We start from the raw sequence: 72,089 nt of genomic DNA, 5'->3' as shown, positions 1-72,089 counted from the left end.
AGCAGAAGAAATAATGTGAAATTCAGAGGCATACCTGAAAGCGTAACACAATCCGACCTTGAAAACTACCTCACCAAGCTAATAAAACACCTTCTTCCAAACACCACTGAGCATGATTGCGTCATAGACAGAGCTCACAGGTTAGCTAAACCAAGCTTCCTCCCGGATACTACACCTCGAGATGTAATAGCCAGAATACATTTCTTTCATGTAAAGGAAGCGCTTATGTCGGCCTCCAGAGCCTCTGGCCCTCTAACCCAACCGTACACCAATATTCATCTGTACACGGACTTATCTCAGTCCACAATTCAAGCCAAGAAAGCCTTTTCACAGATAACTCTGGCACTGCGAACCGCCAAAATACCCTACAAATGGGACTTTTCTATTAAATTGATAATTCGCAGAGATAACGCAACACAAATTTCTCCAGACGAAGGAAAAAAGCTACTACTTAAATGGAACATCCCTTTGCCAGATATCTCACAAACAGCGAAACCCCAGAGACCCCAGAGGGCTCCTAACTGTTGCACTCTCCCTACCACGCCTCCGTGAGGGAACTGCAGCATTTCCAACCTGATCCATCTTATACGCTGGAAATCTTATGCTATTAATACAAGGGGAAAAAGGCTGTCATTTGTTTGCCGAACTTTTCCCCCAAATGTACCAGGTTTCAACACCTGCTATATTGTTTTGCTTAAACTGTTTCTGTTCTCAGGTCTTCAAACACTTAAAGGGGTTGTCCCGAGGCAGCAAGTGGGTCTATACACTTCTGTATGGCCATAATAATGCACTTTGTAATATACATTGTGCATTAATTATGAGCCATACAGAAGTTATAAAAAGTTTTTTACTTACCTGCTCCGTTGCTAGCGTCCTCGTCTCCATGGTGCCGACTAATTTTTGGCCTCCGATGGCCAAATTAGCCGCGCTTGCGCAGTCCGGGTCTTCAGCAGTCTTCTATGGAGCCGCTCGTGCCAGAGAGCGGCTCCGTGTAGCTCCGCCCCGTCACGTGCCGATTCCAGCCAATCAGGAGGCTGGAATCGGCAGTGGACCGCACAGAAGAGCTGCGGTCCACGAAGACAGAGGATCCCGGCGGCCATCTTCAGCGGTAAGTATTGAAGTCACCGGAGCGCGGGGATTAAGGTAAGCGCTCCGGTAAACTTTCTTTACTTCCCTGCATCGGGGTTGTCTCGCGCCGAACGGGGGGGGGGGGTTGAAAAAAAAAAAAACCCGTTTCGGCGCGGGACAACCCCTTTAAGTGAAGAACTACTCCCTCGAACCTTACCTTATAGGTACGCTACTTCTACCTTCAAGAACAACGTTCACAAACCTTCGCCTAAACTTTACGGAAGATCTGTCTGTACTGTTGTAAGTTTTCAAGTTCCTATATACACTGTTAAATATGCTACCAAGTTAACCTTGCACACAATGCATATATTTATCTGTCATGATGTCACTAAATGTTTGCTCACTTAATGTCAAGGGGCTAAACACCCCTTTCAAGAGGGCAATGGTTTGGAGGGACGCTAGGTCAGCAAACATTGATATATTATGTCTGCAAGAAACGCGTTTCACACATCTCTCTTCCACCAAGTTCTCAAACAAGCTCTACCCCAATATTTTTTTTGCAAATGCCCAAAAGAAGCATGCAGGCGTATTAATCGCATTTAGAGAGTCAGTAAACTTCTCCCTTAACCCCTTAAGAACCAGGTTGTTTTGTACCTTAAGGACCAGACACTTTTTAGGGATTTTACCCATGTGGCGGTTTTGCTGCTCCATTTTTTTTTCCTTTAGCTAACAAAATTATTTTTGCTGCGTTTTTTTTCCATGACATATAGGACTATTTTTTTAATATCTTTTTCACTGACTTTTTTTTTCTGTTTTTTAGTTTTATTGGGGGTAAAATGCTAAAAAAAAATGATTTTAACATTTATAGATTTTTAAAAAATTATTTTTATATTTACACTAAAATAAAGTATGGAAATGGGTTCCTCTATTTGTTTCGGACGTTTTGATATATAGTATGTATGGTTTGGGTTTACAGGGCGCATACGGCGACGGTTTTTGTTGGCGTCTGCTTTGTGTTATTCTCTTTCTTATGTATGTATTGTTGTTTTATTGTGTTATTTTGCTTTACTTATGTATGTAATTGTGTTTTTTACTATCTGTGTCCCCCATGACGTCATATAAGACCTCTGGGGGACATTCACTTTTTTTTTTTAACTTTATTTGACATTTTCCTGCTGTAGCTGGGGCGTCCATAGGATCCTCAGTTACAGGGGAAAGCAACCTCTGTGGTGACATTAGTCACCTGCAGAGCTGCCAGGGTCTAAGTCTGACCCTCCAGCTCTGCAGTAGCAGGGAATCCCGGGAGGTCACATGACCCCCCGAGGCTCCCGTAGTGAAAGAACATCTTACTTTCACTTTGCCCATACAGTGCTCATTGAGCACTGTATATCGGGGAAGCAGAAGGCAAGAAGGGTTAAAGACCCCTCCTGCCTTCTGCTCCGGGTTGTCAGCTGTCACTAACAGCTGATAACCCTTTCCTGCCTCTGACTGATTGCAGAGGCAGGAGACTTAGAGCACCGCCGTATTTTTACTATCGGCGGTCCTCTAACCCAGGACCAGCCGCCGTATATATACAGTGGCTGGTCCTAAATTGGTTAAAGAACAAATCGCTGATAACAAAGGAAGATATCTTATCTTAGTGGGTAAACTTGGCGAAACCCCAATAACGATAGTAAATATTTACGCGCCTAATAAGGCACAGATCTCCTTCCTAAACAAACTAATTAAAAAAAACAAAAAGCTCCACACAGGTAAACTTATCATCTGCGGCGATTTTTAAAATTATTCCAAATAGAGATTTAGACTCCACAGCAAAAACAAGAACACTTCAATCCTGGCTCCACAAGGAGGGTTTATACGATTCTTTCAGGTGCCTAAACTCCTCCTCCAGGGAATTTACTTATTATTCCCCGAGACACAAAACGTTCTCGCGAATTGACCTCCTGTTGGTTGACAGATGGACTTTCAACTCCGTTATTAATTCGTCAATAGGTACCACTACGTGGTCTGATCATTCTCCTATCTATTTAAAACTCAACATCAACGCCCCTTTCAACCCAGCCAGAATCTGGTGAAACGACGCAATACTATTTAACTCGCCTACCAACCAAAAACTTATTGAAAGTGCGATGGATGAATACTTCGCCATAAATGCAACTCCAGATATTAACAATTACACGTTATGGAACGCCCATAAGGCGGTAATTTGAGGAGTCTTGATAAAATTAAAAATACAAGACCGAAAAAATAAACAAATAAAAATTGACTCCCTATTAGAGAGTATTGAAAAACTAGAGAAAGCCCAGCAAGAATCTCCACAAGATATCCAGCATGCAGAGTTGATGGCTATGAGAAGCGAACTGAGGAAAATCCTTCTAAACAAACATACCAACAATCTTACCTTCCTCAGAGCAAATTTCTATTCCTACATCGACAAGCCATCAAAGCTAATGGCCAAAATAGCCAAAAAGAGACAAATTAAAGCAAAAATTCCATTTTTAAATTCACTCAAAGACCCTACCATAAAAATAACCCATCCCCAACAAATAGCGGATCAGTTTAAAACTTTCTATGCTAACCTTTACAATTTGGCTGAGGATTCTAACACTCCCCAACCTACTGCAGATCTCATAGAGAAGTTCTTAGAGAGGGTGTCTCTCCCTTCTTTGAAGTCAGAGAACGGACCCGTAAACAAGCCAATATCTATCCCAGAAATAACTAAAGCTATCAATGGACTAAAAAAACCACAAGTCCCCAGGCCCTGATGGCCTATCAAACGAATATTACAAAAAATTCTCCCTCTCCCTATTACCACACCTAGCGGCCATCTATAATGATTCAATGAACCAAGGTAAGATGGCAGAAGAAATGCTACAAGCCACAATTGTTACCATCCCCAAACCAGGGAAATCCACCTCATCACCAGCAAACTTTAGACCCATTTCCCTCCTAAATTCTGACGTAAAGATATATTCCAAAATTTTAGAAACTAGACTTCTAGAACTCCTTCCTGGAGTCATACATGATGACCAGGTAGGCTTTACAAAAGGTAGGAATGCAGTGGATGGCGCGAGAAGAACCCAAAACTTGGTGGAGCTATCAAACTCAAGTTGGACGCCTTCTCTCCTCCTTTCCCTGGACGCAGAGAAGGCGTTCGATAGAGTCCACTGGGGGTTCGCCTTTGCCGTTCTTTGCAAATTTGAAGTGGGAGATAACTTTTTGCGTGCGGTACTGGCCCTCTATACTCAGCCTTCTGCGAGAGTCCTAGTCAACGGAGCACTGTCCAAGCCATTTCTGATAACAAATGGAACCCGTCAGGGTTGCCCCCTCTCTCCCTTAATATTTACCATGATAATTGAACCCTTGGCTGAAATGATTAGAAATTCCCAAAAAGTCAAAGGGATACCAATTGGCATGAGGCAACACAAAATAGGCCTTTTTGCGGATGATGTCCTCGTTACCCTAACTGACCCTTTGAACTCTCTTAGAGAGGTTTACGAGTGCATCTCCCGCTTCAGCCAAGTCTCCTATTACAAATTAAACTTAAGCAAATCCCAGATCATGGGTTTCAATATAGACGAAAAATTAAAGGAGAGCATACAAAATGAATTCCCATTTCAGTGGAAATCAACCATCCCCTACTTAGGAATCAAACTCTGCAATGCCACATCAGAGATTATCCGGCAAAACATGAACACACTTTTTTCCACACTTAAGGGGGAGCTGGAGGAGTTAGGGAGAAGAGAGATCTCCTGGTTCGGTAGAATGGCCCTATACAAAATGCTTATTCTACCAAAAATCCTATATCTGTTTCGCATGCTGTCTCACCCAATTCCTCAAAATACGATAGCAAACTTCCAAATACAGATGTTAAGTTTTATCTGGAATAACAAGAGACCCAGGCTGGCAGCTTCCATCCTATACCAACATAGAAAACAGGGCGGTTTGGGGGTACCCAACCTCCAAGCCTACTACAATTCGACTATCCTGAACCAATCAGCCAAGTGGTTTAAAAACTTTACTTCATAAATGTGCCAACTCTCAAACCTCCATGACAAGGACTTTTTACGATATTATCGCAGGAAACATGAATAACAATAAAAAAATCCATCTACTAAATTGGGAACGAGATCTTGGAAAAAAATTTGAGATCACACACTGGCTGAAAGCCTTTGAAAGAACAAATAAAGCAACCATATCAGCCGGCTTACTCCAGACACATTACAAAGTGCTATCAAGATGGTACTATACTCCTACAAAATTAGCCAAATGTTATCCCAACACAAGCAAAGAGTGCTGGAGAAACTGCGGATTCGAAGGCTCACTCTACCACATATTCTGGGACTGTCCCTTGATCCAAAACTACTGGCAAGAGGTCTTTGACATCATCCGACTTATAACTGGAACACGACCCACTAAAACTCCACAACTGGCTCTCCTCCTCCTTGAAAGCGACTCACTTCCGTCGGACAAAAGAACCTGGATATGCCATTTCCTTCTTGCAGCAAAAAACAACATATCGAGGAAGTGGAAAACGACTTCCCCGCCCCTTCTGAAAGACTTATTGGACACATTATCCAACCACCATTGCTTTGAAAAAATATATGCAAAAAATAATAACTCTGTACCCAAATTCTATCGCAAATGGGAACCTTGGCAGCAATTCAAGTTAAAATGTTTGTTTTGAGTTTACTTTGGGTACATATCTAATGAACAACTTACCCTCATTTACAATAACAACAACAAATCTATACGTGAACACAATGTATGCCAAAATCCAATTCCACAAGATATTATTGGTACTTTACGCTACACTTTGTTCATACATTTGTTATTGTGCATATTGCAAACTATCCTTGCATGTATGTATACCTAATTTAAAAAAAAAATGTTCAATAAAAAATATTTGGAAAAAAAAAAAAGAATGAAGAAAATACCAACATACGAATAGTCTGCGGAATTTAAACAGACGTGGAACAGCATTTTGTCGGATTGTTCTCTGCAATTGATCAAATTAATTATAGATTATGAGGATATAAAGTTAAAGGATTTGAAAATTAATATACAAGAAATGGAGAATACTTTGAAAAATATGATGAAACCGGATGAATTGGAAGCAGCAAATAAAAGATTGAAAGAAAATTTGCTGAAGATGGAAGAATCAATTATGCAAATTGAAAAAAGGAAGCTTGAAAGAGATGACAAAGACTATGAACTGAAGAAGTCTATAGTTGGAAAAGAAGAAATTCATATCAAAAATGTAAACCTATCTTGAAAAAGAGATATAATAGTAAAACATTAAATAGAGTCACATTCTCTACTACTAATACAGATGATTACACTATGGGAAAGAGATTCTTCTAGCTGCATTATGTCCAGTCCAGAATCCTTTATCTCCCAAAGGGGAAAATCATAGGAGCCTACAAAAAAAACGGAGAAGAGGAAACAGTACCATCTCAAAGGAGATACCCAAGTAGAAGCAAAAAACACTAAATAACAACGTTGTAATATTAATCCCTTTCGTAATAACGGAACAACAAATACAAATCTTAAGCAAGGGGTTAAACTTTGCTAAAGTGCTAACCTTGAGTTATTTAATACATTAATGGACATCAACAAATTTATACGGACACTTAGGCTGGGTTCACACAGGGCGGATTTGCTACGGTTTTGCCGCAGAAGAACGTGAAAACCGAGCCGATATACATCATCCTTATCTGCAGGGGGGGAGGATGGGAGAGCCAGAAGCAGGAACTGAGCTCCCGCCCCCTCTCTGACTCCTCTCCGCCCCTCTGCATTATTTGCAATGAAAGGAGGCGGGATGGGGAGGGGCTAAGTGCTGAAAATTAGCCCCACCCCATCCTCTCCCCATTGCAAATAGTGCAGAGGGGCGGAGAGGAGGCAGAGAGGGGGCGGAAGCTCAGTTCCTGCTCCTGTCTCTTCCATCCTTCCCCCCTGCAGATGAGGACGGCGTATATCGGCTCGGCGTGAAAACCGAGCCGATATACGTTCATGTAAATGCAGCCTTAGGGCGCCTACCCACTGGCGATTTTTTTTCCTGCGATGTTTTGTGTTTTTTCTCAAGAGCAATTAGTATAGAATGTGTTCTTGTCCATCTGGGTTTTTTTTTCCCGTTTCGTGGGTTTTTTTCACATAGGAACTGTCAGTTGCATATGTCTCCTTATTTTTCTCTTAATGCACCCATGATTGTCAATGGAGGGCTGCAAAAAACGTGCAAAAAACGCAGCGAAAAATGCGCAAAAAACGCGCGAATACGCCGCGTTTTTCACACGTGAAAGTCGGCAACGCAAGTGGGTAGGCGCCCTTACAGTGAAAAAAAAACTATTTGGGACGAATAAAGAATCGGGTAGGGATAATATGGAACAGCGGGGAGAAGAATACAACCCTGAGGAAAATGAGTTCATCAACAAAACCTTCAAAGAAACAATGGCAATATTAAGTTTGACGGAATTAGAAAAAGACAACCATCTAGTAGATATGAAGTGAGAATCAATAATGAAGATTAATTGGAGCATCCCTAATCCTAATTTCTATCGCTTGGCATCCAGAACAAGACATATGGATGACTTTCAATACGTCTTAGAAAAGGAATTAATGAAATTGAAAAAGAGAAATGAGGAAGAACAGTCAAAAAATAGCAATCTCTCCAAAAAAGAAACAAAAATCTGATAGTTTAAAAAGAAAAAAAAAACCTTTAAGGGGGGCAACGTCATAGTTCTTGATGCTAACTGATATGCTTCCCAAGTAAATAAAATACTTGAGAATAGAGAGATATATAGAAACGGATGCGAAAACGCTAACCAAGATAGGGACTCAATTGTCTCTTTTCTTCATTTACCTGATTTTTACGACATGTGTGGGCGACTGTAAAAACGCATACGCTCGTGTGAATGAAGCCCAACCGTGGACTTGGTGCCAGTGATCTTCCTGCCGTACGTCCTCCTCTAGTATTAGGATTGATAAAAATGACACAAAGATGAGTTTGGGTCACAAGAAAATGAAGCGTTGGACTAGCATAGCTAATACGATTTATTAGCTAGAACGCAGGCAGCCCGCCGTGTGCGCATCACTGCAGGCAGAGATGTAATGTAATACTAATAATCTAGTGGTGGTGGAGTAGGTATGGTAACGGAGATACTAACAGCGAGAATGTGATAGAATGAGACTGAGTGTACTTTCACACATAACGATCATTAAAAAAAAAAAATAGTTGTATTCAAATTTGAACAGTAATTGTTCAGCGATTGAATGATAATTTGTTCGCATATCATTCATTTTATGCAAGCATACAACTCATCAATGGCTCAGTCGCTGATCTTCCGGTTTAAACAGTTAACTGAATGAACGATTCTGTAAAAAGTAACAATAAATGATTTATCTGTGTGTTGAAACTGAATGCCTGAATGAACAATCAAACTGTGATAGCTGCATGATCCTTTTGAGAACCTCTCTGATAGGGCTCTGCATAAGAATCCATGGGTGAGAGCCGCCTTAGACGGGCCGATTGCTGGTTTAACAAGTGCACAAAGATCAAAGCTGGTTACTGCAGTTTCGTCCTCGTTCACATGAGCGTTTTTACGTGGCCATTTTGCCGTGATAAAATGTTGGCCATAAATTGCTACCGTTGGATTCCAATGCATTCGTTCACATGGGCGATTTTCGGGCGCATGAAAAAAGTTACAGATGAAATGTAATTTCCAGAAATGTTTCTGGAAAAGAAAGCAGATTCTTTGTTCTAATTCTAGGCTTTTATTGCTTGTCAAGTGATTGTAAATTTCGAGTAATATATGAACATTCACTGTCATTGCATCTGCACACTGACATAATTGCTTCATTGACTTGACTGACAACCATTTCACATGCACAATTTCAGTCCCATTACACTAGTGAGTGACAGATATTTCTCCAGTGAAGTGCTACATTTTCTCAACATTGTAAACAGGTTTCTGGTATAGAAAATTCTCTGTGTTGTTGTGAATATATAATGAAAAAAAAAATTACAGAAAGCGAAATAAAAACCAGGAAGCAGCTATATACTTACTGATATACCAATACAAGAGGGCAGGCATATAACTCACTTATGCCCCAACATGAGACCAGTGATATACAGAATTGCTAGAAAATTACATTGTAAAGGTTAAACACAATAAGGAAGCTGTTTGTCAATGTCTAGGTCACATCCAGAGAGCGCTAGAGCACCACGCCTGGCACGGACACAGGGTGGCGTTAACGCAGAACTGCAAAAACACACACAAAATAAAACTATAACACATCAGACTATAGAAGATAGATGTACTTGCCATTACTAGTCAGGAAGATGGGGAACTTAAACGTGGAGTTAGCGTTGATAAGGACAGCCCCACTATCTTCCTCTAGGACCTGGCTGTCCCTAAGAAAACCCCTGGCGGGATAGGCAAAACACAGCAAAGCAACGGTGCAAACACCAACATAGCGAGAGGAGCGTAAATCAGCACTTATCTGTATGCAGACAGCTTTCACCTAGGATAGAGGCTCAAGCCAGCTACAACAACCACCACCAACTGAACTGAACTCATATAATGGACTCACGGACAGACATAACACAAAGACTGGAAAACGCCCAAAACACTCACCTAGCATACCTGTGCACATAAACAGATGGACTTGCTACAGTCTGTATAAGGGAATTGGTTTGTATTTTGGCCAAGACACTTAAGTCCACAAGCCCGCCGACAAGGATACTCGTCTCGTGAGTAGAGATGAGCGAACGTACTCGTCCGAGCTTGATGATCGTTCGAGTATTAGCGTGTTCGAGATGCTCGTTATTCGAAACGAGCACCACGCGATGTTCGAGTTACTTTCACTTTCATCTCTGAGACGTTAGCGCGCTTTTCTGGCCAATAGAAAGACAGGGAAGGCATTACAACTTCCCCCTGCGACGTTCAAGCCCTATACCACCCCCCTGCAGTGAGTGGCTGGCGAGATCAGGTGTCACCCGAGTATATAAATCGGCCCCTCCGGCGGCTCGCCACAGACGCATTCTGACATAGCTCAGGGAAAGTGCTGCTGATGCTGGAGCTACTATAGGGAGAGTGTTAGGAGTGATTTTAGGCTTCAAGAACCCCAACGGTCCTTCTTAGGGCCACATCTGACCGTGTGCAGTACTGTTGAGGCTGCTTTTAGCAGTGTTGCACTATTTTTTTTTTTTGTATATCGACCGTGCAGAGCATTGCGTCCTCAGTCTGCAGTAATTTTACATAGTATAGGGCCAGTAGTGGTGAGGCAGGGACAGAAGACATATTTAGTGTATATATGCAGTGGGCCTTTCCAAAAACATTTGGGAAAAAAAATCTATTTGGGCTGCCTGTGACCGTCCTCAGTGTACTGGGTCTCTGCTGGGGGTAGTTGTCCTAATTCATACGCAGCCAGCTAAGTGTTACAGCAGGCTTGCGCAAAATTATTTCCTTGCTGTGCTGTGCGTTCCGTAAACGAAGTCAGCCTCCAACCACAGGCCAATAAGCGGCACATTTAATTACAGCGTTCTGTTTCAGTACTACTGGTAATACACCATGCTGAGGGGTAGGGGTAGGCCTAGAGGACGTGGACGTGGACGCGGGCGAGGATACGGAGGCCCAAGTCAGGGTGTGGGCACAGGCCGAGCTCCTGATCCAGGTGTATCGCAGCCGACTGCTGCGGGATTAGGAGAAAGGCACATTTCTGGCGTCCCCACATTCATCTCACAATTAATGGGTCCACGCGGTAGACCTTTATTAGAAAATGAGCAGTGTGAGCAGGTCCTGTCGTGGATGGCAGAAAGTGCATCCAGCAATCTATCGAACACCCAGAGTTCTGCACCGTCCACTGCTGCAACTCTGAATCCTCTGGCTGCTGCTCCTCCTTCCTCCCAGCCTCCTCACTCCATTACAATGACACATTCTGAGGAGCAGGCAGACTCCCAGGAACTGTTCTCGGGCCCCTGCCCAGAATGGGCAGCAATGGTTCCGAATCCTCTCCCACTGGAGGAGTTTGTCGTGACCGATGCCCAACCTTTTGAAAGTTCCCGGGGTCCGGGGGATGATGCTGGGGACTTCCAGCAACTGTCTCAAGACCTTTCAGTGGGTGAGGAGGACGATGACGATGAGACACAGTTGTCTATCAGTGAGGTAGTAGTAAGGGCAGTAAGTCCGAGGGAGGAGCGCACAGAGGATTCGGAGGAAGAGCAGCAGGACGATGAGGTGACTGACCCCACCTGGTTTGCTACGCCTAGTGAGGATAGGTCTTCAGAGGGGGAGGCAAGGGCAGCAGCAGGGCAGGTTGGAAGAGGCAGTGCGGTGGCCAGGGGTAGAGGCAGGGCCAGACCGAATAATCCACCAACTGTTTCCCAAAGCGCCCCCTCGCGCCATTCCACCCTGCAGAGGCCAAGGTGCTCAAAGGTTTGGCAGTTTTTCACTGAGAGTGCAGACGACCGACGAACAGTGGTGTGCAACCTTTGTCGCACCAAGATCAGCCGGGGAGCCACCACCAACAGCCTCACCACCACCAGCATGCGCAGACATATGATGGCCAAGCACCCCACAAGGTGGGACGAAGGCCGTTCACCGCCTCCGGTTTGCACCGCTGCCTCTCCCCCTGTGCCCCAACCTGCCACTGAGATCCAACCCCCCTCTCAGGACACAGGCACTACCGTCTCCTGGCCTGCACCCACACCCTCACCTCCGCTGTCCTCGGCCCCATCCACCAATGTCTGTCAGCGCACCGTCCAGCCGTCGCTAGCGCAAGTGTTTGAGCGCAAGCGCAAGTACGCCGCCACGCACCCGCACGCTCAAGCGTTAAACGTGCACATAGTCAAATTGATCAGCCTGGAGATGCTGCCGTATAGGGTTGTGGAAACGGAGGCTTTCAAAAGCATGATGGCGGCGGCGGCCCCGCGCTACTCAGTTCCCAGTCACCACTACTTTTCCCGATGTGCCGTCCCAGCCCTACACGACCACGTCTCCCGCAACATTGTACGCGCCCTCACCAACGCGGTTACTGCCAAGGTCCACTTAACAACGGACACGTGGACAAGCACAGGCGGGCAGGGCCACTATATCTCCCTGACGGCACATTGAGTGAATTTAGTGGAGGCTGGGACAGAGTCAGAGCCTGGGACTGCTCACGTCCTACCCACCCCCAGAATTGCGGGCCCCAGCTCGGTGCTGGTATCTGCGGCGGCGTATGCTTCCTCCTCCTACGCAACCTCTGTCTCGCAATCAAGATGTGTCAGCAGCAGCACGTCGCCAGCAGTCGGTGTCGCGCGGCGTGGCAGCACAGCGGTGGGCAAGCGTCAGCAGGCCGTGCTGAAACTACTCAGCTTAGGAGAGAAGAGGCACACGGCCCACGAACTGCTGCAGGGTCTGACAGAGCAGACCGACCGCTGGCTTGCGCCGCTGAGCCTCCAACCGGGCATGGTCGTGTGTGACAACAGCCGTAACCTGGTGGCGGCTCTGCAGCTCGGCAGCCTCACGCACGTGCCATGCCTGGCCCACGTCTTTAATTTGGTGGTTCATCGCTTTCTGAAAAGCTACCCACGCTTGTCAGACCTGCTCGGAAAGGTGCGCCAGCTCTGCGCACATTTCCGCAAGTCCCACACGGACGCTGCCACCCTGCGGACCCTGCAACATCGGTTTAATCTGCCAGTGCACCGACTGCTGTGCGACGTACCCACACGGTGGAACTCTACGCTCCACATGTTGGCCAGGCTCTATGAGCAGCGTAGAGCTATAGTGGAATACAAACTCCAACATGGGCGGCGCAGTGGGAGTCAGCCTCCTCAATTCTTTACAGAAGAGTGGGCCTGGTTGGCAGACATCTGCCAGGTCCTTCGAAACTTTGAGGAGTCTACCCAGATGGTGAGCGGCGATGCTGCAATCATTAGCGTCACCATTCCTCTGCTATGCCTCTTGAGAAGTTCCCTGCAAAGCATAAAAGCAGACGCTTTGCGCTCGGAAACAGAGCCGGGGGAAGACAGTATGTCGCTGGATAGTCAGAGCACCCTCCTGTCTATATCTCAGCGCATTGAGGAGGAGGAGGAGGAGGAGGATGAGGAGGAGGGGTAAGAGACAGCTTGGCCCACTGCTGAGGGTACTCATGCTGCTTGCCTGTCATCCTTTCAGCGTGTATGGCCTGAGGAGGAGGAGGAGGAGGATCCTGAAAGTGATCTTCCTAGTGAGGACAGCCGTGTGTTGCATACAGGTACCCTGGCACACATGGCGGACTTCATGTTAGGATGCCTTTCTTGTGACGCTCGCGTTACACGCATTCTGGCCACTACGGATTACTGGGTGTACACACTGCTCGACCCACGGTATAAGGAGAACCTTTCCACTCTCATACCCGAAGAGGAAAGGGGTTCGAGAGTGATGCTATACCACAGGACCCTGGCGGACAGGTTGATGGTAAAATTCCCATCCGACAGCGCTAGTGGCAGAAGGCGCAGTTCCGAGGGCCAGGTAGCAGGGGAGGCGCAGAGATCGAGCAGCATGTACAGCACAGGCAGGGGAACACTCTCTAAGGCCTTTGACAGCTTTCTGGCTCCCCAGCAAGACTGTGTCACCGCTCCCCAGTCAAGGCTGAGTCGGCGGGAGCACTGTAAAAGGATGGTGAGGGAGTACGTAGCCGATCGCACGACCGTCCTCCGTGACGCCTCTGCCCCCTACAACTACTGGGTGTAGAAGCTGGACACGTGGCCTGAACTCGTGCTGTATGCCCTGGAGGTGCTTGCTTGTCCTGCGGCTAGCGTCTTGTCGGAGAGGGTGTTTAGTGCGGCTGGGGGAATCATCACAGATAAGCGTACCCGCCTGTCAACCGACAGTGCCGACAGGCTTACACTCATCAAGATGAACAAAGCCTGGATTTCCCCAGACTTCTCTTCTCCACCAGCGGACAGCAGCGATACCTAAACAATACGTAGGCTGCACCCGCGGATGGAAGCATCGTTCTCTATCACAATCAAAAACGGGGACATTTTTGCTTCATCAATCTGTGTATAATATTCATCCTCCTCCTCCTGCTCCTCCTCCTGAAACCTGACGTAATCACGCCGAACGGGCAATTTTTCTTAGGCCCAGTCATACAATTTTTGTAAACAATTTTTATACGTTTCAATGCTCATTAAAGCGTTGAAACTTTCACCTGAACCAATTTTTATTTTAACTGGGCTGCCTCCAGGCCTAGTTACAAATTAAGCCACATTAACCAAAGCGATTAATGGGTTTCACCTGCCCTCTTGGTTGGGCATGGACAATTTTTCTGAGGTACATTAGTACTGTTGGTACACCAATTTTTTGGGGCCCTCGCCTACAGTGTAATCCAATTAATTTTTTGCCCACCTGCATTATAGCTGACGTTACATCAGCTGTGTTGGGCACTGCAATGGGACATATTTATGTACCGCCGGTGGCTTCCTGGCACCCACCCATGCTGTCAGTCCACACAGAGTTGTAACTGCATGTGTCCACTTCTAAAGAACCCCAGTCTGACTGGGGCATGCAGTGTGGGCCGAAGCCCACCTGCATTAAACATGACATTACCTCAGCTGTGATGGGCAATGCAATGGGATATATTTATGTGCCGCCGGTGGCTTCCTGGCACCCACCCATGCTGTCGGTCCACAGGGACTTCACAATAGGGAGTTGTACCTGCCTGTGTCTATGAATTAAAAAGCCCGGTCAGGTTGGGGCATGCAGTGTGGGCCGAAGCCCACCTGCATTTAATCTGACGTTAGCTCTGCTGTCCAGGGCACTGCAATGGGATACATTTATGTACAGCCGGTGGGTTCCAGGGAGCCACCCATGCTGTGGGTGCACACGGAATTCCCATTGCGGAGTTGTACCTGCCTGTGACTATTTATAAAAAAAACGCGGTCTGACTAGGGCATGCAGACACCTTGACATAATGAATAGTGTGTGGCACATAGGTCCCCCATTGCTATGCCGACGCGTGCAGCTCCTGATGGCGGTGGCACACGATTATATTTCTCATTGCTTCTGTACAGCGTTGTGGGCTATCGTCCTGCCCCTTTTAAAGAGGGTCGCTGCCTAGCCATGCCAACCCTCTGCAGTGTGTGCCTGCGGTTCCTCCTCATGGCAGACGCACTTATAAATAGACATGAGGGTGGTGTGGCTATGAGGCCAGAGTGTGGCATGAGGGCAGCTGAAGGCTGCCCAGGGACACTTTGGTGTGTGCTGTTTACACGGGGTCGTGCGGGGGGGGGGGGGGGGGGGGGTTGGGCAGCATGTAACCCAGGAGAAGTGGCAGCGGAGTGTCATGCAGGCAGTGATTGTGCTTTGTTGGAGGTAGTGTGGTGCTTAGCTAAGGTATGCATTGCTAATGAGGGCTTTTCAGAAGTAAAAATTGTTGGGAGGGGGCCCACTCTTGCCGCTATTGTGGCTTAATAGTGGGACCTGGGAACTTGAGATGCAGCCCAACATGTAGCCCCTCGCCTGCCCTATCCGTTGCTGTGTCGTTCCCATCACTTTCTTGAATTGCCCAGATTTTCACAAATGGAAACCTTAGCGAGCATCGGCGATATACAAAAATGCTCGGGTCGCCCATTGACTTCAATGGGGTTCGTTATTCGAAACGAACCCTCGAGCATCGCGAAATTTTCATCCCGAGTAACGAGCACCCGAGCATTTTGGTGCTCGCTCATCTCTACTCGTGAGTCCCTACTCTCACAAGACAACTTACCCCATGAAGCCTGCAAGCAGGGCAATCGTCCCAATAGGGACGTCCCCACGCTGGAACCTAAGGACTTGCCCTGCCCTAGATGGTAAACGATTTAAGCAGCACAGGACACCATCAGCCAGCTCAATTATTCCACACCTGTGAAGGTGTGCTCCTGGAAACGCGCAGAACAACAGGTCCCAGCAGCACAACCTTAGGCCTCCTTCCCACGAGCGTGACGGGCTCCGCCGCGTAATATTACGCTGTGAAGCCCGTCACGGCGCCCCCCAGAGCCCCTATACTTACCTGCGGGAGATAGCGTGAAATCGCTTCCCCGCCCACCGCCGCCGCGTCACCGCCCGTCACCGCCCACCGCCGCCACGTCACCGAGCGTGTCACGTGACGCGGCCGGCCGCGTCATATGGCGTCATATGACGCGCGGCGGTGGGCGGGAAAGCGTTTTTTCACGCTATCTCCCGCTGGTTACAGCGGGAGATAGCGTGAACGGACGGCTTCCATTGACTGCAATGGAAGCCGTCAGTGCGTACAGCCCGTCCTCACCTGCAGAAAATAGAGCATGCTGCGGGTGAGGACGGGAGAAATCGCGGTGCGTAATTCCGCGGTGGAATTACGCATCGTGAGCATTGTGCTATTAGGTTCAATAGAACCTAATAGCTGCGGGCAACGCAGCGGATTTTCGCCGCGAGTTACGCGGCGGAAATCCGTTCGTGGGAAGGAGGCCTAACGGTCTATTGCTTTCCAGCTTGAAAATGAATAAGAAAAAAAAGTGCTTCCAAAGTGTAGACATCACCTGAATAGAATAAGAGCGCCCCCACTCAACAAAAAGTAACCCTTCTGCCCACATCAGTGGGGAATAGTGGTTATGTCTGCTGTCCATTTCCCCCCCTACTATGAATTTTCCCTGCTAACCTCGTTAACTATCCATAATGGAGATATTAGGATTTTGTAGGGTTGCAGCAAGGTTAGCCTTCATTGAATGGGGACGCTCTTGTCAGGGCACTCGCTCCACAGATAGACAGGGTGATCTCAGGGCCTTTTATAGGGGTAGTGTGCTATCAGAACATCGCATACAATCTAGGGTGATTATCACTGAAAATTATCTATTTATGCGGTACCACCAATATTCGAGTTTGAATCAACAAGCGGAGTACTGCAGTAGCACCTGATGTACAGCCCTTGACCCTAAGACCTCATGTCCATGGTACGTACTGATTTTTCATGCGGAAATACTGTGAGTCATTGTTAAAAGTATTTTTTATTGCTTGAGGGAGATCACGGATTGCACTGCGGATCATCCGCGCGGAAAACATTCGCAACCCCACCTCCCTAATTGATTTTAGCCTTCAAATCCGCAGTGAATCACTGAAAACGGACAGATACTTACTAATACAAGAAGGTAAATAGCTGCATCCCCTCAACATGCAGGAGGCTAAACTGCCAAATGAGGAAGCCAATTACACCTGTGCTGGACACTGATAAGATAGCCACTCACACAAGCTGCTTGGTGTATACTCCTGCACAGAGTAGATACAAAGTGCCAGACCTTCTGATACATGCAGTGCACCATGTAGACCAGCAACCTAGTAATAACACCATAATAGTTTGGCTGGTTGCTCTGCCCCTCAAATCGTCAAGGCTCCTCGCGTCTTGTGAGTCCCTACATTAATATAAAATCAGACAATCACAGAACATTCGCAACCCCACCTCCCTAATTGATTTTAGCCTTCAAATCCACAGTGAATCACTGAAAACGGCCAGATACTTACTGATACAAGAGGGCAGATAGCTGCATCCCCTCAACATGCAGGCAGCTAAACTGCCAAATGAGGGAGGCAATTACACCTGTGGGGGACACCAATGAGACAGGCACTCACACAACCTCTTAATATAGAGGGGGGGTAGCTGCTTGGTGTATACTCCTGCACAGAGTAGATATAAAGTGCCAGACCTTCTGATACATGTAGTCCACCAGGCTGATTGATTTTATATTTTCTCTTCTGTGATACATTCAAATCCGCAGTGAGTCTGCAAATGTATTTAAATGTATTTGCAGATGCACTGAGGATCCTAAGTTCCCATAGAGACGAATGGAGCCACATCGGCGTGTGATCTGCGATAAAAATGGAGCATGCTGGGATTTATTATCCTCTTGTGGCATCTGCAAATGATTTAAAATCAAATGCACATGTGTTAAATGAAGTCCGGATGCCCCATGCTTCTCTATGGGTGGCTTGAACTGCGGATCACCCGCTCGGAATTTACAAATCAAATCCGCCCGTGGACATTCGGCATAAGGCCCAATGTCCACTTGCACGCACAGATTCCACTGCTGTATCCCACAGCGGAAAACCTGCGTGCCCGCGGCCATGGGAAGAAAAAAAAGGTTTTCTTTGTGCCGGGCGGATCTTCTTTCTGCGGAATATGTTGGCGCTATACAAATAAAGATTATTATTATTATTATTATTTCTTTAGCACAGCGGATGCATCTGGATGTGACGGATGAATGCACAGTGCATTTTTTTTAAGTCCTGCTTTTCCGCTGATCCGCGGCACAGTCACAATGACAGCTGTGGCCGTGCTGTGGATATGACTGCTTCCATTGACCTCAATGGAAGATGTCCCGCGGAATCCACGTCCAAAGTGAAGCATGCTGCGATTTTCTCCCGCAGCATGCGATCCGCATGCCAGGAGAATATGGCATCCACATGCTTTTAAATCATTTGTTGATGCTAATGCATCCCTAAGCGCTGCTTTGGTTTGCAGATCTCCCTCACGTGTTCAGCAAATCAAAGCCGCAAGTGGACATTGGGCCTCAGACAACACGAATGTTGTTAGTTTATTATTATTTTGTCTGTGTATATTGGGGTTAATAATGTTTTTAAATATTTCTAATGAAGGAATATACTTTAAAGGGATATCCTTTTACAGTGACAAGCACATAAATGACTTCCCAGTCCAAAATGGTACTGTGGGGTAAGTTAAAGCAGGACAGCAGAACATCGTGAGTGAAGAATGACTTAGATGATTCCAGTGGATTATGAACAGCTGGGTGAATGAATCAACACATAAAGATATTATTCCAGCAAGGAGGGATTGATGACAGTGTAACATTTACAGATGAAGTCTTCCCTCTGCTGTTTTTTTATTGGAACTGCATGTTTCTAAATAACATACATTCATCCTTCAAATAACAAAATGGATAAGTAGATGTATCTCATTATCAAACCCAACGATACTGAGAGAATGCGGCTGAGTTTCTCAACACCCCAGCTTCAGATGCCCCATTACAAACTGAGACACCATATAGCAGTAACAGCCACAGATGCCCACTGATAGTCAAATACGTCCCTGGCACTCACCCCCACAGGACCTTTGGTCACTTATTGCCACTGCCATATTGAACATAATGTCTGGCTTGCTAGCATAATATTGTAGAACAGGAGGAGCTGAACAGAATGATGCATGGTTGCGTGGTGAAAAGATTCTGAAAAAATGTATTTTATAATAAAAATTTTATTGCTTTAAATCTCTGCTTCTTCTGGGCTAAGGAGTCCAGTGGGCGGTCCTAGGAGGTGATTAACAGCCTGCCCTCTATGATTGTGTATAAAATATATATGAAAGTACAAATAAAAGTCTTAAATAGCTACTAGAAGCTGTCAATTGCTTTCTATGTGGGAGGCAGGAGCCTCTTCTGTACAATATACATTACATATATCTAGATAAAAAATAAATTCATAAATTATTAATTACTAGATGATGAATAACTGATGCATGACTAACAATAATTTATTTAGAATTATTGCTAGTCATGTATCAATTAGTTATTCATCATCTAGTAATTAGTCTTTTATGTGCTTTGCCTGCAGTTACAAGCCACGGCCACTACATAGGCATTGGAGCAGCAGTTTCAGCTCTAACTTGTATATTGCAGTGCTGACAGCTGGCGCCAGATCAGTTGATCGGCCGGAGTGGAAAACCTCAGCTGACCAACTATTGATGACCTATTGTGAGGGCATACATGACAGTATGCGTTTTTATGTTCGCCTGTACTATCCGGGAAACATGGTACATACGCACCTGTTTATTGCATGAATGAATAATTACCAGGATCGAGTCCAGAACTTTAGCCAGGTATCTTCTGCCATTCACACGGGCCATTGCTGCGTATTGGCAAAATAATCTGCAGAAGAGCGGGAAACCCTTGATCGCTGTAAAATGCTCGGAATGACTAATATTGCTTAAATTTGGGCCAGCTGTGTTCTTTTCCCAGTGTTGTACGCAAGGTAACTCCCTCCCCCTCCCTTTTTTTCCAGCTTCCATAGAAGTCAATGGGAGCTTCCTGCGTTCCGTGGCAAAAGATAGGGCAAGACCGATCTTTTTAGGAATATATTATGAAATTGCCCTAGAAATACTCCGGGTTATAGATACACAATTCTAATTGCCAAAGGCAAAAAATACCCAATAGGTAATATCTTCTACAATATAATATAAATACTTTATTATTCAAAAAAGACAAAAACAACATCGACTGATATTTAAAATATCTTCTGACGGCAGGTATAAATTCGGTGACTGAAAACAGTTGGGTATATACCATGTTTCCTGGCACAATTTTTTTTACATGCCCAAAAATCATTCAAATGAATGAATACATTGGAACCCAGTGCTTCAGATGGTGGAGATTCTGGGCGATTTTTTTTTTAATGCGGCTAAATACTTGCGTAAATACTTTCATGTGAATAAGGCCTAAACATGAGAGCTTATTCAGACGTGCGTGTATTGGCTGGGTTTTCACGCCCCGCCGATATACGCTGTTCCTCTCTGCAGGGGGAGGAGGCGGGCCGGGAGCAGTGCACTGAGCTCCCGCACCCTCTTTGCCCCACGCCACTGTTTGCAATGGGAGGGCGGGGGCGGAGCTAAATTTCACCCCTTCCGCTCCCTCCCATTGCAAATATTGGCGAAGGGCGGAGAGAGGGTGGAGAGGGGGCGGAGAGAGGCAGAAGCTCATTGCACTGCTCCTGTCCCATCCCACCTCCTCCCCCTGCAGAGAGGGGCGGTGTATATCGGCCGGGCATGAAAACCTGGTTGATATACACACGTCTGAATGAGCCCCAAGTACCCTGGTCGTGCCATAATTTAGAGACAGTATTCTCGGGGTCTAACCAGGACTTTGGTTGCAAAACTGCTTAAAAACTGCAAAAATGCTTTTGTTAAATGCCTTTAAAAAACTTGGCTTGTTTTATCAGAAATGCCTCATCACCAACTCAGCAGTCATAAAAAACAAAACTGTTATCAGTCATGAAATTGTGTCCTGTTTAACAGGATTGACAGTCGTGCAAGTAATCCTGCAAAAAAAACTACTTTAAAAAAAAAAACTTAGAAAAGCCTTCATGTACATCATCAACTCTGTTGCTGAAATAACGCCACAAAGGGGAAAAATGTACAAAGCTGAGGGTGATTTCACATTTGCATTGGAACCACCGGGCAGAGGTTCCACCGCGGATCTGGCTCAAAATACCAGAAGAAAAGCACAGTATGCAGCGCTTTTCTTCTGTCTAAAAGCCGGGCAGCTGAGCGGAAACTACACAAACCCTATTAGAGTGAATGGGGTCCATTCGGCGCTGTTTGGCTACGTTCTGAAATGGTGCCGTTTGGCGACGAAGATTTCCCTTTCCTGCTCCCTGAATGGAGGAGTAAAGCGGAACCCCTAGCGTAGGTGTGAATCCACCATAACTGTACCAGAATTCTGACTCAATTTGCACCATAAGGGCATATTCCCACGAGTGTATATCGGCTGCCGTTTTCACGGCCGGACGATATATGCTACCATCTGATGCATTGGATTCCAATGCATCACATCACACAGGCGTATTCCCACGATGTAAAAGCGCCCAGCCAGGCGCTTTACCGCCTGGCAGGAAAGATGGCCCTGGAACTAGCTTCCTGGCCTGACTACGGCCGCTGTCATAGACTCCTATGGGAGCCAATGACAGCAGCCAGAGAAGGGGAGGTGGGAGGGAGTTTAGCAGCATGACTGCTAAACTCTAGAGATGAGCGAGCATACTCGTCCGAGCTTCATGCTCGTTCGAGTATTAGGGTGCTCGAGATGCTCGTTACTCGAGACGAGCACCACGCGGTACTCGTCTCGATTAAACGAGCACTGACCATTGAATTCAATGGAGCCAGCAATACAGCCGGCTCCATTGAAAGCAATGGGCTGCCAGCGATCGCGGGATGAATTGTCGGGAAGGGCTTAAATATATAAGCCCTTCCCGACAATTCATCCAGAAATGTGTAAAAATAAAAAAAATATATATACTCACCTTGTCCCGGCAGACGGAGTTCAGCGCCGCCGGCCTGCAGTGGGTGTGAAGGGGGTGTGAGTCAGACATGCCCCTGATTGGCTCAGCGCTGAGCCAATCAGAGGCAGATCTCACTCACACCCATTCATGAATTCATGAATGGGTGAGTGAGTGTTGCCTCTGATTGGCTCAGCGCAGCTCTCAGCTGAATGACAGCAGTTCAGCACCACAGTGCAGGGGACAGCAGGAGAAGACGCGGCTGTGCCCCGGCAGCTGAAGGGAGGTGAGTATCTATTTTTTTTGTTTTTTAAATCACTTTTAATTCATTTCCAGGGAATGGCTTATATGTAAAGCCCTTCCCTGAAAAAGAATTCAGGTGTGCCAGCGGACCATTGTCTTCAATGGAGTCGCCGGCAGCAGCAGCGGCTCCATTGAAGAGAATGCCTGCATTTTTATTCTTTTTTACACTAAAATCTTTCTTTTTCAGGTAAGGGCTTATATTTTTAAGCCCTTCCCGAAAATTCATCCCGCGCTCGCCGGCAGCCCATTGCTTTCAATGGAGCCGGCTGTATTGCCGGCTCCATTAAATTCAATGGGCCAACATCGTTCTTCTCTTCCACAGCTGTTACAGCTGTGGCAGAGAACGATCGTTATGCTGACAGTGGGGGGGGGGGTCTCACTCCTGCCACTATTGTGGCTTAATAGTGAGACCTCGGAGCCCGAAATGCAGCCCTGCATGTTGCTCCTCGCCTGCCCTATCCATTTCTGTGTTTTTACATGACTTTGGTGATTTGCTAAGATTTTCACAAATGAAAACCTTAGCGGAGCACCTGTCATATACAAAAATGCTCGAGTCGCCCATTGACTTCAATGGGGTTCGTTACTCGAAACGAACTCTCGAGCATCACTGAAGGTTCGACTCGAGTAACGAGCACCCGAGCATTTTGGTGCTCGCTCATCTCTACTAAACTCCCTTGCCCTTCTCTCCCCCCCTCCATCTGTTTGCAATGGGAGGGGGTGGGCCATAGCTATGCTCCACCTCTCCCTTTCCATTGCTGGCTGTGTGGAAGGGGTGAGAGCTTAGCTCCGCCCCTATCCCGCCCTCTCCCATTGCAAACAGACGGAGGGGAGGAGAGAGGAAGTGAGTCGGCGAGGGGGAGGGAAGGGGGAGATAAGAGTTAAACTGTCTCCCTCTGCCCTACGGCATATACGCTTAGCCCATGCATCACATGGTAGAGTATATCATCCAGCTTACCTGCCTTGTACTACATTTAGTATGTGATTTAGACACTTTCCATGGCTCACATTAGCAGTTGTGATAAATTTAGCGCAGTTTTACACTATCTTTACACTGTCTATGTATCAAACGGCTCAAATAAATTTGCCCCAAATTTTCAGTGCAACTCAAAATAATTTAACAATAGGTATTCTACATCACTATCTAGCAGTGTGGGGGTGGGTGAGTTGGCCAACAGTCAATAACAGCAATATTCCCAAAGGTCAATAGGTCTAAAAGGCCAGTACACCACAAGGCCAATAATCCATGAGGCTACAAGGCCAAAATGCAAATCTAATCCAGGAGCAAGTGCCAGTTCCATTGGTGTCCACAACAGGAAAAGTTCCAATGGAACTCTACAGCATTATGTCAAAAATAGTGCCTAGAAGAGGATGGGTGGAGTTTTACTAGTCTCGTGGGGTAGTACAACCTCCAAGAGTCTGTCTTTTAAAAATGCTGTAACCCTGAAAATTTGCAGATTTTTTTGGTTGGATTCCTCACGAAATCAGCTTTGATTTGTCCGCCTCAAAAATCTGCTGTGTGAACAAACCCATACTGCCTCACACCAGTGCTGTATTCACAGATACACTGCTCGGTACTGCTGCATAATGTCCATCATACTGCTGCTGCATCTGAGGATCTGCTACTGAGAGATCGGTGGGTAGGTTCTCCTCATCTTTGTGTGTTGTGTATGGGAAACGGAAAATGCAAAAATGCAGAATCAGCAAACCATGCTGTCAGAGCAGTGAAACCCGGCAAGTAAAATAATAAATGTATATTATAAAAATCATGCTGCTGTAGCATTTATAAAGGAAATAGGTCCCAGAAAAATGCCTACACGGCCTATTCTAATGCATGCGTCTTTTATTGGTCGCGCACCAGAAGCCTGGCACAGACCTCCTGTGCCAGGGAGAGAGCAGGGGGCCTCAGTTGTCCAATGACAGTTGGCACCAGCTGTAGCAGCGGGGACTTGAGAAACATCCAATCCCAGCTGTTTAATCCTTTACCTGCTCTGGTCAATGTGACTGTGGCATGTAAAAAGTTGACAGAGTTAGGCCTTAGTCAGACGGGCGATTTTTCGCGCGATTTGCGCATGCGTATGCATCCAGCGATTTTATAAAACAATTGCTTTGCAATGGTATCGGACACATGAGCGCTTTTTATGCGCTCGTCCGATAAATTATAGAACAAAAAAAATCGCAGATCGCACCTATCTGCGATCTGCGATTCCTGTTCTCTTCTGTATATGCGCTCAATGGGGCCGGCGGCAGCAGCGCCGACCCCATTGAGAACATATAGAAGACAAATCATTCTTCTCTGCACAGCTGTAACAGCTGTGGCAGAGAAGAACGATGTTTGCCCATTGAATTCAATGGAGCGGCAATACAGCTGCTCCATTGAAAGCACTGGGCTGCCGGCGTGCGCGGGGTGAATTGTCGGGAAGGGGTTAAATATATAAACCCTTCCCTGCAATTCATTCTAAAATGTGTTAAAATAAAAAAAAATTGTATACTCACCTTTCCGCTGCAGCCGGAGTCCAGCCGCGGCCGCTGTCAGTTCTCCTGAACTGCTTCTTGGCACTATTCAGCCGGCGGGGCTTTAAAATCCCCGCCTGCTGAATGATCTGCCTCTGATTGGTCACAGCCCTGACCAATCAGAGGCTGAAAACACTCACACACCCATTCATGAATTCATGAATGGGTGAGTGACTGCTGCCTCTCAGCGCTGAGCCAATCAGGGGCAGGTCTGACTCACATCCATTCATGAATTAATGAATGGGTGTGAGTGAGGCATGCCTCTGATTGGCTCAGCGCTGAGCCAATCAGGGGGCAGGTCTGACTCACACCCCTTCACACCCACTGCAGGACGGCCACGCGGAGCTCCGGCTGCCGGGAGAAGGTGAGCATACAATTTTTTTTTATTTTAACACATTGTAGGATGGATTGCAGGGAAGGGCTTATATATTTAAGCCCTTACTGACAATTCATCCCGGGCTCGCCCGCAGCGCATTGCTTTCAATGGAGACGGCTGTATTGCCGTCTCCATTGAATGCAATGCGCTGGACAGCTCCGGCCCGTTTCTAATGAAACGCGGCTAGGAGCAGATTTTCGGGCGATTTGCGGGCGACTTGCGCGCACCGGTCACGCGATTTGCGGATGCGCATCCGTCATGCGATCCGCAAATCGCGCGAAAAATCGCCCGTCTGACTAAGTCCTAAGGAAGCTCCCTCTGTCAACCATCAGACCCTTGCAATGTGATCACAGGGTCCCGTTGGGTTGCTCTGACTACTGAAGGCCATCTTCAAGCCATCTGCCATCTACGGTGGCCTATAAGGATTATAGGAGTATATAATACACTACAATACTAAAGTATTGTAGATTATCATAGAAACAATCAAAGTAAGTAAACTGATTTTTGTCCTGGTGGGACAAAAAAAAAAGTTAAAAAAGTGCAAAAAATGTATAAATAAATAAAAACATTGAAAACCCCACCTTTTCCCCCTTAGGCCGCCTGAACACGGGGCAGAAATCCTGCGGGATTTCCGACGCTCAAAGCCTGCATAGGAATGCATTACAATACGCACTCCTATGCAGACAGCCGCGGTTTGGCCGCGCGAAATGTCGCGCGGCAAACAAACCGCGGCCTTGTCCTATTTTTGTGGGGGCTCGCAGAGCCTCGCACAGTAACGTCACTCACCTGGCTGCCGGCTCCGGTCTGCGCATGCGCCGGCTGCCCGGCAGCCGGCACATGAAAGAGCCGGGGCCGCCGGGCGCGGGCGAGTACGTGCTAATCTCTGCAGGCGCTAAGGTCGGGTCCCGCGGCGAGAATTCTCGCCGCCGGATCCGACCCGCTCGTCTGCAGGCGGCCTCAGTATGTTTTTTTTTAAGTACATCAAATTTAGCATTGCTGTGTTAGCAATGACCCACATAAAAATAAAATGTTATTACAATATTTAACCAACATGGTGCACACTGTGAAAACAATTAACAAACATGGCAAAAATAGCAATTTTACATAACTTGCTTCACTAAAAACAGAATAGAAAGTGATCAAAGGTCAAATGGTACCAATAAAAAGCGCAACTCATCTTACAAAAAAAAATAAAAAATTTTAGGGGTCTTTGAATATGGCAATAGAGAAAATACTTTTTTTTAACGTGAAAAAATTGCAAAAAAATAGGAATTTGGTATTGACGTAATAATACTTACCCACAGAATTAAAGGGGTTGTCCCACAAAACAAAGTGGGTCTATACACTTCTGTATGGCCATATTAATGCACTTTGTAATGTACATTGTGCATTAAATATGAGCCATACAGAAGTTATTCACTTACCTGCTCCGTTGCTAGCGTCCCCGTCTCCATGGTGCCGTCTAATCTTCAGCGTCTAATCGCCCGATTAGACGCGCTTGCGCAGTCCTGTCTTCTGTCTTCTGAATGGGGCCGCTCGTGCCAGAGAGCGGCTCCTCGTAGCTCCGCCCCGTCACGTGTGCCGATTCCAGCCAATCAGGAGGCTGGAATCGGCAATGGACTGCACAGAAGACCTGCGGTCCACTGAGGGTGAAGATCCCGGCGGCCATCTTCACAAGGTAAGTCAGAAGTCGCCGGAGCGCGGGGATTCAAGTAAGTACTGGACGGTTTGTTTTTTTTATGCCTGCATCGGGTTTGTCTCGCGCCGAACGGGGGGGCTATTGAAAAAAAAAAAAACCCGTTTCGGCGCGGGACAACCCCTTTAATTAAACACATCACTAAGGGTGGATTCAGATGACCGTATATCGGCTCGGTTTTCACGCCAGGATCAGGAACTGAGCTCTCGCCCCCTCTCTGCCTCCTCTCCGCCCCTCTGCACTATTTGCAATGAAAGGAGGCAGGACAGGGGCAGGGCTAAGTTCTAAGAATTAGCCCCGCCCCTATCCCGCCTCTCCCCATTGCAAATAGTGCAGAGGGGCGGAGAGGAGGCAGAGAGGGGGCGGGAGCTCAGAGCACTGCTCCCGACTCTTCCAGGCTTCCCCCCCAGGAGAGAGAGACGACGTATATCGGCTGGGCGTGAAAACCGAGCTGATATACGTCCATCTGAATCCACCCTTATACTGCAGGTGAACACCTTGAAAAAAAATAATAAATAACAGCCCATGACAGAAATGCAGTTTTGTTAACCTTGCTTCTAGAAAAAAAATTCTACAAACTTGCCATCACCAGAATCGTGCTGACCCAGAGTAGAGTGTTATTCTGCATGCTGAATGCTGTAACAGAGAAATCCAAAAAACAATGGGAGAATTTTTTCCCCCCAATCCTCCTAAAAAATGTATAAAAAGTTATACAATATATTGTATGTACCCAAAATGATGCTGTTAAAAAATGTGTTAACAGAACAATTAAAAAGTTATGGCTCCAGGAATGCGATGATGAAAAAAAACGGAATTAGTTGCCCAATAAGGTGCAAACAGGCCCTGGTACTAAGGGCCTAATGACAATTTAGGGTTTTGGACAACCCCTTTAAGCCCCCACAGCTCCAGTGCTGATGCTCAGGTGTTCCCAAACAGTCCTTATTTGTCTGCAATGAAAGGAGGTGGGATGGGGCGGGGCTAAGTTCCAGTAATTAGCTCCGCCCCATCCCACCTCTCCTCATTGAAAATAGTGCAGGGGGGTGGAGAAGAGGCAGAGAGGGGGCGGGAGCTCAGAGCACTGCTCCCGGCTCTTCCAGCCTCCTCCCCCTGCAGAGAGAGATGCCGTATATCGGCCTGTGTGAAAACCCAGCCGATATACGGTCGTGTGAATGCGTCCTTATAATTAACACCCCCCCCCTAACATATTTGGTATTGCTGCGTCCATAAACGTCCAATCTTTCGAAGTAACCCATGATTTACACCGCACAGTGTATGTCGTCAGAAAAAAAAAACATGGCAGAAATGCGTATTTTTTTTTGGTCACCGTTTCCCAAAAAAATGTTATACAAAAAAATCAAAACGGCATATTGTACAAAAGAAGCGAGCCCTCGAACAAATAGGTCGGTGATAGAATAAAGTGATGGCGGTCAGAAGACGGCGGCAGAAAATAATTGAAACTTTTTCCAAAGATGTTTTATTTATTAAAAGTAGTACAACAAAAGAAAAGCCACATAAGTTTGGTATCGTGGTAACCATAGCGACCCGTAAAGTTATTGGATCATTCTTGTTGCGTTTCGTACATTGTGGAAACAAGACACAATCAAAGATGGCGGAAGTGCTTTTTTTTAATTTCACTCCACTTAGAATGGGAGGGTGGAAACGTTTTCTTCAGCTTTCATTCTGTCAGGCTGCATATATCTATAGTCCACAACATTTCTGCTCAATTCAACCCAAACAACCAAGCAGGTTGGGAATCGAGCAGAAGTGTTGTGGACTATAGATATATGCTGTCAGGCTGGGAGCTTACACCGCAAACCTCTGCTCTGCCGTAAAGTGATGTCGTCAAGTGATGGAATGCTTTCTATGTGGATAGAATAAGCAAAACCACGCGCTGGTAACCATAGAAACCCAGTCATCCACCGCTTTACCATAAGGAGGCGGAGACCTATCGTTTACCCGGATGCAACCAATCACTGTGAAGCAGCAAAGCCGAACAACCAATCAGGTTGCGAATCGAGCAGAAGTGTTGTAGAATATAATAATATGCTACCCGGATGTCTGGAGCCAGTCAGCGCCTCAGCTGCGGGATGTGGGCGGGGCATAAGTGTTTCGGAAGTCTTGGCCAGTCAGCTCGGTCATGTGGGCGTGGTGCAGGTCGTCCGGAAGTGTCTGGTCAGAGTGTTCGCGCAGTTAGTGTAACTAGGCCGCTGTGAGGAGGAGGAGGAGGTCGGGCAGTGAAGATGAAGGAGCCGAGCGCTGCTGTCGGGGCTTCTCCGGTTCCCGCTTTCCTCATGAAGCTCTGGGCCCAGGTGGAGGACCCGAGTACCAGTGACGTCATCACGTGGAGCGTGGTAATAACCACAAGGGGGGCCCTGCTTGTCTCTCCCACCGCATGGGGGCGCTGTGTGGCATAAAGGATCGCGGAATTCGTACGATAATCGTTCCGTGTAGAAGCGCCTTTAGTGACGGCCAATGCGCCTTTTTACTGACCTCACACGTGGGCTTTTACTTTGCACATAAAACTTTTTAAGGCGGTGGCTTAGCGGCGTAGTGACAGCCAGGCTGCGGCTCTAACCGCTAGGAGCGGGGAAACGGCAGAGCCCGACAGAGTAACCCCTTGTATGCTGCGATCACTAGCAACTGCAGCATGTAAGCAGATGACGGGGGAGGGGAGCCTTCTGGGGGCCCCGCAGTGTGATTGTTAGGATACCAATGGCTGCCGGAAGCCGCCCTTCATGCCTGCTGTGTAAGCCCCCGCCTCTAATAGGCTGCTGTCACAAGCTTAGTAGACTGCCCTGTATAAGGGCTCCTGCCCATGGATGGGTATTTGCTGCGGGGTCTGTGGTGGGCGTCCGCACCGTGAATCCGCATTAAATGGCGCCCATGGCAAACTATAGGAAATCGATTCTTCCTGCACATTTGCGGTTTCCACAAGCGGAGGAAAAATCGCATCATGCTCCATTTTCTTTGCAAATTCTGCGCCTGCGGCTTCTGTTGAAGTCAATGAAAGCCGTCCGATCGGCGGCCCTGCTGCAATCACACTGGTTCCAAGACAAAAAAAATCTGTACCGTACATGTCCGACGGCGAGCCGTGAGGACCAACCGCAGAAGAGAAGGAAACTAACCAGTCAGGCGTGGGCGTCGCTGTTGGCAGAGATGGAATCCGGCTGTGCAGGGGGCAGAAGTAATGCAGTGTACTACCCGAGCAATCGGATGATCACATTTTACTGTTGAAGGACTAAAAAATAGCATTACAAAAGTTCAATAAAGTTTAAGGAAGAAAAAAAAATTAGTTAAAAAAAAAAAACAACAATTTTTGTTAAATCTGTAAAAAAAAAAAAAACCAAAAAAAAACCAACCAAAAACCCACAATCGGTATGACGCAGACAATGAAAATATTTTAGTTATTGCACGGGGCGGACGCTAGAACAGTAATTAAAGATTAACGCAGGAATTGCAATTTTTTTTTCTGTTCTCTCTTTAAAAAAAAGCAATAAAGAGCAATCCAAAAGTCAGACTGATACCGATAGGAACTACGGCTCTTCCGGAAAAATACAAGGGTTATTGGTCTCAGAACAAAGCAATGCTGACTTCAAGTTTTTCTTCAAAAAAGTGTTTTTATTGTGCAAAAGTAGAAAAATAAAATAAATACAAGTCTCTATAAACTCAGTATCCCAGTAATCGTGCCGATCCAGATCCAACCCACAAAAAGACCAAATTTCTGGATTTTTTTAATTCACCCCCCCCCCCCCATAAAAAATGTGATAAAGGTTATAAAGTCCATTATATATACCCCAGAGTGATGTCATTAAAAAGTATACCTTAACACCCCCCCCCCCCAAAAGAAAACTCAAAACATGCTGCTACTGTGTTTAACTAAAAATAGGACCCTGTCTTGTATTAGAGGCACTAGGTCTTATTTTCAGGGGATGTCTTATTATACCTGGCAGGCTCGGTCCAGGTCCCTTCTGCTGCTCTCTGGAGCTCCGACACGCTTCCTGCAGTCCCCAGCCGCTCGTACAACACCACTTTCTAGTTACAGGATTCCTATATCCCACCTCCAGGAAGTGATGGCTGTGATTGGCGGGCAGATTCCACATGTGGAAGGCCTGCAGAGGATTCTATCTGTGAGCCCAGCTGCTGACCCTGTAGATGGCACTTACCTGTATTGTGTATGACTGTGGAGGCTCGCAGGCTGTCACATTGCGCAGGCATGGTTTTTTTTTTTTTGTTTTTTCTACTACTTTTGTATTTCCCGCGCCATTGCTCAGTGATGACGCGGTTAGCTGCAGCTCATATGGAGTGTTAATTGCGTATGGGCTGTGGGTCGGACACCCCCACTGACATCAATGTAGGTGGTCTATGCGGATTCCAAGGTAAAATAGAGCATGCTGCGACTTTTCTTCTGCTTGCGGAATATGCAAGTATCCCAGCGTGATGCAAAATGCCTGCATTTTGCCGTGGATCTGCACGGACGCCGATCGCGGAATCAGCGATTCAAATCCGGTCGTGTGAGCCCAGCCTACACCTCCATTCCAGGTTCTTGAATTGTGCCACCTGTCAGCTAAATACCGGCTGGCATAGTGTAGACTGGCGCTTACAGCAGGGGCTTCCTTGCATTTTCCTGGTGGGTAGTCTTAGGGAATTAGACCTTCTGTAACAATCCTACTTGGTATGGAAACCCTTCCCATACATACAATTGTGTTACGATGCTACGACTTGGAGATCACGGTCTAGAGAATGGAATATTACACAAGCATCAGCACTAAAACGTGAGTACAGAGCGCCTCCAAATGACCAAACTCGTCTTACCTGCGATGCTCCACTGCAGGGCGAACCCCGTCTTACGGAATAAGCAGTCCGCTTGCATCGTCTCTGAATCCGCCAATCACTCGCTGCACGGCATGTCTGTCTCATCGGTCATCCAGACACTTTTCTTCCTGCAGTTAAATGTCTTAATGCTTCTTTTTCAGAATGGCGAGAACTTTTGTATCCTGGACGAGCAGAGGTTCTCCAAGGAGATTCTACCCAAGTACTTCAAGCATAACAACCTGTCCAGCTTCATCCGCCAGCTTAATATGTGTATGTAAATGGCCTCTTCTACATCCTAATGCATGCAGAAAATGGTTAGAATATAACTAGTGTTATATCCTACAATGCAATATAAATTTTGTTTTGTTGGTTCAGTATGATCTGCTCATCTACTATACTGCCCCCCGAAAATAAGCCCTAGTATGATGATTTTTTTCAGGAAGGCTTAAAATATAAGCTCTACCTTGAAAATAAGCCCTAGTTACAGATAATAATAATAATAAAAGTTGATAGGAATGCGTTAGGTTCGTCACTTGCCCAGCAGGCTCAGTTCAGGTCCTTCCTGCTCCTGCAGCCCTTAGCCTACCACACAGGATCGCTTCCTGGTTACAGGATTCATACATCCTGCCTCCATGAGGCAATGGCTGTCATTGGTTCTTTGAGCACTGCGGCTAAGCCAATCAATACAGTGCTCGAAGAACCAATCACAGCCATCGCTTCGTGACGGTGGGGTTTATAAATTGGCTGAGCCGTGGGGAAGCGGGGTTTATGAATCCCATAACCAGGAAGTGATCCTGTGTGGGTGGGTTAGGACTGTGGGAACCGTTCTGGGCTCTGGAGAGCAGCAGGAAGGACCTGGATCAAGCCTGCTTGGGTAAATAATATAAGACATCCCCTGAAAATAAGCCTGAGCACTATTTAATATAAAACACTGTCTTATTTTCTGGGAAACACTGCAGTTACAAGGACTGTCCTCGTTCTTGTAAACAACGTATGGTTGGTTGACCATATGTTTCTTTTCTCCCTGAGAGTGCGGAGGGTTGCATTTAGTGACTTTTTTTTTTCAACACAACTGTGACATAATTCCTAGTTGCAGAACCGAGTGCCCTTTCTTCTTGAACTGGTGTCCATATTTGAACAGAGAATGTGGTGGTTCGTGATACTGATGTTATGTCTGTGCAGAGGGTCCTGACCCAGTGAAATTGCTTAGGGACAGACCCAAAAGCACATCTATAGGGTAAAGCTAGATGTTCAGCTTTTGTTATGACTGAGCATGCTCTGAGTGCAGGGATTTTAGTGAATATTTAGGCAGCAGAGTGCATAAAACGTGTTCTGCTTGTTTATCATCTCTGGAGCACATGCTCTGGCTGTTCATTATTGGAGCACACTCCACAGAGCATATTCGGAGTGCACTAGCTGTGCTCCACCCAAATCGGGATTAGAAGCATGGCATCAGAATGTTGGCACCCAATGCAATAGTTCTGATCCAATTATCCTACACAAACTGTTGTGTAGCATTGAAATGGATGCAGAAGCAGCACAGATGTACCATCCTCCATGATACATGTGGGTCAGTTATGTCACTTTAGAGAAAGGTGCTGTTGTGGTACACGATTATAAAGTCCACTGTACTGATAGGAGAGACTGTGGCCCCTCAAAGTTGCAGTTGGTGACCAAGTTGTGAAGACAGTTGAATGAGGCAGAAGCAGCCCAGGCAACTGCACACTTCAGATGGCAGAGCTCGGACAGAGGCAGGCTAGAAGCCATTTCTTTGCCAATCGATTAGAAGCTTGTATAGACTGATGGTAGAAGCATGTAGAGGTTGAAGTATTTTGTTGGCTCACTGTTAAGTTAAAAAATCAACAGGTGAGTTTTCGTGATGAACTTGTTGCTATTTAGGCCTCATTCACACAGGCGACGCTGCATCGCCCTGAGAAAATCGCAGCCATATCGCATCGCTGGTCCTTGGGGGGTGGCGGCTTGAAATATAAACCCTACCCTGAAAATAAGCCCTAGCTGCAGAATCTTAAAGAAAAAAAGTATACATCACCTTAGAAGTGCTGTCCAGGGCTCCACAGCAGCTTATTTCTGGTCCCGGCACTGTTGTTCTTCAACTCTTCTGGCCAGGGATTGAAGAATCTCCGCCTCCTGGAAGCGCTGACTGTAATTGGCTGACGCTTAGCCAAGCTGAGCCAGCGCTCGATGAAGGGCTGTGATCAGTTCATTGGGCGCTGGCTGTGATTGGCCAAACGACAGCCAGTCAGAGGCAGCTCTTTGAGAAGGCGGGGATTTTTAATTTCCCGGCCAGAGGAGATGAAGAAGAATAGTGCTGGGGACCAGGAGAAAGCTGCAGCAGCGCAGAACTGCGCTTCTAAGGTGATGTATACTTGTTTTTTTTTCCTGCAGCTAGGGTTTAGGTTATGGCTTTGACAGTAGGATTTCCTGCTGTCAAAGTTGCATCACACTGCACAAAAATCGTGTTTTCATGCGATGCAACAGAGAGGAAGGCTCCATAGGGTAACATGGGCTACAAAGCCTCACGAGTCGCGGGCATATCACGGGACCTGCAAGGTTTTTGTGTTGGGATAGGACACACTCCAAAACATCGCACATGTGAAGTTGATCTATAGTAAAGCATGTGCATTGCTGCTCAATCCCAACTCTATGAAAGTGACTGGAGTAGCCAGACGCACAGTGACCAATATATGATCTCAACATTGGATCAAATGTTTAGAATTACCGTTTCCTGTAAATCTCTCATATCGCCAGTTTTTGTAATAAATCACTTTGATTTGCATCCTTATAGATGGCTTCAGGAAATTGATGAGTCTGGAGAGTGGGCTAGTGAAATCTGACCGTGGTTCCTACATTGAGTTCCAGCACCCGTTTTTTAAGAGGGGAAAGGCAGACCTTTTGGAAAATATCAAACGAAAGGTATGTATGCTTGTCATAGTGTGATCCACATGCAATCTTATTCCCTCCCTCATTAAATCTGCCATGACGCAGGCTTGTGGTCCTGTGGATCACTTTATTAAGTAAGCATTCAATTTCTTTAATTGGTCATCGCATTTTGAACCAACTTGTGCTTGCATGATAGCCAATAATAACCTAATTAAAGAGTAATTAATTTTACCTACAATGTTACTTTTGTCCTGGCAAGTCATTCGAAGATACTGGCCACTAGGGGTCTAATTTCCTTCTAAAGCCCCATTTACATGGGATGAATGTTGGCCAAACAATGCCTGACACTCGTCCCCGCATGTACTCTCTTCCATGTTGTCACACAGGAGCGAGTATTGCTGGCTCGCAGCGGGTGGCTGGAGGAGATTTCACTCCTCGCTCTGTCCCGCCCCTCTCCATTGACTTAACACAGCTGCCGTTCAGTACTGAACGGCAGCTATTTGCAATCGTTCAGTATTTTATGCAGCTTAAACGAGCGATGATTGTTCAGTGTAAACAGCAGCTGTTCAGTATTGAAGGGCTGCTGTGTTAAGTGAAAGGAGAGGGTGGGGGGAGAGGGAGGAGAGAAATCACCTCCAGCCGCGTCCCGCTGTGAGCCAGCGATACTCGCTGCTGTGTGACAGCATGGGAGCAAGTACGTGCGGGATTAGTGTTGGCATAGTTTGCCCTACATTCGTCCTGTGTAAATCGGGCTTTACTTGCTATCCACTGCTTGTCATGTAAAGTCTATCTCTAGTAACAAATGCACTCAAAGGGTGAATGGAAAGTAGGGGAGAGGGTGTTTGTCTCATGCTGCCTAGAGAAGTCTTTAGAGTGAGGGAGCAAGAAGCAAAGAAACTCTCACAGATGTACTACTCCTATTAAGTGATTTATTGTCTTACTGGAATCACATCCACACTGCTCAGTACTACTGTATCATGTCCTCCGTGATGCTGTTATATATGTGTCAGTTGTTGTGTTGCTTTAGAGAAAGTTGCCGTTATGATACACTTTTACAAAGTCCATGGTACCGGTAAGAGAAACTGTAGCTCCACAAAGTCGCAGTTGGCGACTAAGGTAAGCAGCCCAGGCAACTGCATGCTTCGGATGGTAGAGCTTAGACCAGGCAGGCCAGACCATGTAGGAATCTTGATAACTAGCTAAAGAATAAGAAGTCCCAGAGTATTTCTGAAAGTACAGATTAGTGCATGTAATTCTTGATGATGAAAACTCCCAACCAAATAGAGGTTACAAATTACAGAATATATGACCGCTTTTTAGACCCCATTGTTCTGGTTTCTCTATTAGTCAGCTAGACTATGGAAGACGCTTTGCTATTGTTCTTGGGAAATGTGATTTATATTTACATAATATTACACTAATATATTGTACTTCAGATGAATCTAAGGATCCTAGCTTTGAGTTCTCGATGTTACAGTTAGGAGCATCTAGAAGACTTGTCTATAGCAATTGTATAAAAGCATCATATAACCGCTCTATATACGGATGCAACTTCAGGAGGATGGATTCTTATATAACAATTCCCCAGCAGAGGTAAATTGTAAACTCCATCTATGTGTCATCTTGTTCTTGGCAATCATCAGGACAGTCTGACCTCAGATTTCCAAAGGTATTCTTTACCATGGATACCTTACTGAAGATGTGGGGTGAGGAAAAAGAGGCTTCAGCTATTGTCTTTACACTGTAGATCGCCTGTCAAAATCAGAGGTCACACCCAACACAGAGAATATAAGTAAAGAGGTCATAGGCAGAGCCTAGAGGCTATAAGTCAAAGGCAGGTCATATAGCCATAGGCAAAGCTCAGCAGCCACAAGCCTACAGCTTAATCTGCATAGGTGAGTCTAAAAGCCCTAGGCCAAGCAGTCACTATCAGTACCTAGGTCTGGCATGGAGGCACTAACTAAAACACAAAAGGGATATAGGCAAAGACTATAGGTAAACCACAAGTTAAAAGGTCAAACTCACAAAGGCCACATGGCAAAAACCACAAAGGCTATAGGCAAAGCTCCAAAGCCATAAAAATTAGGGGTAGTCATAAAAGATTTTTAGGGCACAAGACAGAGGCCAGAAGACTAAAACCACAAAGACTACCGGCAAAAGCCATAACCATAAAGTTATCAGTAAAGCCACAAAGGCTAACAGGGTACAGGCAAAGCCATAAGTGCTGGTATGCTATAGGCAAGGCACAAAAGGCCATTATGCCATGAGTTGAGCCATAAAGACTACAGGCATAGCCATAATGCTATATAGGCAACGCCATAAGGGCTATTCTACATATAGCATAGCTCAAGCCTTAAAAAACCCAGTGCCGCAGGTTGTAAACTGTGGATTATTAGCTGTGAAGCACTTCACAGGGGTGCATCTAATGAGTACACCCCTAATCTGGAATGGCAGTACAGTCATAGAAGACCCGCGTCAGGCAGGTACATAAGTTCCAAATCATCACCCACCCATGTTGTCCGTCTAGTCCCATGGTGTAGCGGCGCCATCTGATGACGCAACTAGCTCGTCGCGTGGGGGCAGGGAGAGAACGCATCAATTCTGTGGGTTGTGTTTTGTTTTTGTTTGTTTTTTTTATTGGTAGTGTTTGGGGTACATGCTGCTTTTTTAATCACTTTTGTGTTTTTTTGGGGGATTCAAAATGAAGAAAATAAGCATTTTATCTTCGCTTTTTTGGGGAGGGGGGGGGTATGTTTTTTTTTTTGTTTTTTTTTGCCGTGCAGGACAAATGGTGTGTTCAATTTATTGTATAGGTTATTACGGATACAATGACACCAAATATGTGGGATTTTGATTTTGTTTTTACAAAAGATTTATATGCAAATAGCAGAAAATGTGCAGAAGGGTATTTTTTTTTTTTTTTTATTCACATGAGTGGTGGTGTGATTCTTTAACATTTTTATGTCCCTTTCGGGGGACTAGAACTGTAACAGCTGTGATCACTATGATGATGCATTGCAGGACTTTGCTATTGTGAGCGATAAGGCTTTGCAGTACAGATCAGAGGTAGTGGCAAGCCAGGACGCCAGTATCTGGCATCCTCTTGCCATGGCAACCCATCGTCTCTCTGTGATTACGTTGCAGGGGTCCAATGATGTCACAGAAGGAGCGTGCTCTCCCTGTAAACCCTTTACATGCCACAATCTATGTAGATTGTGGCATGTAAAGGATTAATAGAGGGGATCGCTGTCCTTATGTATCCCCTCTATTGCAGCAGGAGGCCGGCTCCCGCTGCGGGATGGGGCAGGCTCAGTTTCTGATGCCGCACCATCTACATGAAATAAGTTTGTCCTGTTGAGTTAAGTACCCTGCAGACAGGGTGTAAACGTACATCCTGTGGCGTTAAGGGGTTAAAGGTATCCTGGGGTTCATAATGACCTGAACAAAATTTATGTATTCCTCATAGTGAAAAACTAACTTTTACAAGTGCTAGAATTGCTCCATTTCATCTGTACACCACCAAAAAACAGCAAAAAAAAAAGTGATCCAAAAGTTGCACAATTATGGTATCCAAAAAAAACAACTGTTCCTGTAAAAGCCAAGATCTCACAAAACTGTGTTAGGTCGCATTTGGATTGCAGAATCCTCAGTTGTCACCCGCGAGGACGATCTGCGGCATTCTGCATCCATTAGCAAAAATAGGACATTCGCATGTCCACTTACACGAGTGGACAAGAATTGTGATTTCCGCTCACTGGGAAAAAAATCATAGCATGTTCTATCTTTCCATGGATTCTGCGCGGACGGCTTCAATTTAAGTCGGTGGAAGCCTTCCGACTCGCTGCCCTCGTCATAGCCATCTGCTGTACAGATAAAGAGGGGGAGACGGGTACGTGCAGACGCGGCTGTGGTCAAGGCTGGATCCCTCTGCGGGCTTCCGCATGTGAAATCTGACCTGTTCGTGTGCAGCCAGCCTTGGAGGAAAAAATAGAATAAAAATATGCATCTTAGAATGTGGCTATGCAAATTCAGTTTACTCTTTAAAGGTGTTTTTATTATACAGAAGGAACTTAAATATCATCTATGCTACACAGTGAATGCTGTTTAAAAAAAAAAATAAAAAAAAAATATATATATATATATATTACTATAAAATGTGATCAAAATGTCATCTGTACCCCACAATAATACCAATTAAAACTACAGATTGTCCCCAAAAAATAAGTCTTTGTACACCTCTGATGGAAAAATGTTATAGGTCTTGCAATGTTGCATTAGGGAAACAAAAAAACTAAAGAAAAGAAATTAAGTTTTTAGTTTTTACAAAAGTAGTAACATCTAAAAAAAAAATAGAAACTTGGTATTACCCCAAAGTGACCCCCACACCCTCTCCCGGGCCTGGAGAAACAAAGATGGTCACACCAGCTTCTCTGACTACTTGCTGTATACTATGCATTAGTATACATCATTAGTGTAAAGCCACATTTACACACAGATTATCGCTCAAAATTTGTACAAACGAGCAAAAGTGAGCGATACTTTTTACGAGTAAACGTGCGGCCGTCATGCGCTATTCATTCAGTTGTCGCTTATTGCTGAGTTTTAGCCATTATAAAAATAGCCCTTTGGTAGTTCACTATTCGTTCCATTTGAATGGAATTCGCTTGAAAGACTTGAGGGAGGGTGATAGTTTGCCTCACTGGACATGATGACTACTTGTTTACTCATGCTCCTGAAAGACAATGGATTTTAATTAATCCTAATTAATATTCTGCTGGCCAGTGTTTCCCTCCAATAAACACACGCCCACCTGAGTAAACACATACTGGGTTTATTTTAGCTAATGAGGGAAATAAAGAGGATTTCAGATGATTGGCTGTGTGTTTTAATGCACAGCATTTTATGCAAAAAGTTGTAAATATGTTGAGTCGTTCAAGCGATAATCATTGCGTGTGAAAGGGCCTTAAGACACTGCTCCTGCTCTGATTAACCAGTGCTGGCCAGTCAGATCAGCATTTAGTGTCTTAGATTGCCAATGTATACAGTATTATTGTATCTTGACGCCACCGGAAGTAACATGAAGTACTTGTCATAATGTAAGCTTAACAACTATAGTAACCCTCAGGCTAAAAATTCCAATATGTATGGAAATAACTAGTTTATTTGGAATTTTTCTCCAGCGAGCGCTGGGGTCATTTTTCTTTCTACCATTTTCCCAATATTGTAGATATGATACGTTTGCATGGCAACAAAATATTAAGTGTGCAAGCTTTTGAGGCTACTTGGGCCCTTTCAGCATGAAGATTGAGAGGGTGACGGTGTACAGTGATAACTGCTACACATTTAAAAGTTGAGGTCACCATCCTAAATCATTTCCTAAGGTAGCGAATGCTTATTATCTGGATTAAGTAGCCTCACAAACTTGACTTGTAGTAATGTTGCCATCCACTAGGTGGTGCTGCATCTCCTTCCATGTGCAGGTTGACGGAGAGATAAGACGACACGTAAAACTGTCCTGAGCTCAGTGGGCTGATTTACGGGTCTCAAGTTTCTGTGTGAACATTTATTTAGATCAAGAGTAGTGTGCCCCCCCCCCCCCCCCCCCCCCCCTCTGAATCTGTATGTTATAATTATGTGCCATCCAAACTAGTTTCATTCATTTGCCTGACGAGGGGGGCAAGATATCCTTGAAAGCTCGCTATAATGTCATGTATTTTTGTTAGCCATTAAAAGGTATCATATCTACAAGATGACTTGGTTTCTCTCACTGAGAACAATCACCCATTGCTCTACTGGCTAACATGGTTCCAATCTTTTTTTTCTTTTTGCTTAGTCAGCATCTATGCAGGGATAGGGATTTATTACATCTTGACTTGTTTGCGTTCTAGATGTCGTCAGTCAAATCGGAAGATTCTCATCTCACGCAGGAAGAGCTGCAGAAAGTAGTTATGGAGTTGCAAGACCTGAAGGATGTGCAAAGCAACATGGATGCGAAGTTGGAAAATATGAGAAGGTATGTGGTGGGCCTGTCCTGTGGGCTAGAAGTATGATGTGGTTTCACTGTCCACATGTACTTTCTGGTGGCAGCACTTACCACACTGGTACCTGCAGTCATCTGAAGGATTCTCGCTGGCCTGAAACGCCAAAATCATTGTGGGAATGGAATTAACCTAAGCCACAGACGTTGATAAAGTGAGCATTCACCATCTTAATGCCCATTTACAGGTAACGCTTGTCACTCAAAATTCATTCAAACGAGCGAAAACGTGCCATAATCATTAAATCTAAACGCAAAGTAATCGTGCGCTATTCGTTTGCTTCTTTATCGCTCGGTTTCTACCTGCATTAAAATCATCACTGGATCGCTCACTTCTCACCACATCCAAACGCTCCCTGCTAGGCGTTTTACGTAGAATGGGAAGCGCTGAGCGAGAAGTCAGCAATGATCTGCCTGTCTAAACATTCTGCATGAGCGCAAACAACTAGCGATGATGTCACCCGCTCGTGCACTCGTTTAAACAATAATTGTCCCATTAGGAAATGGTTTAGGTTGATCTCAACTTTTAATTGTGTCCTAGTAATTACTGTACACCAATTTCCCTCCATCCACTTTCATGATGGAAACCTGGCTCTCAAGCATACGCTTCTTAAAGGTAAACTATAGTGAATGTAGTATTTTCTTTACAATAGCCACAAGAGATCTACGAAGGTTGGGCCCAAAATCTAGATGCAAAATTTGTTTTCTAGCCGTCAGATGCATATTGGTTCATTTAAGGCCTCATCAGAGGGGCATCTAGTAGGAAATGAGCTTGATAGTAAGTGGGTTGTCCCAACACATTTATTCCCTTTAACTAGCCTTTTGTGCATAAGATATTTGACTATGTAATAGTAATGGCTTCAGTTGCTCCTGGTTTAAATGGGGTTTTCCAGGGAGAATACTAATGATTGGCTGGAGTCCACCGCTCGGGATCTTGACCAATCGGTTGATTGTGCGCCCGCTGATAGCACCGTAAATATTTAGGGGTCGGAGCATAAGTCTCTACTGCAGCCTCTGTGTAGTCTGGTGCTTGCATCGACTAGACTTTAGTCTCCGGATCATAGTGATAGACCAGCTTTTATTCTTTGTGATCAGTCTGTTAGTCATCCTGGTTTCCATGGCTCATCGTCAAGCTCGGAACATTCAACTCTTTCCTGCTTCTGGAAAGATTGGAGCAGCCGGGGAACCCAGCGAGCGGATATCTTATGCATATGAAGATGGTCTTTGATGTTTTTCCATGGATCCCACACTAATATTGACGTTTTGGGCTAGGTCGTGAATAGTTCCATGGTGATTTTCCAAAATGGCAGCTTCTGCTTCCTAAATGGTGTGTTCGATAGTGGGGTGGGGTCAACCTGGAATTGGATCCGTCTCCACCGAAGTCCGACCACATTTGGATTGACTATGCCAATTCTTGACTAAATCATATGATGGGGAATCCTCCCCATCAACCTTTCAACTCATCGAACGTCTCCCTCGGTGTGCGTCCTTTACAGTAAAGGAACTTGATGACTGCTCTGTATTCCACTGGGTCCATTATCAGACATCGCACCACTTCAGCACCTCTAAAAAGAAAGACCGTTATCAGTTCAGAGTTGCAAATTGGTGCGTAACCTATAGTGACTTGTATAATTACACATGTGCAGTTTCAGCATCCAGCGATTAATAGAAGTGGGTCGGGGGAGATCTGTAATGAACGCCCCTGGTATCAAGTCATGCCATAGGCAGTCTGCAATGGCAGCCCTGGGGGCTTTCAGAAGACCCCCGGCTGCCATGACTACACGGCAACCCACGATCTTATTGTGGGGGTTAGTGCGGGACCCCCGAACATCGATCGACAGGATTTCAATTCCACTGTCAGAATTAACAGTTCCGATTAGTGGCACTGCTTATCGGCGCTGTTGCAGGCAGGTGCCAGCTGTAAGAAACCGCTTTGTATAGAGCAGGATCGATCCGCGATCCCCCTCTATTCATACCCCGACCCTGCAGTACGTAAATGTACATCCTGTAGCGTTAAGGGGTTTTCTAGGCACAAATACTATTGATGACCTATCCTCAAGATGGGTTATCAATAGCTGGTCATCCGGGGGGGGGGGGGGGGGCATCGCTTGGGAACCCATCTAAACCGCTGAGCAGGCACATGTCAGCACCGCTACACTCGGGTTGAAGCAGAAGCATCTGCTCCTACCCCATTGTAGTGGTCGGCACTTGTAATTGCAGGCACAGTTCTAAGCCACTTCTCACACAAACGTTTAAATGCTGCGTTTTTCAAGCGCCGTCTGTTCTATTTTCATGCGTTTCTGCGTTTTTAAAATGCAATGCTTTGCCCACTGCGATGAATGGGTTGTATTTTCAGTGCTGCTGAAAATGCGGTAGATTGTGGTTATCATGTTTACAGCAGCGTTTTTGACTTTTTTTTTTTCTGGCATGATCCGCTTGCTTGGCTGCGTTTATAACTTTGCCGAAAACGCTGTCAAAAACATGTCAACGCAGCTAATAAAGCAGTAAATGCTGCATTAAACGCAGCGGGTTTTTTTCAAGCACCTGTGTGAAAGTGGCCTTAATTGAAATCAAATGTACGCCTGCTAAAGAATCCTTTCCCCCGAACTAGTTGATGAACAATGTTTCGGCCTGTGTAAACCCTCCCAATTACTCATTCGGCGATTCTGAAATTAAATAACGAAGAATAGCCGCTCTGTGTAAAAATGAGCAAATAACAGTCGTTCGTACGCTTCAGCGACTAATATGAGGAACTATTCACATGATGGTTGTCCCATGTAAAGCCACCCTGAAGGGCAAGTTTTTGCTTTGTTTGTATATTCTCTTATTAGCATTATTATACTTGCAGCACATATTGGAATAAACTGTGCTTTGTTATTAACTTGTGTGTTCCATCAATGTCTGCAGGGAAAACAAAGCACTCTGGAAAGAAGTATCATTCCTCAGGAAAAGGCACAATCAGCAGCAACGGCTTCTCTCAAAGGTGAGCTGCCGATATTCCTACTGGTGTCAGCAAAAATGTATTTTGTAGCTTCCGTGTTTTGTATTTCAGTCTTAAAACTTATTCACACGTCCGTATATCGGTCGGGCTTTCATGCCCGGCCGATATACAGTGTACCTTTTTGCAGGAGGAGGGCTGGGCCAGGAGCAGTGCACTGAGCTCCCGCACCCTCTCTCTGCCCTTCGCTAATATTTGCAATGGGAGGGGGCGGGACAGGGTGGAACTTGGCTACATCCCGTCCCACTCCCCCCATTGTAAACAGTGGCAAGGGGCAGAGAGTGGGCGGGAGCTCAGTGCACTGCTCCCGCCTCCTCCCCCTGCAGAAAGGGACACCGTATATAAGCCAGACGTGAAAACCTGGCCGATATACGGACATGTGAATAAGCCCTTAATGTATATCAGGCCCCCTTCTCCCCTACAGTTTAGGACGAGCTCTATTTATTCTGCAGGAAAAGGTCTTTATAGTTTTAGATGAACAAAGCTTGTTCTATTCAAATAGCCGTATCGCCAGTTCTATCGGTGCTACTTGTATGCTTCTGATATAATTTTAACCCCTTCTCAAGATCCTGCAATAGTGGGAGTGCATCGGGACAGCCCCCCATCCATCCCCCTTGCAATGCCTTATCATAGCGATCATAGGTGCTATTGTACGAGTCCTCTACAGGGACATAAAAAATGTCGCTTTTCCCTTATTAACTTAAAACATTTTTTTTTCAAATTAAAATCCCTCATATTTGCTATCGTCATATCCGTAACGACGCATACAATAAATTGAACACGCTTTTTATCCTACATGGAAAAAGCATAAAAAACCCCCTAAGAAACGAGGCAAAATGCTTATCTTTTTCATTTTGCCTCCCAAAAAGCGCAATAAAAGATCAAAAAGCCATATGTACCCCAAAATGGTACCAATAAAATCTACAGCTTATTTCGCAAAAAAAAAAAGCCCTCACAGAGGAGAGGTCTGTCAATGGAAAAATGAAGTTACAGGACTTTGAATGCAGCGATGTAAAAAAATAAATAAAATTTCCCAAAAGGGGTTTTTATTGCAGAAAAGTGGAAAAACCTAAGAAAATTAAAAATTTTGGTGGTATTGTAATCATACCAACCCACAGGAAAATGTATTGTCCTTTATGCTGCATGACTGACGCTGTTAAAAAAAAAAAATTAAAAAAAATCTATGGCAGAATTGATGTGTATGCTCTTCATGCGATCATAAAAAAAAATTAATAAAAGTTTTACAATATAGTCTATGTACCCAAAAAATGGCACCAATAAAAAAAAACAAAACAGTTCATGGCTTAAAAAACAAGCCCATATACGGCCGTGTCAATGGAAAAATAAAAGTTATGGCTTTTGAAAAATGGAGATGAAAATCCGCCAAAAATCATTGCGTCCCAAAGCCCAAAATAGGCCATGTCCTTAAGGGGTTAAAGCTAAGATTTTGTTTTAAAACCAAAAGCATGCCATGAAAGGGTTAAAACTCTTCCTTATCATATGAGGACTTGTGCCTCTACATATTTTAACCCTTTCCAGTCCATTCTTGGATTAGGGCTTGCTATTTGTGCCGTTATATAACGGCGCCGTCATATAACGGCGCCGTCTGTTGGCTAAAGGCAGTAACTACATGATGGGGCACGTCTGAGCAGTGTGTTGGCTAAAGGCAGTAACTACATGATGGGGCACGTCTGAGCAGTGTACCCTGTCTGTCTTCCAACATCTGAGCTATACAGGCTTCAGGCATTGTCGAAGTCGTCTGAAAGTGGATTGGAAAGGGTTAAACCTGCCGTCATTGCTGACCGCAGCATCTACACTTTTTTTTTTAACAAACAATGTAACTGGTTTTTTTTTCTCTTCCAAAAGGCTTTAAATATTGAAAAAATAGATATTGAAATAAACTAGACATAATTGATATTGCCACATCCATACCACTTACTATAAAATATTACAATATTTATCACAAAATAACTGTTTCTTGGCCTTCTAGCAAAGTGGAATTGTCCACAGCTAAACTCCCCCTTCGCTCTGTGTTAGTGAGTTATAGCACCTTTCCAACATCTGCCATACATGTACAGTGCTGTCGGGAAATACTTGACACAATCCGTTGTACTTGTATGTTAGAGCCAACACACTGCTGCAACAGGGGTAACTCCAGTCCCAGCTGTGTAACTCCCTTAGATTCAGCAGTCTATAGCAACTGCAGCATTTGAGCAGGTAGAAGGATGGAGCTCCCTTTATCACCCCATCACTGAATCCCCACCTTGTCTGCAACGTGATTGCAGGGTGTTGATTAGCTGCTATGGGCATAAGACCCCATTTACACTGACAGATGATCACTCAAACTATCATTTGAGTGACTGTTTTGAATGATCATCTTTGCATAGTCTATAGTAGCGAAGTAGCTATTTAAGAACTATGCAGGTGGAGCCGGACACCATCGCTATCGCTCGGTGAACAATACAGCTCTTCTGCATAAGAAAACTTCTGCGTTGTTCTCTGCGCTTACAGCTTGTGTCCCGCTGTGAACTACCAGCAGGACACAGGCTGTAAGAGTCTTATCAGAGCTGTCGATGGTGAGAACAGCCTGCACCGCTGATAAGAGTTCATCACTCCATTCTAGAAAACTAGAATTGAGCGAGGAACGACTTGTGCATTAAAACTGCACGATGTCCGTGCATTTAGGCTCAACAGTTATCGCACAAAAGATGGCTTTGAGGGAATTTTGAGCGGTAATCGTTGGGTCTAAATGGGCCTTAACAATAGCCTTCAGATCTGCCATATTAGTTTCAGTGTTATGCTGTCAGGCATATAATGCACTGCAATACTGAAGAAACAGTGTATTATATCAAAGGATCACCCCTTCGAGTCCCCTGCTGGGACTTCGAACAAGTACGTAATCTGTTTTGTTTTTGAATCACTTTCTAGGTTCTTCAGTTCATCCTGAGCTTAATGAGTGGAAATATTGTAATGGCGCCAAAGAGAAAAAGGTATTTCTCGACTACAACGTCTCTTGCATCTGTTGTATGCATCTTCCTATAACTCAATACATTTCATCAGTTCTATTTTGCATAGTCCTATCTGGATCTATAACTCCTACTGCGGCCACCTCTTCATTCATTCTCCATCTGAATTAAACAGCTGCCTCATGATTGGGAGCCCCTCATGCTACACATAGGTGTGCATCTCATAAATGTCTAAGCTGGTAATACCCCTTTTAATATTTCGATACATATGGGAGAAAATATGACACGGGTTTTCCGGGCTGATACCATTGATGACCTAGCCTCAGGATAGGCCATCAATACTTGATCTGCAGGGATCCTCTGCTCAGGATCTTCAATAATCAGCGGATTCCTTGGCCTAATGTCAGTGCAGCAGGACCAGATGTAGTCAACTGGGTCAGGATTAGCTTTGTGCTGGTATCTGTTGACTGCTAAAACAGTGGTTCCCAACCTTTTTGGCACCAGGGACCGGCTTCAAGCAAGACCATTTTTACAAGGCCCGGCAGGGTGGGGCGGGACATGGGCGGAGCTTTGGTTATATGGGACAGGGTTATGAAGGGGGTTGGAGTTTAGTGCATACTTATTTAACTATGACCTTTAGAATGTGCTGGCAGTACACACATAGGGCAGTATAATATATCTCTTACCCCCGCCCCCCAGCAGCACACATAGGGCAGCATATAATTTATCTCCTCCCCGGCAGGATTACCTTGAAAACTGACCAGAAATAAGCAGCATCCCCCCCCCCCCCCCTGGAAATAAGCAGCCCCCCCCCACCCTCCCCCGGTAACAGACAGCCGCCCCTCCCCCGGTAACAGGCAGCCGCCCCACCCCATACACTTGCCTCTTCCTTCCTGTCAGCGTCGCTCTCTCTCTCTGCTCGCGCTGAGCCCGGGTCACATATTGGTCACACTGACGTCAGTGTGTAGCCCGACACGCTTCCTCCCCGAGTCCTCTCCTGTGGAACTAATGAGCAGGGGACTCGGGGAGGAGGATCCTGGCTGCACACTGACGTCAGTGTGCGCCGGGATCAGTGAAAAAGCGTGATTACCAGCGGGGAGCCGCGGCACCCCAGCTGGTAATCGCTTCAGTGGTGAGCGGCGTCGGCACGCCGTGGGCCACATGACATGAGGCAGTGCGCCGGATTCGGCCCGCGGGCCTTGTGTGTGTTTACTGCGAACCGGCAGTAAACACCTAACGGCCTGGCCCAGCCTAGTGTACTGGTGGTTGGGGACCCCTGTGCTAAAGGACACATACCATGGGAAAAAAAAAGTTTAATATGACTCTTTAGAGCGCATTAAATATGTGGAATCTGTTTTGTAGTAGGTGGCGTTGATAAGAATGCGCCAACTACAACTCCGACTTCCAAAAAGAAAATATTATGTATTACTATTAGAGATGAGCGAACGTACTCGGTAAGGGCGATTTCGCAATCGAGCACCGCGATTTTCGAGTACTTCACTACTCGGGTGAAAAGTACTCGGGTGCGCCGGGGGTGAGCGGGGGGTTGCAGAGGGGGGGGGGGGGGGGGGAGGGGGAGAGAGAGGGGGCTCCCCCCGGCGCTCCCGAGTAGTGAAGTACTCGAAAATCGCGGTGCTCGATTGCGAATTCGCCCTTACCGAGTACGTTCGCTCATCTCTTATTACTATATGAAGCCTGATGTTACAATTTTGCAAGAGTAGGTTTGTTATTGCCTATTACAATACATGAGCCATTTATAAACTTTTCTAGGACTCCCTCGGATGTTCAGCTTACCAACCCTTCAGCCCTGTTTTGTAATATCCTGCTTCTATGCTGATATGATCTCTTGAAGCAAGATTACTTAGAAATTTCGATATGTTCTCCTTAGTCTTTTTTTGTCATATTTGGTTATTTGAGACCACACATCAGTATCTCTACATATTAAATGCCAATATTCAAAGCGGACAGGAAGTAGATAATTCTCTGTATGAGGATTGGGAACCACAAAGTTCATGACTTTCTCAGCTGATGTCCCTAAGATATGTGGTTGGTATTACATTGATACAACAATAGATTTCCAAATATGAGACCAGATGGCACCAGGGTAAGAAGAAAACTTTTAGTTCTTGGGCTATGTCGTCCTCTGCGGAGGTTTAGCAAAAGAACACAGTAGTAGTTGTGGATTTAAAACTGTTTAGTATGAACGAGCCCTAATATTACTAGTGGGACCTCTTAAAATAGGCCTTTCCTAATTGTGCTACTTTAGGGTAAATGTTCCACAGATCTATAAAACTGTACTGTAAAGCTCTGTTGATTTCTGTGCAGGCGATGCGTCTTATATCTTTGTTTTGCTTACAGAGAGTTAACTCTAGAGCCATCTCAATCGCCTCCGACAAAATATAGTCGCCATATCTTACAGATTCCAGAGGGTGTGGAAGAAGAGGTGAGAAATCCACATTCTGTATCTCATTACAGTACGTTGTATTTTCTGCGGGCTTTAAGCTCTTGGCTTGTTGCTTTTTTTAAAGCGTACACATTATTCCAGGAGAATTAGCAGATTTGTACGTTGTGCGTATTCTTAACCATTAACCCTTTCCAATCCAATTTGTATCCTGGTTTTCCTAAGGGGCTTACTCTTTTTCTGCTGTTATACAACGGCGCTATCTGCTGGCCTAAGCCAGTACTGCATGAGGTGACACATTGGATAGGCTCCGACAGCAGAGAGCCTGGCAATATACAGTAAGAGAACCCCGACGGACGTCTTCCAACATCGGAGCTGTACAGCCTTAAATCATAATGTCTTTAGAGGTCAGACAGTGGATTGGAAAGGGTTAATAGTAATCTTGACCTTAGTGTTACCGATATCGGTCATTTTTAGCAGTTTTCCCCTTTTCTGCAAGCTCTCGCTACTGAGTTGTATATTTTTCAGCAGCTCGGCTCCATAGGTCGCTGTCACTTTTCCACTACCCAACAGTTGCTTCTAATGAGTTAGAAGATTGTTCTTGTTGTTTCTCTGGGTTATGCTCCTTTTACACTGATTCTGAACGAGAATTGTCTGCACGAGTAACCGAGCTGATGGCGCGTCATCCTCACCAGCTCGTCCGCGCTCGTACAGGCAGATGTATCGTTCACTTCTTGCTCACATTCCTATGTAAAACGCTGAACAGGAAGTGTTTACACGCAACGACAAGTGAACGAGCCAACAATCATTTTTATGGAGGCTGAAAGTGAACGACAAACGAGAAGCGAATGATTCTCGTTTGTCATTCAGTCGTCGGCTCGTGTTTCTACTGAACGATTAATCTACTTTTATTCATTTTGAATGATTTTTGGAACGATAATCGTTCCGTCTAAACGCACCATAAGCTTCCAGTAATCCAATCAGCTGCTCCTTTATAAAGCAGGACAACTGGCAACCTGTCTAATTCTCCACCTAACCCTGTCTTGCAGACAACGCAGCAGCAAAGTGTTTAGGAGAGGCAAAAACTCGTACGTTCTTACAGACCTTGATGGAGAGAAGCCCTGCTAGGGCCAGGCCATATGCAACAGACGTTTGGCACAAATTCACCTGCAGAATTGGCCAAGAATCCATTCGAAATCCACATGCATAGCATACCGACTTCACCCCACTACATCGAAAGGGGTGGGAATCCACAAGGGGAATTGCCATGCTGTGGATTTATAAATCCGCGCTGAAGGTCATTTCCATGCAAATACGAGTATATTCTGCAGTATGCGGAGGAAATTGTTAAAATCTCAGCTGCAAGTTACTTCCATTTTACCTGCACAGGTCTACAGGTACAATCTGACCTGTGTGGATGTACCCTTATACTTAACTAGTCTGAGACTCATTGATTCATACGCTAGTCTTTATAAAAAAAACAGTGTGCTGGAGTAAGATGCTCTCCATTTATTAAGGCCGCATGCACAGGACTGGTTGAATCCGGCCCTGACTGCGGCCAGCGACCATACGCATCTGTCATTCTCTGGCTTCTCTGTACTGCAGATGTGCACACGGTTCGCCGTTGGACATGCGCAGTACAGATTTTTTAATGTATTTTTTTGAACTCCTGCTTTTCCTGTGTCATTGCCTAGCGATGAGTCGGAATCACCGACCTTTCCGCAATGTCAATTGTGGAAGGGTCGCGGATGGGACAGCTTTCATTGACTTTAATGGAAGCCGTCTGCGTGGGTCCGCATAAAAATGGAGCATGCTGCGATTTTTTTTTTTTTCATCCGCGAGTGGAAACCGCAGTTGGTTTCTGCTCGTGTGCATAAAGAATAACTTTTTCACAGTGTGCTATTGGCAGTACTTGCTGCGGAATCCGGTGGCAGACGCCCGCACGGGTTCCGCAGTGCAAATTCGGCCGTGTGCATGAGGCTTAAAAGTTGTGTGTCTCTTTATAAATTTAATTGCATCGCCTGTGCGACTCGGACTGAAATCTACACAAGCTCTGAGCTGGTGTTGATTGCAACTGTAATTTGCGCCAATTTCTGGATATATTATTTTAATGCACTCGATTAATTTACAGAAGTAACAAAAGAGAAAAAAAAAAAGAATAAGTTGAAATAAGGCCACCCTGGCTGTTGGTACATGTATGCAGGGTTAAGACATGACCACATTTCAGCACAAAGCTGCTTTATTACCTATTTTCTAGTTAAAGAGGAAGAAAATGAGTGAGTGGTCTTATGTAAGGACGTTACTGTATTTTTGGCTGTAACTTCCCTTATCACTCCTGTTACTTTTGTTAAAGTTGTGCACGGTCCACTGAAGGCAGTCTGTCACATGCAATGGCCACATTACATGCCACCATCACATTATTACCATCTATGTAAACCTTCTGAAAGGTACAATGTACTAAACTCCCCTTTAATCCAGGTTCATCTCTGCAAACTGTTCCTATAAGGAGTCCCTCTCCCTCAGCTGAACCCACATTTCCTTGCTATGTGCACTAATGTGAGGTGTAAATGACGGCCTCCTCATGCACTGTGCGACTGTGGGAATATGATCCGCCCGTGCACAATGAGGCCTTAGTGTGCTATAGCCATGTGATGGGTTCACTTTAGTTTAGGATGACTTTTTTTTTTTTTTATTACAACACGTTCCTAATTTCCTTATCCATTAACACTTATTTTGTTTTGCAAGGTGCACTACTCGTCCCAAAACCCTGGGAGCTCCAGAGATAACCTGCTAGAGATCCCCGGGATCTTCAGTCCTGGAGAGGGAACCTCCGAAGCTTCCCCTCCTACTGTGGAGCCGGCGCAGACTGTCACAATCCATCCATCTGCTGAGTAAGGACTTCTTGTTATGGATGACTGCTGTCACTACGTGAGGAGTGCAGTTAGGAGCATCTCATGTCTGTCTTGTCTTTCCCTCCACAGCGATTCCATACAAGAAGTGATTGTTGATGATTCGGTTCTGCACTCATTAGCCGATCAAAACTTAAATCCAAGCAAATCCAATGCAAGTGATGAGCTGGCACTAGATGTTGTACAAGCAAACACCGCTGAAGACCAAGACAGTGTCCTTAATTCTATTCTAAACGAACACTATACACAGAGTAATCCTGATCTCCTGGACCGGTAAATATTTGTTATTGAGGAGGGGTTTGAGTCCAAAACTTAACCTTTTAAAGGGGTCCTCCGTTTTGGGCAGATCTCTGTTTGTTACATTGGTCCTTTTGACAGTAAGCTTGATGACAGTACATTCCCTTGCTGGGACCTCAGCAGTAATCTGCAGGGGGAATGTGACAAAGAGCAAGTGTCTAATTCCCCTGTAACATCACCACAGGGGAAATTAAATGGGTATTTCAGTTAGTGGCTGTAATTTTCACATTTTCCGACGCATGGGGGAAAACTTATAGATCAATGGGACCGGCGCTGATCACAAAAACTGAATGTGGGTCCCGTTTCCCCGCCCTCCTTACTTCCTGCTTTCTTTTCCCACAGCAGTGAATGGACGGTAGGATGCACAAGTGCACTTGCACTTCATTTAGTGTCAGTGGGATTACCAAAGATGGTAGAGCGCTGTACTTGGCTGTCTCCAGTAGTCCCATTACCATGGAATGGAGTAGTAGCACGCTAGCGCAACCTGCCATTCGTTTATTGCTATGGAAAAGAAACCAGGGGGAGGATGGGGGGGAACAGGACCCCCTGTTTTTGGGATCGGTGGGGGTTCCAGCGGTCTGATCCCCATCTGCCAATCTTCACCCATCCAGTGGATGGCACTGTACAATCCTTTTAAGAGTTGTGCAGTGTCAGTTCAGGACAGGTCCTCCAGAGCAGGAGATGCTTTTTGTGACTTCTCTTCACTCTGGCTTAGAGTTGAGGATCCAGAGCAGCCTTCCCCTATCCTTTACCTCGGCATTCGATAACAGGGAATATGAAGATGAGTTGTCTAAACTCTACATCCACATTAGAGAATTAAAAAGTTCTAATAAAAGTTCTGGCTGTGTGATCTGAAATTGTGTTGTTGATGAACTATAACCGGTGAGCATATGGTGATGTGCCAAGGTTAGAAGACAAAGGGTTGGGCATGTCATATGCCCTCTAGGGTCTTCCTCAATGCTAAGTTCTTGGTCACCAAGAACAAATATGTACTTATTTTAACACTTATAAACGTGTCCAGGCTTACTAACTCGCTGGGCTCTTCTGGTGTGACGCCAGAACCTGGCTAGTGTCTCCCTCTTCCTGCACCCCTCTCTCCCTGGGAGTCACCGCCATCTCAACCTTAACACGTCACTTAAAGGGCTACTCTGGCGGATTTTTGACAATTCATTATGTAACTATTCCCCCAGTTGATGTAAATTGAATACTATTACATTGATTGGTTAGTTCCTTTCTATTCAGGTGGACATGTGATCTCTGTTCTAACTCTTACATTTACTTGGGCCTGTGTTCTCAAACTAGTCAGTTTCTCAGTCAGCATAACTTCTGTGTTAATATTACCTAGAATTTACCACACATGATCTTCAGAGGGGACACGAACACTCCTATCATAGGTACTTCTGATGATTACACAGTTATAATGGAGATCACAGCTCCTTCTCCTCCTGCCTTTATACGTAGGAGCTGTATCTTATTTACAGAAGATAATAGCCCTGTCCTTCCATCAGGCAAAGCTGGTACAGTCCCTAGTTGATCATGTAATACTGTGCTGATGCATCATGTTATTGATGGCACAGAATAGTGAAAGTATCAGACAGGGGACTGCACTGCATGGAAGTGACTGCACTATACAGAGGGGGCCTCCAGAGTGTGAGGGGGACAGGGATGGATAAAATGTGTTTTTGATGGTGTGGCCCTTTTAATATGTGTCGATCACACCCCAGTAGCTTGGATATTTCAAATATTTTGTTTTTAAAGCAATTTTACAGTTTTCAATATTTGACCGTCCGTTTAAGGAGGAAAAAAAAAAGTTTAAGCGTACACAGAGAGGTAAAAGTGCAGTAGAGGGGTAAAAGCATTGCTGCACCATTGCCGCCATGTGCATGTACCCTTATAGATAAACCTGTACGTGCGGTATGTCACCAGGTAGATCATCTGAAATTCATTTTACCCAGTGATTATTCAGGTTACTATGGTTTGGAGTTGGAGTTGATCCCATCTTACAGAGTAAATGCTGTATTATGTGTCATAAGCGCACATGTTAGAGCGGCGTTCAACTAAAGGTTCTCGCAGGGCTACGATCATACACTTTGCTCTACATTGAAAGCACCTCCAATGTGTATCTTCATAGTACCCCAAGTTGAGAAACTCTTCATTAGAGAATAGCAGCGTTACATTAATGCCTTTCACTTAGTCTTCAAAATCTAGTAAGATGGTGCTTTCTTTTTTTTTTCCCCTAGAGTAGACCTCCAAGACTTCCTTAGTTGCATCGATGCTAGTCTGGAAGAACTACAAAGCATCTTCTCCCAAAAGAAGCTAAGTGTTGAATCGGATGTTATTGATGAGGTGAGACTAGTATTGGTGATTGGAAATACTCTCTCCATTATATTTTATACATCATCCATCTGCTTTTTTTTCTTTTTATCATACAAGAACGGTTCCGTCTCCTGAGCATGCCAGTACTTCTAGTGTCTGTCAGGCATAAAAGGCTTCAGAAATCTATACGGTTTCCCTAATGGAACGGGGAGAGTATGGCGGCCACTGTACTTCTTTATTTTATACTACTTTTTTTTTTTTTTCTTTTTCGGGTATGTCTGTTCCTTGCAATGAGTGTGAAACAACCTTACTTCCAGAGATTGCTCATTTGTATTGGAAGCAGAGGGCTCAGACTAAACTATAAAAACAATGTCTGCCCCCTTAACCTCTTCAGTGGCATGTTTTATTACCATGTCATTTAAAAAACCTGCCCTGTGAGGTATGAGTCAACAATGCAATTTAATCTTGCAAGTATTTGAAAGCACTGTACTACTCTGACAGTTGGTATTTTGACAGGGAAATCTCTGGGGCTTGCTGCACTGAGTATGCCATAAAAACCCTGGAAGATTTCAGATGACAGCTCAGTGCTCTGCACATTTCAGCACTAGAGCTGTCCAGGGAAATCTTCCGGGGTTTAACTGCATGGTCAGTGCAGCCAGCCCTGGAGATTTTCTGGGCATGCCACTAAAGGGGTTAAAAGTCCAGCAGTCCCATACACTGCCCTTTTTTTTTTATTTTGTAGGTTCTTGATTTGTACCGCTTTCCAGTGCAGCTTAGACATAACCTAAAATAGAACGTGTCGCTAAGTCATTTATCTCTTCAACTTACTTTTTGCAGCTGTTTAAACCTGACTTGTCATCCTCAGATACTCCAGTTGTTGCTACCGACGCCAGCATAGTCAGTGTGAGTATATTTCCTAGTTAGCCGTTTTCATTCTACAGGCATATTACTTGATTTTACCTATGAACAGATGGGACATTTAATTTTGTGGGGTTTTTTTTTTTTTTTCTTGTTTTTATTTTGTAGGTTCCACAACCGGACCCAGCAGATGGTACAATGTCGGGAAGCAGTGACAGTTTGAATAAAGGTTTAATTTTATTATAAATTACTTGAAACTAAAGCAACCAGTGCTTTTGGTTTAGTGAAGAATACCAATTTTCAGTTATGTAATCTTTTATGGATGGCGCTGTTGTTCATTGCCTATTTAGTAGTCAGGTCTTTTGAATGAGTTCCTGAAATTAAGGTTCACCTTTTGAACAGCAGTTTACCTGTAGATGTGATCTATATAAATAGAGAAATCTCACATCTGTCTTGTGGTTTCCATTACAAACTGAAATCCTGACGCAGTTCCTAATCATCACACGGCCATCTGACACACTGTTGGTGTTCTTCTTGTCAAGTACAGTTTGACAGAATCTGCGGTGGAGGTTCCTGGTGAAGCCGCCAACACGGATGTGAAAATAGTATAACCGCAGACGCTTTGCATTATTTTGTCCCAAGTTACACCCATCATTGTCCATAGCTCTATTCATTATTGTTCAGATTGCTGAACTGCCATCATTGTTTTCTCTGGTGATCTGCAGTCTGTTCATTTGTGGCCACACACTCTATACACTAATCCCATGTAGCAAAGTCTCTAAGTATACATCATCAATGTTTGATTGGGGACCTCTCGGACCCCAGCCAATGGCACTCTGCTTATATTGGACTAGTGGCTTTCCCACATGAGCAAATGTATCTGGTACTGCTCTGACAGCGGTATTTAAAGTGTTAACAGTTCTGACGAGCTGCGCGACTCATCGGAACAGCTGCCGCCGGGTGTTTGCTGTAACAACAGCCTGCACCCGACGTTGTATGGAGCGGGATCCACACGCGATCCCATCTCCATACAAACATTTGTTCGGACTTGCGAACAGGTTCCTGGATGGAACCTGTTCGCAAGTAGGGGAGCATCTGTATTTCCCTTAAGTGAAGCACTGGAGTGGGGAATCTCATCATTGCTGCCTTTATTCTTGATGCCATTTTTCGTCTCCACTTGTACACTATTCACAAGAAACGGATCTAGCTACTGGGTGTGAATGGAGATCTTTTTTCGGTGGCACTTAGACCTAAGACTGTGCTCTGTAAATTTCTCAATGCCCCAGTACAGTCAAAAAGCTGTACAAAAATTGCCAGATTTCAGTCACTAATTGTGCTGAAAAAAAAACAGAGCATTTGACTTGTAGCAAATGTATTGTTCAAAACTGTCAAGGAAGGTTTAAAAAGTGTTAAAGACCTGCACCATTTTTGGCGCAAATTACTGATGTACATGCCATGAGGATATGTAAGGAAGAGGAGTGTATTTAAATGATCACTAACTTTTCAAGCAACCTAAGCGTATATGATAGCCAGTGTGAAAACTAGCGAAAGTGCAGTTTGCTCTATTTAACTAAAATGATCCCACTATTGTTACTCGGGCTGCTGTTGGGGGGGGGGGGGGGGTTCACTATTATTACTGGGGCTGCTGTTGGGGGGGGGGGGTGTCACTATTATTACTGGGGCTGCTGTTGGGGGGGGGTCACTATTATTACTGGGGCTGCTGTTGGGGGGGGTCACTATTATTACTGGGGCTGCTGTTGGGGGGGGGGGTCACTATTATTACTGGGGCTGCTGTTGGGGGGGGGTCACTATTATTACTGGGGCTGCTGTTGGGGGGGGTCACTATTAATACTGGGGCTGCTGTTGGGGGGGGGTCACTATTATTACTGGGGCTGCTGTTGGGGGGGGGGGTCACTATTATTACTGGGGCTGCTGTTGGGGGGGGGTCACTATTATTACTGGGGCTGCTGTTGGGGGGGTCACTATTATTACTGGGGCTGCTGTTGGGGGGGGGGGGTCACTATTATTACTGGGGCTGCTGTTGGGGGGGGTGTCACTATTATTACTGGGGCTGCTGTTGGGGGGGTGTCACTATTATTACTGGGGCTGCTGTTGGGGGGGTGTCACTATTATTACTGGGGCTGCTGTTGGGGGGTGTCACTATTATTACTGGGGCTGCTGTTGGGGGGGGGTGTCACTATTATTACTGGGGCTGCTGTTGGGGGGGTGTCACTATTATTACTGGGGCTGCTGTTGGGGGGGGTGTCACTATTATTACTGGGGCTGCTGTTGGGGGGGGGGGTGTCACTATTATTACTGGGGCTGCTGTTGGGGGGCGGTGTCACTATTACTGGGGCTGCTGTTGGGGGGGGGGTGTCACTATTACTGGGGCTGCTGTTGGGGGGGGGGGGGTGTCACTATTATTACTGGGGCTGCTGTTGGGGGGGGGGTGTCACTATTATTACTGGGGCTGCTGTTGGGGGGGGGGTGTCACTATTATTACTGGGGCTGCTGTTGGGGGGGGGGGGGTGTCACTATTATTACTGGGGCTGCTGTTGGGGGGGGGGGTGTCACTATTATTACTGGGGCTGCTGTTGGGGGGGTGTCACTATTATTACTGGGGCTGCTGTTGGGGGGGTGTCACTATTATTACTGGGGCTGCTGTTGGGGGGGGGGGTCACTATTATTACCGGGGCTGCTGTTGGGGGGGGTCACTATTATTACTGGGGCTGCTGTTGGGGGGGGTCACTATTACTGGGGCTGCTGTTGGGGGGGGGGGGGGTCACTATTACTGGGGCTGCTGTTGGGGGGGGGGGGGGTGTCACTATTGTTACTGGGGCTGCTGTTGGGGGGGGGGTGTCACTATTATTACTGGGGCTGCTGTGGGGGGGGTGTCACTATTATTACTGGGGCTGCTGTTGGGGGGGGGGGGGGGTGTCACTATTATTACTGGGGCTGCTGTGGGGGGGGGTGTCACTATTACTGGGGCTGCTGTTGGGGGGGTGTCACTATTACTGGGGCTGCTGTTGGGGGGGTGTCACTATTACTGGGGCTGCTGTTGGGGGGGGTGTCACTATTACTGGGGCTGCTGTCGGGGGGGGGGTGTCACTATTATTACTGGGGCTGCTGTCGGGGGGGGGGGGGTGTCACTATTATTACTGGGGCTGCTGTCGGGGGGGGGGGTGTCACTATTATTACTGGGGCTGCTGTCGGGGGGGGGGGGGTGTCACTATTATTACTGGGGTTGCTGTCGGAGGGGGGGGTGTCACTTATTACTGGGGCTGCTGTCGGAGGGGGGGGTGTCACTTATTACTGGGGCTGCTGTCGGGGGGGGGGTGTCACTATTATTACTGGGGCTGCTGTTGGTGGGGGGGGGTCACTATTATTACTGGGGCTGCTGTTGGGGGGGGGTCACTATTATTACTGGGGCTGCTGTTGGGGGGGGTCACTATTATTACTGGGGCTGCTGTTGGGGGGGGGTCACTATTATTACTGGGGCTGCTGTTGGTGGGGGGGGTCACTATTACTGGGGCTGCTGTTGGTGGGGGGGGTCACTATTACTGGGGCTGCTGTTGGTGGGGGGGGTCACTATTACTGGGGCTGCTGTTGGTGGGGGGGGGTCACTATTACTGGGGCTGCTGTTGGTGGGGGGGGGGTCACTATTACTGGGGCTGCTGTTGGTGGGGGGGGGGGTCACTATTACTGGGGCTGCTGTTGGTGGGGGGGGGGGTCACTATTACTGGGCCTGCTGTTGGTGGGGGGGGGTCACTATTGTTACTGGGGCTGCTGTTGGTGGGGGGGGTCACTATTATTACTGGGGCTGCTGTTGGGGGGGGGGTCACTATTATTACTGGGGCTGCTGTTGGGGGGGGGGGTCACTATTATTACTGGGGCTGCTGTTGGGGGGGGGGGTCACTATTATTACTGGGGCTGCTGTTGGGGGGGGGGGTCACTATTATTACTGGGGCTGCTGTTGGGGGGGGGGTCACTATTATTACTGGGGCTGCTGTTGGGGGGGGGGGTCACTATTATTACTGGGGCTGCTGTTGGGGGGGGGGGTGTCACTATTATTACTGGGGCTGCTGTTGGGGGGGTGTCACTATTACTGGGGCTGCTGTCGGGGGGGGGGGGGTGTCACTTATTACTGGGGCTGCTCTCGGGGGGGGGGGTGTCACTTATTACTGGGGCTGCTCTCGGGGGGGGGGGTCACTTATTACTGGGGCTGCTCTCGGGGGGGGGTCACTTATTACTGGGGCTGCTCTCGGGGGGGGGGGGGGGGGGTCACTTGTTACTGGGGCTGCTCTCGGGGGGGGGGGGTCGCTTATTACTGGGGCTGCTCTCGGGGGGGGTCACTTATTACTGGGGCTGCTCTGGGGGGGTCACTTAGTACTGGGGCTGCTATTGGTGGGGGGGCTCACTATTATTACTGGGGCTGCTGTTGGTGGGAGGGGGGGTCACTATTATTACTGGGGCTGCTGTTGGTGGGGGGGGGGGGTCACTATTACTGGGGCTGCTGTCGGGGGGGGTGTCACTATTACTGGGGCTGCTCTCGGGGGGGGGGTCACTTATTACTGGGGCTGCTCTCGGGGGGGGGGGTCACTTATTACTGGGGCTGCTCTCGGGGGGGGGGGGGTGTCACTTATTACTGGGGCTGCTCTCGGGGGGGGGGTCACTTATTACTGGGGCTGCTCTCGGGGGGGGGGTCACTTATTACTGGGGCTGCTCTCGGGGGGGGGGTCACTTATTACTGGGGCTGCTCTCGGGGGGGGGGGGGTCACTTATTACTGGGGCTGCTCTCGGGGGGGTCACTTATTACTGGGGCTGCTCTCGGGGGGGGTCACTTATTACTGGGGCTGCTCTCGGGGGGGGGGGGGTCGCTTATTACTGGGGCTGCTCTCGGGGGGGGGGGGTCGCTTATTACTGGGGCTGCTCTCGGGGGGGGGGGGGTCGCTTATTACTGGGGCTGCTCTCGGGGGGGGGGGGTCGCTTATTACTGGGGCTGCTCTCGGGGGGGGGGGGTCACTTATTACTGGGGCTGCTCTCGGGGGGGGGTCACTTAGTACTGGGGCTGCTATTGGTGGGGGGGGTCACTATTATTACTGGGGCTGCTGTTGGTGGGAGGGGGGGGTCACTATTATTACTGGGGCTGCTGTTGGTGGGGGGGGGTCACTATTATTACTGGGGCTGCTGTTGGTGGGGGGGGGGGGTCACTATTATTACTGGGGCTGCTGTTGGGGGGGGGGGTCACTATTATTACTGGGGCTGCTGTTGGTGGGGGGGGTCACTGTTATTACTGGGGCTGCTGTTGGTGGGGGGGGTCACCATTACTGGGGCTGCTGTTGGTGGGGGGGGGGTCACTATTACTGGGGCTGCTGTTGGTGGGGGGGGGGTCACTATTACTGGGGCTGCTGTTGGTGGGGGGGGGGGGTCACTATTACTGGGGCTGCTGTTGGTGGGGGGGGGGTCACTATTACTGGGGCTGCTGTTGGTGGGGGGGGTCACTATTACTGGGGCTGCTGTTGGGGGGGGGGGTCACTATTACTGGGGCTGCTGTTGGTGGGGGGGGGGTCACTATTACTGGGGCTGCTGTTGGTGGGGGGGGGGTCACTATTACTGGGGCTGCTGTTGGTGGGGGGGGGGGTGTCACTATTACTGGGGCTGCTGTTGGTGGGGGGGGGGTCACTATTACTGGGGCTGCTGTTGGTGGGGGGGGGGTCACTATTGTTACTGGGGCTGCTGTTGTGTGGGGGGGTCACTATTACTGGGGCTGCTGTTGGGGGGGGGGGGGGGTCACTATTATTACTGGGGCTGCTGTTGGGGGGGGGGGTCACTATTATTACTGGGGCTGCTGTTGGGGGGGGGGTCACTATTATTACTGGGGCTGCTGTTAAGGGGGGGGTCACTATTATTACTGGGGCTGCTGTTGGGGGGGGGGGTCACTATTATTACTGGGGCTGCTGTTGGGGGGGGGTCACTATTATTACTGGGGCTGCTGTTGGGGGGGGGGTCACTATTATTACTGGGGCTGCTGTTGGGGGGGGGGGTCACTATTATTACTGGGGCTGCTGTTGGGGGGGGGGGGGGGGGTGACTTTGCTGGGGCTACTGTGGGGGGGGGGGTCTCTATTACTACTGGGGCATGTTTACATGTGGCGGAAATGCTGCAGAATCTCCTCAGCGGAAATTTCCTTGGCAAATTTTGCTGCATTTCTCTATTGAAAAAGCAGTCAAAATCAACACCCTGTCTATTTTGAAACGTCCCATTTCTTTTTATAACGACAAGGGTAAAATCAAACATAGTCATAAGCTCCACCCCCTGATGTGTTGGCACTTTGCGATAAATAAGTGGGTTTTGGGTTGCAGTTTAGACACTTTGTCTCTAAAAGGTTCGCCATCACTGCTATTAGACGTACATTTACATCCTGCAGCATCAGGTTATGTATAAAGAGAGAACGCGCGTCGATCTCGCTCCATACAACACCGGCGCCGTCTTTTTTTTACAGCTGATACCCGCCGGCAACAACTCCGATAAGCCACCTGGCTTATCAGAGTTATTAACCTTTTTAAATGCTGCTGTCAATTCTGACAGCAGCATTTAAATTCCCTAGCCGATTTTCGAGAGATCACAGGGAGCTGTGAGGCTGTCATGGCAGCCGGGCGCCTTCTAAAAGGCAGAATGCCTATCAAGCCATCCCAATGGGGTGGCTTTATAGAATGCCTGTCTGTTCTGTCATGTTCCTAAACAGCCCCATAACTTGGTCTATGGGGATATGACAGGTTTCCTTTACTTTCTGGCTATTGAAGAGAATGACGGCTCTGCAATTCAATAAAGTCCTGATTAATAGAGATGAGCGAACGCACTCGGTTCGGGTGTTTTTGGACTTGAGCACCGCTTTTTTCCGAGTAACTGACTACTCGGACGAAAAGATTCCGGGGGGGTTGCAGAGGGGGGAGAGAGCTGCCCCCCGGCGCCCCCTGAATCTTTTCGTCCAAGTAGTCAGTTACTCGGAAAAAGCCGTGCTCGAGTCCAAAAACACCCGAACCAAGTACGTTCGCTCATCTCTACTGATTAACTCACACAATTACATGGGTCACGCTCCAAATCCAAAATGCCACCCATTGTTAGCATCTATGCACATCAGCATCACTTCTTTTCAATATCAGTGATGGGTACATTACGGTCAGTTATATTCCCCATCCATTGACTTATAATGGGTCCTCCTGGCTTTCTTTTCCTTTATAGAATAACCCTGCATGCTACAAGTATTCTAGATATGAAAGAACAAGGCAGGCCTTCTGGATAACAAATAAACTAACACTAATGTAAACCGAGGCTTTATGTCTAATTGATACATACGTACCATGTAGTCATGCATGTAGGTCGGTAAATGATCTGCTGATGGCCTGTATTACATGTTCTGTCAATAAGTTTATATATCGATGTTCCTATTTAATACTTTGAGGGATAATCTTGTGTTTTGCTCCTAGACAAGCAGCTGATGCAGTACACGGGGAACCCTTTGCTGTCACTCTTTGATCTTCCATCAAACCATCATGTAGCGTCTGTGGATCCAGGAGCCTTAGTGGGTACATCAGAAGATGGCCTGTACCCCTGCAGCTCCGCAGCGCAGAATAACTCCTGCCAAGCTACAGACCTATTGCTGGAAGATTTCCGCGGCTCCGAGGAGCTCCTACCTATTTTTGTTCTTAGTCCAGTCAACAAACTTCTGGAGGAAGCCACCGACTCACAAAGACTTGAATAAATGGAAGTTTTTATAGAAAAAAGTTGTCAGGTTGCTGAAGCTGGATTGTCCAAAATCTGAACTCTTCACATGAATATCCTGCAATAAGTTCATGTCATGGGGAAGTGAGCAGCTCTTACTGTTGTCGTCTGTTCTGTTTTTAAATAAGAAAAGAAGAAGAAAATCCAGGAAGGTTCTTTGTAATGTTGTAACCTTGATTAGGGTGAAGTGCTGGAACCTCGATGTGTTAGGTTGTATGGCTGTTCCCTATATTAAAAAGACAATTAAAATGAGAATTCGCCAGTATGTGTGCATATGAGCTTCCAGATCTTAATCCTTCTATATATATTATTTACACTGAATGGCCACTTTATTATAGACACCCATCCAGTAGCATGTTAGACCTTCTTTTGGCCTTCAGCACCATAGCAGTGTGTTGTGTGATGTCCGTCCTTAGGTGGACTCATCATGTGCCAAGAAAACACTCCCCACGCCATTCACCTCTTCCACCAGCCTGAACTGTTGACGCCTGACGGGAAGTGTTCATCAATTCATGCTACTCCCACCAAACTCTGACGTGCCCACCTTCATGGTGCAACAGAAATTTGGATTCTTCTGACCAAATTTTTTTTTTTCCACTGCTCAGGGATCAATCACATTTCACCTACTTGAGTCTTGCCTTTATGTATTTCTTAGCAATGGCAGTCAAATTGGCCCAACCATTTTAAAGTTAAGCAAATATAATGTTGGTACTCCAGCTATCATCTGAATGCATGACTCTGTATGGCCAGTTTATCAGAACGATTCTTTACACCCTCTTCTGACCCCTTTTGTTGGCTACATCCACAGTATCTCCTTTCACGGGATGTTTTTCCTTGATCGCACCATGCCCAGTATACTCTCAACATCCAAGAGAACTCCACAATGTTGGCAGTTCTTGAAATACCAGCCCAGCTGGTCTAGTGATGAGGCGTCGCTCATGTGGCGTCACAATAAAACTGATACGTAGGAAACTTGATTTTATGCCACACTCTGGGGTCACAGGTCTAATTTTCATACTGGGAAGATGCAGTAGTGAAAGGGCCGATGTCTAATAAGGTGGCTATTTGGTGTAGATTCAGTAAGGAGCTAACCACATGGTCTTGCTTCCAAATTCTGCACATAAAACGCAGGCAACGTGTGTCCTTGCCTGACCCGAACTCCGAGCATCATGCACACATAATGTTGTTGGGTTTTCATTTACATGCTGTCCATCTGCACAATGTAGTGTTTGAGTACGGTGAAACCAGAGGGTCAATATACATAGGATATAAGGGAGTAGACAATCGGTGATGCTTACTAAAAGAGGGGGTCTCTTGGGGAGGAATCTCAATCCCATCAATGTCTGATAGGCAAGGGTCCCAGTAGAAGACAAGGTGGCAGGCAAAACACACAGGACACTTGTTTACATGTTTCCACAACTCTCAGACTTCAATACAGAGAGCCTGCGGAGATGGCATAAACCTGTAGTCCAATACGTGGGCAGCAGTTGGGGAGCAGAACTGAAGCTTTACCCTTGAGACTGCTTCTTTCTGTCTGGTGCCAACTCCTCGGGCTTCTGTCTTCTATACTGAAAACTGCGTAGGGACAGAAACCTGTACAGGACCATAGGGATCAATATGCAAGACGGAGACCTCTTTGTTCACATTGATCTATAGATTTGGGCTAAAATATATAAAGTTTAACCCCACCCTCCCCCGTTTTCACACCAAAGAATCAAAACCGTAAAATTAAGCAGGATTTATTTTTTTCCCCCCTTCTTCAGCCTACTTAAATGTTTTTCAATATATTATATGGTACATCTAATAGTACTGCGTGTGTATATGTGTGATAGATATATGTTTTGTTTTTACTGTACTATTGGATGTACCATATAATGTATTGAAAAACTTAAGTAGGCTGAAGAAGGAAAAACATCATGCTTAATTTTATGGTTTTGGACAACATTCTACATCAATCTGCTCCGCTTCTCTCTTATAAGGCGATGCCTGCAGATCCGCCACCTTGTTCATCATGGCAGGTTTCTGTTAAGAAGATCTGATATTAAATGAGGGAAGGTCTGTGTGTAATTTGTTCTTCTGTTTTATGAATTTCTGTTATTACTGTGGGGTTTAGAGTGCAATCTATTGTTTTTTTTTATGCAGATTTTACTCTTCTTAGGTAGCATTCAGGTCTATTATATACAGTAATCCACGGTTTGACAACTTTATTTGCATGTATACATATGGATGGGATACAGGGTTATGTGACTAAAGGGCCACTCTGGTGTTTTTGTTTTATTCATTATGTAGCTATCTCCCTAGTATATATGTCAGCTAGTGTTACCTTGCTTAGTTATTTCTTTTCGTCTGAAACTCCTGGGCTCGCTCTTCTCAGATGGTCATGTGATCTCACTTCTGACCAGCTCAGATCTACTTGGGGTTAGGTGTTCGTTTTCTAGTCAGTTTCTCAGTCTGTGTGATGCTGTTACACGGGACTGGCTATGGGGGCGCACAGTCATACTGAGGATTATCACACAGCTCTAATAGGAGATAACAGCTTAGCCCTCCTGACCGTATACTTATGGGACGTAGCTTATTTAGAAGCCTATAGCAGCTATGGATAATTTAAACCTCCCCCTACCCCTATCCCCTTGTAGAGAGAGATGGTATAGCGCTGCTGATGCATCATGGGATAGATGTGAAAGTAAAACCAAAATCATTCAGCATTAAGATGGTGGCTGATAATGGGGCTACACTGCAGGGAAGTGGCTGGGATACACAGAAGGGATCTCCAGAGTCTGACAGGCAATCGGGTCAAGGGGGAAGAGATGGAAAAATGTCTTTTGGCAGAGTGGCCCTTTAAGCAATGACATTTTGGTTTGTTTGCTTAAATATTTTTTTGTGGCTTTTTTTTTTTCTGTATCTGTTTTATTTGGTGAGGGGCATTGTGTGATGGGATGGTCATCACTAGAGATGAGCGAACGTACTCGTTAAGGGCGATTTCGCAATCGAGCATCGCTATTTTCGAGTACCTGACTACTCGGGTGAAAAGATGCGGGGGGGGGGGGGGTAGCAGTGGGGAACAGGGGGGGCAGGAGCCAGCGTGGTGGAGCGGGGGGTAACGGGGAGCTCTCTCCCACCCGCGCCCCCCGAATCTTTTCACCCGAGTAGTCAGGTACTCGAAAATAGCGATGCTTGGTTGCGAAATCGCCCTTAACGAGTACGTTCGCTCATCTCTACTCATCACATCATGATGGTGGTTCATAATGTTTGTATGTGCAATCACAATCCCTTACATGCATTTTAGGATTAAAGTTACACATTTCTAGAATAAACACATTTTACAGCCTTCTGATATCTCCCACTGCAGGGCTGGCGGTGTACAATGTTTCTATAGTAGGATTTTGGTAATAATGGTAATTTCAGTATCCTACCTCCTACATGGATTTTAAACACTCTGATGTTTAGTTTCATAGCCTTGAGACTTGTGGAATTCTTGCTATTTCCAGCTGCACTGTCCATGATACTGCATGTAATGTGTATGTATTCTAGATGATATTCCTGACTGTTGGATTTATAAAAGATATTGGTTGAAACTTGTTGTCCATTGTTTCCTCTAGTTATAAACCTTTTATGTTTATTGCTACCCTTTAGATGATCTGCCAAAAGCATTTAGGCCGATTTCACATCTGCTTCAGGACCACCGGCCTGAGGTTACGGCTCAAAATTCCAGAAGGAAAAGTGCTGCATGCAGCACCTTCCACTCAAAAGCTGGGCGGACCCCATTATAGTGAACGGGGTCAGTCGAGCGCTGCTCAGTTCCATCCAGAGACTCAAACGTCCAACCCTGAGGATTTCCCGAATGGAGCAGGACAGCAGAACCCCGAGTGCAGATGTGAAACCACCCTTGCCTTACTGGAAAATTTAGATGACCCATCTCACAGCAGCATTTCATACAAAGGTGTAAGTTTGCCATCAGATGCAGGGGGCTTCCCCACTCAGTGTGGGAGTTCAGCACTGAAGAATTCTAGCTATACTCTTTAAACATATGCTAGATCTTGAAAGATGTGACCAGTACAATTGGTATAAACTAGATTTTCTAATTACCATTAAAATATGATAACCAAAATGCCATTATTAACTCTTTCCAATCCGATGTCTTCCTACATTCTGATTGAAGCCTGTGCAGCTCCAATGTCAGAAGATGTCCGGCAGGGTATTCTTACAATATATATTACTGGCCGCTTTGTTGTTGGGGCCTCTCTAGCATGTCCCATACTGCAGTAATGGCTCTAGCCAGCAGATGGAGCCATTGTATAATAGCAGAAAGAGAAAGCCTCCTAGGAAACCCTGAATCCAAAATTGGATTGCAAAGGGTTAATAAACTTGTATAAACAGTGCTGCATTCCTATGAGAGCTACAGCGTAGTCCATAGAGTCTTTTGGATGCCGTCCGATTCACCAACACATTGACAGGTTTTGCAGCTTTAATAACTGCATCGGCAACAAATTTTGTTTTTAGAAACAAATGTCTACCACCTTCTGGAAACAGTGTCACATGTCATAACATATCACTTGGATATCTTATCTCTTCCTGATTGGTGGAGTATGGCTTACGGCACTTCCACCAGTTCTTAGAATTAAGGGTTTATAGCAACTTCATAGTTGTTCCCTGCACGATCACAATCTGATCACCCACTGTACAGAGGCACTACAACACAACCCTGATGAGCTGAACTCGGTGCTGTGTAGTACCCTGCCCAGCAGGAGGTGCTATTGGGCTGGGAAAAGGTGGGGGTCTTGGTACACTAGAGGCTCCCAGAGATTAAACTCCACCAATCATAACGTTTCGTTTATCTCTTACAGCTCTTTTTTAAAGAGTAACAAAACTTTTTATTCCCACCCCTTCATAAAGAGAGAGACACTTTTCTAGATCATTTTACTTTGTACTATCTCAACTTATTAACCATTTATTTCTTGCCTTCTGCACTGGTCACTTTTTGAATTTACTGATGAGGGCACAGAAGTCCCTAACAGCAAAAGGTCATAGTTACTGCCATAAAAGTCTATGGAGAGAAGAGGAGGAAGTTGCTGTGGAGGTAGACCGGTATAGAGCCGCACAGAAAAGCTGCTGCTGCACCTAATAAGTGATTTATTTTCTCCCATTCCAGTGCTGCATTCACAGCTACACTGCAAAGGACTGTTGTATAATGTCCTCCATGCTGTAACTACTTCGGGGAGGAAGGGGGGGGGGGAGGCTACAGAGAGATAGGGATGCAAGATCTCTGTGAGCATGGGAGACATAGCAGCTTCAGTGAAGGCTAACTATTAGAATTCAGACTACAGAAGGTGAAAATTGGCTAAAAAATGTATGATAGTGACCAGATATAGGGAACATGCACGCATGTAGCAGCTTATTCGGAATTCCAGGGTTTCCTTTTTGCTATATTTTATTCAATAGTTCCCTGTAGTATTGTTTGACTTTATTTTGTTGCAAGCTATTTAGTAAAGCTCATGAGTTTGCTTTTAACAACCTTGTTTGTTTCCTTTTTACTAATACTGTATTATCGCAAACTGGTTGGCATATGTATAGAATGTCTCGAACCCTAGTTGATTAAGGAATCGCTGAAAAAGGAATCACATCTATTTCTAAAAATCTGAGGTCGGCCATACTTCCCAACATGCTTACGCAGATAAAAAGGAAGGTATGAGCACAGCTTTCTAGCAGCAAGCAGAACAGGCAAATGCTAAATGGGGAGGAGGGGTAAGGGGGGGGGGGGGGAGAGACTGCATAGGTGCAAAATACTGATGAACAAACACACCTATGCCTGCCGCATAATGGAGGGGGGCTACTAGTATTCTTGCACATAGGTAAAGCTTGTTTAGGGTGCCAGTCACACGTATGTGTAGTGTACCATGAAGGCTTACAGTCTTTAAGTAACGCTCATGTTACCAGATCAAGCAAGCTGTCCTATACCTTAGACCACTTTCAGACAGGCGAGCGCGATATCACGCTTGGTAACGTGCAATTTCTCCAAAAATGTGAGGCGTTTGTGTAAAAAAAAAAACCTTGCATCACTTCAGAGAAGTACCAATTCTCGGGCGCAGCATTGTTTTCAATGTAAAACATTGCATCGTATGCACGCTGTACGATATTTTTCCTGGCACCATTACAAATAATGGCGAGGTTTTCTGAGGCAATGTCCAAGGATGGGACATTGCTGCATTTTTATTTGTCCTGCACTGCAATGTGATACAAGAAAGAAGAAGCCAAAAACATGGTCATTTATGACCCCATTCCAAAGAACGGGGGTTCATATTTGGTGTCTCGCAATGAACAAATCGCGCACAATTTTCTCGGCCATGTGAAAGAGGTCATTGGCGCTCGTGCAGAGCATTTAGACAGGTAGAGTTCACCACTGGATCGCGGGCTTCTCGCACCTTCTATGTGAAGTGTTGGATCGCGGCTGCTTGTTCAGTGCAAACGCTCCTCATCCAACAATGTTTGTGCTTGCTGAAAGTCAGCGCTAACAAATTAGTAAATGTTTAATAAATGTTTATTGCTCAAATTCCTTCGTTTGAACGAATTTTGAGCAATGATCGTCCCAAGTAAGTGGCCCACAATGGTCCTTTTACATGTAGTTAGTCTGCCTGTCCACGTGAGCAGGAGCCAGCAGACGGATCTCCGCGGTCAGCCTATCTGACAGGCTGACTGCGAAGAATCGCGGCAATTCATAGCATGCTGCGAATTGCCGTCCGCGGAGGGAGAATCACAATGATTCTCCGCTAGTGGACAGAGGAGCTGCGCTTTCCATAGCAACACTATGGAAAACGTGCACTGCGTTCCCCACGGCCGGATTATCCACCGCAGGGAACCCAATGCTAAAACACTTGTGGACAGGCAGCCTTATTCAGATTATTGCTGGATTGTGCAAATCTGATCTTTTTTTAAACAATTGTGAAGTGTTTGTTTACATATTGTTTAGTTTAAATTGAGGAATTACCAAACTTGTGAAGAACATAACAACATATAATGTTCTCGTACAAAAAGATAAGACATCTTCTGACCTTTATCCACTGTTTGAGATGGTTTACACACGTTCTGCGCACTTTATGTGGTGCCCAAGGATTGTCCTGGTCACCCATTTTCACCCCAAAATACTTTGTAAACTTTTAGAATAAATTCCGATTTAGGTGTCGTAAAACAACTCCATCTAACGGGCCACTCTCACACAGCCCGCTTTTTACCATGATTAGCACGGCATTTCAAATGCCGCGGTACAGCGCCTCCATTGATTTCAATGGGGCCTCGCAGACTAGCACTCGAACGCGGCTTTCCTGCTCTATTTTTGTGCGTTTTAGCGCTTGTTAATGCATCTCATTACCATCACAATGATGGGGTGCGCTAAAAACCGCTGGAGCAAGAGTTGGAAAATGCTGCACAGAATTGCAGGAAAACTGCGCAGTGTTGGATTTAAGAGCAGGCTAACAGAAGATACCTGGATTGTTCTTGCATTTTCCACAAACCGTTTTCTGAATGGTTGACATCTTCATAAACCCCTTAAGAACAAGGTCTATTTTGGCCAAGAGGACTCATGTAGGGATTTAACAGCGGGAATCGCTATTCGTATTGATCTGCGCTGTTGCAGGGGAGGCCGGTGATCAGTTTCAGCTACCTCCCACTGCTGGATGGCGCGGGCTCTGCTTCTGAGTTAAGTCCCCTGCAGCTGGGACATAAGTTTATGTCCTGTAGTGTTAAGGTGTTAAAAAGAAAAGTCACTTACATCAAATACTGGAACTATAGCCATCTGCTAAAGATACCCCCGAATATATGTTACATATTAGCATGTAAGACGTACCTGTATGTATGACAAGGTGGGATATTAGTGGCAGCATAGTTGGGTGCAAAAAGTAGTAAACAGACTTTATTCTTCCATGCCAAAAGTCAAACAGCTACGCTTCGACCATTGACAAAGGCCCACAGGGTCGAAACGTAACTGCCTAAAACTATTTTATCCTTTTTTTTATGTTTTTTTTTTTTTCAATGGTTTAGTTTAAAACTTTAATTTCTTCTTTTGTCCTCAAGGGGATTTTCACTTCTCAATTATTTTCTTGTGCATGTGAAATGTGAAGGAAGCTACGAGGTTATAATAAAGTATGCCCTAACAGTCGCATCGCTTGACAATCCACTTCAGAATAGATCTCCCCTGGGGGGCGTGGCCTAGCCAGCGGAGGAAGCAGACGTGTGGGTACTTAGCTCCTGCAACCGCTTCAGGAAAACCTCACTGTCGGTGCTCCTGACACCGGACCACCCTGCTAAATATCAGCAATAGCTGCTCCGCAGGCCGGGGAGCAAAAAGAGCCGCTCCGGACCTCTCACAGCCGTGGTTAACTTTCCGGCCTAGCGCCGAGGGGGAAGCCGGGGCCTAAATTTTCGCGCCGGAAGCGCGCGGCGGGGTGCGAGACGGACGGGAGCCCCTGCGGCCATATCCACAAGCGGCACGATCCGGCAACCCCTGAGGGGGTCTGCCGGATAAAGGTTTGTCTGGGAGAGTCACAGGCTGTCCAGCACCCGGCGGCAGCAGCGGCGACCGCCACGGGGGAGGGGGGGGCAGCGGTGACCGAGAGGAGGGCAGCAAGCAGCCCCTTTCATCCAAGGGAACACACAAGGGAGGACAAGGCCCATACTTACCGGGCGACGCAGCTCTCTCTCCACGGACTGCTGGGCAATTCCACCTCACTGCATCCCGGTTCGACATCTATAAAGAGGACTGTGTCACCCCTTCTGGGGGAACCGAAACTCAGAACCGCAGGCCTGCCAGCGTCTAAAAAAGCCAGCAACATAGTTTGCAGT

General features: G+C 46.1%; 1 protein-coding gene across 1 annotated transcript; it reads left to right on the top strand.

The window, feature by feature from the left end:
• Positions 1–29,088: 29,088 nt before the first annotated feature.
• On the top strand, positions 29,089–66,273 carry LOC136580412 (heat shock factor protein 3-like). Its single transcript, XM_066580974.1, has 13 exons — positions 29,089–29,331; positions 31,954–32,062; positions 34,599–34,726; positions 40,582–40,706; positions 43,638–43,713; positions 46,657–46,718; positions 49,053–49,137; positions 51,841–51,986; positions 52,077–52,277; positions 54,542–54,647; positions 55,455–55,520; positions 55,644–55,704; positions 62,963–66,273. Exons 1-13 carry the CDS (start codon positions 29,221–29,223, stop codon positions 63,235–63,237), a joined length of 1,551 nt encoding a protein of 516 aa, XP_066437071.1. The 5' UTR covers positions 29,089–29,220; the 3' UTR covers positions 63,238–66,273.
• The last annotated feature ends 5,816 nt before the right edge of the window (positions 66,274–72,089 follow it).

Source organism: Eleutherodactylus coqui, chromosome 10 (genome assembly GCF_035609145.1).
Source record: "Eleutherodactylus coqui strain aEleCoq1 chromosome 10, aEleCoq1.hap1, whole genome shotgun sequence".
In the NCBI taxonomy this organism is placed as follows: Eukaryota; Metazoa; Chordata; class Amphibia; order Anura; family Eleutherodactylidae; genus Eleutherodactylus; species Eleutherodactylus coqui.
Note: the sequence above shows the minus strand (reverse complement) of the source record. Positions and strands in the feature narration are given on the sequence as shown.

Excerpts from the sequence above, each read along its gene's own strand:
- LOC136580412 (XM_066580974.1), top strand. The coding sequence starts at position 29,221 with ATGAAGGAGCCGAGCGCTGCTGTCGGGGCTTCTCCGGTTCCCGCTTTC. Across the intron at positions 32,063-34,598 it reads CATCCGCCAGCTTAATATGT|ATGGCTTCAGGAAATTGATG; the intron begins GTATGTAAATGG and ends GCATCCTTATAG. Across the intron at positions 51,987-52,076 it reads ACAATCCATCCATCTGCTGA|CGATTCCATACAAGAAGTGA; the intron begins GTAAGGACTTCT and ends TTCCCTCCACAG.